Genomic DNA, 72,089 nt, shown 5'->3' with positions numbered 1-72,089 from the left:
TTCAATAGATCAAATAAAAAATTCAGTGGAAAGCCTTAACAGCAAACTATGGGTCTTTGGAGTTCCTAAAGGTGTGGAAAGAGAAAATGGACTAGAAGGCCTATTTAGTGAAATAAGTATAGAAAATAGACCCAATTTGGAGAAAGAAAAGGACGTTCAAGTACAGGAAGTATATAGAACACCTAACAGACATGACCAGAAATTATCTTCACTATGGCACATTGTAGTCAAACTTTCCACAGTAAAACCTAAAGAAAAGATTCTCAAATGTGCACAAGAGAGACATCTGATTATCAAAAGATGTCCAAAAAAGAGTCATTGTAGCCATCCTAATATCAGACAAAATAGACTTTAACACAAAAATTGTTTAAAGAGACAAAGAAGGACATTATGTAATGATTAAGAGATCAATTCAACAGGAAGACGTGACTATAACAAATGTATAGGAACCCAATTACAAGGTACGTGGCTATATAAAGAAATGTTAGACGTAGACTCCAATACAATAGTAATGGGGAATTTCAATACCCTACTTTCAGCAATGGATAGATCAAAGAGACAGAAAATCAGCAAGGAAACAACAGAGTTAATCAACACTAAAGTAGCAGGATCACCACACAAAAATCAATAGCCTTTGTATAAACAGACAATGCCATGGTTGAGAAAGAACTTCTAAGATCAATCCCATTCTCAATAGCTACAAAAAAATCAAATAACCTGGAATGAATTTAACGAAGGGTACCAAAGATCTATGATGAGATTTACAAAACATGAAATAAAGAAATAGAAGAAGACATAAACAAATGGAAAAATCTTCCATGTTTGATGAATTAACATCATCAAAATGTCCATACTACCAAAAGCGATTTATAGATTCTATTCAAACCCAATAAAAATACAAACAACAGGAGAGCGGCAAGATGGCGGAATAGGAAGGAAGCACACTGATAGTCCGGGAAGACACAGGTTAATAAAAGTGGAGATACTGCAGGGTCAAGGAAGAGTAGGGGAAGAAACAGCAGAGGAAACTCTTCCGGAACTAGTGATTCACAGTGGACCTGCGTGAAGAGCGTGGGAGCCCAAGTTCGGGACACTAGCAGCAGACTCAACACACCAGCGCTGGAACGCGAGGTAAGCCGAACCTCAATAGCCCGAGACACCAGCGGGCAAGCGGAAAGAGGAGACTAAAGGGAACAAGGCTTGAAACTCCATGGGGAAAAGTTCACCAGGCTAACTAGAAGAGAGAGAGGGAAAAAAAAAAGTGACCGATACGGACACGAGTTTCTCTCTCTCCACTCACCCCTCAAAGGCGAGCAAGACAAAGAGCAGGCGCCATTTTGGACATACGTCATAAGCAGGGCGACCTCAGGTCTGCACCAGCCCTGAGCCTAGCAGAAAAACCTGACTCTGGGTGGGGGGGTGAAATAACAGGAGATTAGGTTCTAACTTGGCAACCCAGTGGGAGACTGCAGGAGAATAGGAGCCCACACCGAGGGCAGCAGAGATTCCCTGTGTGGTCCTTGGGAAAGAGCTTCTGATCTCTGGCTCCTGTGGGTATATCATTTGCCTGCTAACTACCTCCAATTACATTCAGCTGTGCGTTCAGCTATGTGGAAATACTTCCCTTTTGAATCAGAAAGAAAGAAAGAAAGAAAGAAAGAAAGAAAGAAAGAAAGAAAGAAAGAAAGAGAGAGATTTACCACGCCTAACCTGGGAGTGTCACCTTTGGCACACCCTCAACCCTGAGGAACCAAACACAGCTCTCAGGCCACACTCATCTCAAGCCTCTAAGGCTCCATCAAAAGCAGATAGTCCACTTAATCTAGAGCCATAGTGTAACAAGAAAAAACAACACAGTGAAGAAACCAAATATCTCCAACATGCCATGCAACAAACACAAAAACCGAGGTAACAAGAACAAGGAAGACACTATGAAACCCCCAAATGAAAAAGACACCCAATTCAAGATTATGAAGATGATGAGATAGAAGAAATGCAAGAAGCCGATCTCAAAAAATTGATAAGAACATTAAGAAGTTCTCAAAAACAAATTCTTGAACTACAGAAATCCTTAATGGACAAGATAGAAAATCTCTCTCTTGAAAATGAAATATTAAGGAGGAATCAAAATGAAATGAAACAACTAGTAGAACAGGAAACTGTGATAGTGACGAGAAATCATAATGAAATGAAGAATTCAATAGATCAAATGACAAACACAAGAGAGCCTTAAAAACAGAATGGGTGAAGCAGAAGAGAGAATATCAGACTTAGAAGACAGAGAACAGGAAAGGAAACAGGCAAACCAAAGAATGAAGGTGAAATTAAGACTTTTCATAGCAAACAGAAATTGAAAGAATTTGTCACCACTCGTCCAGCCCTGCAAAAGATGCTTAAAGATGTGTTACACACAGAAACACAGAAACATGGTCATCAATATGAAAGAAGGTAAAGGAAGGAAACCTCACAACAAAAGATCACAGGAAGCTCAATTTCTCTTTGACATAGAATTAAAATCTGATTCTTTGTTAAAGCAATGTGTTAAAGTAATCTATTATGTTCTCTTGATGTCTGTTAAGTTCTAATTGTTCAAAAACAGCTGAATTTTTATTAAGAGCTGTGGATTATTTAAATATGTGCTTATTTTCAAAGATTTGAATAATCACTTTGTAACAATGATCAAATTTGGTCTATGTTATGTCATGATTTTAAGGAATCTTATTCAACCAGATATTTTGGATTTTGAGCCTTCTTGGCATTCTTGACAGGCATTCAAAAAATCCAAGTTTCAAACAATCTGGACTCTAAAATTTCCAGTAAATCTTGGACTTTGGTTTTTCCAGTTTGGGCCCAACTGAAAAAATCGAAGGACCTATGTCTCTCATCTTATAGAGACACCAACTAATCAGTCTATTTGGATTATATTAGAAGGACTGTCAAGATGTGACGTGGTACTAAATTTTAAGTTTCTATAATGGAAAATGCTATTAATACAAATGTTTGAGAATTAAAAAGTCTAATGATCTTGTGTTACTAGACATGATAGTTATCTTAATGAGAAAGCCCCAGAGGCCTAAAGGGTTAAATAGGTGCTTTCAAAAATACTGTGAAGTAAGCAAGTGCCTCTTGTTGGTTGATGAGTTTATAATTTTAAACATGGCAACTTAAAGTCTTTTATCATCCACAGTTATATATGATTTGCTGCTCATAAAACTAAAGTGTTATTGGTTCTGTGTTTAGCTGTCCTCCTATAGGTTCCTATGGACTTTTTCCAGCCACTTCTATTGTATTCAGTACTTTGGGATGGCTCTGTAAACAGATGAAGCCAATAATGTATTAACAGTACCAACTGAGAGAAAGTATGGTTAACTGAGGTTACTAAAATCAAAAAGCAATTCAAATCAATTGGCAATCTACAAAAAGAGTTAAAGATTTTAAAAGCTATTATAAGATTGCTATATTGGTCTATTATGTTATGTTATATGTGTGTACATATTGTATGTCCACATAGGAAAATTTTATTAAGAGTTTTATTTTAAATGGCTTATAGATAAGATTGTCCATAAATTTAAGCTGCTAAAATTAATCAAAGATACATTTTAATCCGTGTGACCTGAATCTCTGCATCATGTTTTATACTTGTTGGTAGAAAGAAACTAAAAACATTTTATATGGTTGTGCTTAAGTTTACTGGCTAAACAAACTACACCATGTTAGATATTTAAGAGGTGTTTCCAAATACATGATTCTTAAAATTTATAGAAGGCATTGGACCTTCTGGTAAATGTTTTCTTAAGTTGTTATCTAATGGTTAAAACTATTTGCTAAGTATTCATGTAATATTGCTATTGTCAGCAAGCGATCTAGGACTTGCTCCCTCATTTCTCTATTCTAAGCCCAACTTGTTCTTTCATTTCTCTATTCTCTTCAAGGTAGGAAACTAATTCTATTATGAAGGAATCTGTAGGAGGCACAATTTAATCTTTAGACCTTATAAAAGAGATGGCTAACATTTTTCTGCAATAGCATAGCCAAAATAAGAACTTAAATAATAATCTCATAGCTAGATTCACTTCGCCATCAGCAAAGTATACAGTAAGTAGAAAAAACCTCCCTTTCAGACCAAAGGGAAAGAAAGATTTAAAATGAGAATATAATTTTCCTCATGGGCATTGTCTACCTTAGAAAAACTACTACAGAACATGGCCACCGAAGATTAGAGATGGGACACGGGCACTCCTTTGACTTGCATCCTCTGGTCTGCTTTAACACAAACCAGGAGGAAAAGAAAGCTAGGCATCAGAAGCAATGGGTGGCAGGCCTATGAATGGCTGATCTGTACAGTGATCTGCCCTCAAGGAGACCCAACAGGCCAGTCCACTGCAGTGGCTTTCAATGTGGTAAGCCTGGGCTTCAGCAGAAGTCAGCTTTTGAAGAGCCCTGGCAGCTCTGCCAAGAGTTGGATCACTGGAAATGGACCTGCCCTGGAGTCGAAGGATGCCCAGGTCAGAGCCACAGATCTTATTGGCTCTAAGCTGAAAAGCCCTTCACTCAGCCCAACTTCCAAAGTGACCACTGCAGCTGAGGGGATGGTCAAGTAGGGTCAGCAACATTGTAGGCAGAACTGTAAATTTCTTGTTAGAGATGCCACCTGCCTTTACCTAGCCAGCTCTCCTCCCAGGCCAGCCAAGTAATGAAAGTCAACAGAGTGCCTTCCCCTAGGAGGTTCACACCTCCCTTAGGATATACCCCATGTGAAGAGATAGATAGGTCTGGGCCTCTGAATTTACAAGGCCTAAAGCCCACCAGATTATTATCAAGCCCCTACTATCAGGTTCTATTTGCCTCTCAATCAGAAAACTTAATTGTAGCTTAGACAGCACCTTTCTTAGCTCCTCTAATAATGACTCTGTCCTTTGTTCTAGACCCTGTCTAGCGCACTTGGGCCTCATTCCTTCGTAATCATAACCTCTACTCTACCTCCAATGGCTCTACTCCCAACCTGTGTGTACTGATGGTCCTCTTCCCCACTTAATGCTGTATAATTGTTCAGACCTGGTTAATGCCACTCTTAGGATCATTGGATACTATCCTCACCCTGTCTTTTATGACCTTGTCTAAATATGATCAGAGTTGGCAAACTTGGAAGGCTTACATAGCCTTGGCAACTCATGACGACAGCCTAGGATGGTTACTGGCGCCATAAACTAGAGTGTCAATTTGTTGGGTCAACAACAGGAGCCACTGTGCACTTGCTCCTCATGTGGGATCTCTGTCCTTAATGTGCTGTACATTTTGATTTAATGCTATAACTAGTACTCAAACAGTATGTTTCACTTTGTGTTTCTATGTGGGTGCAACTGTTCAAATCTTTACTTAATATATACTAAATTGATCTTCTGTATATAAAGAGAATTGAAAATGAATCTTGATGTGAATGGAAGGGGCGAGGGAGCGGGAGAGGGGAGGGTTGTGGGTGGGAGGGAAGTTATGGGAGGAGGAAGCCATTGTAATCCATAAGCTGTACATTGGAAACTTATATTCATTAAATAAAAGTTTAAATAAAATACAAACAACATTCTTCTCAGATCTAGAAAAAATGATGTTAAAATTCATACGGAACCACAAAAGACCAGAATAGTTAAAGCAATTTTATACAACAAAAACAAAGGCCAGAGGTATATCAATACCAGATTTCAAGAATACTACATGGCAGTTATAATCAAAACAGCCTGGTACTGGCACAAAAACACATGTGTAGACCAATGGAGCAGAATAGAACTCCAGAAATCAATCCATGCATCTACAACCAACTTTTCTCTGACAAGGGAGCTAAAATCAATTCCTGGAGTAAGTACAGTCTCTTTAATAAATGGTGCTGGGGAAACTGAATCTCTAGTATGAAACTAGACCCCTACCTTACACTTTACACAAAAATCCACTCAAAATGTATCACAGACCTAAATCTATGACCCAATACCATCAAATTACTAGATAGCACTGGGGAAACACTGCAAGACATTGGCATAGGCAAAGACTCCTTGGAAATTACCCCAGAGGCACAGGAAGTCAAAGCTAAAATTGACAAATGGGATTACATCAAGTTGAGAAGCTTCTGCACTACAAGAGAAACCTCAGCATAGTGAAGAAGCAACCAACAAAATGGGAGAAAATATTTGCAAACTATGCAACTGATAAAGGGTTAACATCCAGAATCTATAAAAAGCTCAGGAAATTCAACAAACAATCTAATTAAGAAATGGGCAAAGGACTTGAACAGGCGTTTTTCAAGAAAGGAAATTAAAACGGCCAGTAGACACAAGAAAAAATCTCAGAATCACTAGCCATCAGGGAAATGCGAATCAAAACTTCAGTGAGGTTTCACCTTACCCCAGTTAGAATGGTCTCATACAGAAATCAACAAACAAATGCTGGTGAGGATGTGGAGAAAAGGGTCCCCTAATCCATTGTTGGTGGGAATGTAAACTGGTGCAGCCACTATGGAAGACAGTATGGAGATACCTCAGAAATCTGAATATATACCTACAATAAGATCCAGCCATCCCATTCCTGGAAATTTACCCAAACAAAATGAAATCAGCAGTTGAAAGAGTTATCTACACTCCCATGTTTATAGCCACAATAGCTAAGATATAGAGTCAACCTTGATGTCCATCAACTGCTGACTGGATAAAGAAATTATGATATATAAACATTATGGAGGAGCTGGCACTGTGGCATAGTGGGTAAAGCTCCCGCTGCAATGCCGGCATCTAAGCTGCTCCACTTCTGATCCAGCTCTCTGCTATAGCTTGGGAAAGCAGTAGAGATAGCCCAAATCCTTGGGCACCTGTGCCTAGGTGAGAGACCCAGAAGAAGCTCCTGGCTCCTGGCTTCAGATCAGTCCAGCTCAGGCTGTTGCAGCCATTTGAGGAGTGAACCAGCAGATGGAAGACTTCTCTCTCTCTCTCTCTCTCTCTCTCTCTCTCTGCCTCTGCCTCTTGTAATTCTGCCTTTCAAATACATAAATAAATCTTTAAAAATATAAACTATGAAGTACTGCTCAGCTGTAAGAAAAATGAAATCCTGTCTTTTGCAACAAAAATGGATGCAACTGGCAACCATTATACTTAGTTAAATAAGCCAGTCCCAGAAAGAGAGATATCATCTGTTTTACCTGATCTGGGGTAATAGAGCACCTAAAACATGATGTACTGGGGTAAAAGGGACATTTTGAGATTTGTTGATTATTTATAGCCCTTGTCTCTATTGTTGAGGAACATTGGGTTTTTTCCTTCATGCTATTTATTGAACTCTTTTATTTAGTGTAGAGTTAACTATACAATCATTAAGTAAACTGAAAATAGATATTTGTAAACATTAAGAGGGGGAATTAGAGAAAGAGGAGGAAGAAGTGTTGGAGCATGGGTGAGAGGGGAGGTAGGATGGAAAGTGTCACTGTGTTCCTAAATCTGTATTTTTGAAATACATGAAACTTGTATATCTTGAGTTAATTTTTTTAAATGAAAAAAACTCTTAGTTACTAAATCTCTATGCAAGTCAATGATTATTTTAAAAGGATAGATTTCTAAATAATTCCTACAAAAGTAGAATTACTCAACCCAGAATGTTGGGAAAAAAATAAATACAACAAAATAAATTCTAAATCAGTAAACTATAGAATTCTAAATAAACTCTGAATCAAAGTCTAAATAAACTCCAGAATCAATGTCTCCTATTTCACCATCTCAGGAGGGTCAAAACATCTGACCCCAAGACTCCTATTTAATTGTTGTCAGTATAATAATAAAAATAATAGTAGTGGTAATTAAGATTTACCAAGCATTTACTCCTTGCAAAAGATATTCATACATTATCACATTTAATATTTGTAACAATACTATTAATGAGATGCTGTTATCAGTTATATTTTCAAATAAGGAAAAAGGATTCAGGGAGAATTGGTAACTTATCCAAAACCACACTACTACATGAGAGGACTAAGATTCCAAACTGAGTCTGACCTGAGATTCCAAGATCCTGTTTCTTGGATCTTTCTCGGGATCTTTGCTGAGAATTCTACTTCCAGTTCTTGCTACCAAGTTTGTGCCTCTGTCATGTGTTCCTCTAGTAAAGAATAAAGAATAAATGCCAGAGTTGGCAGGAGGTAAGCAAACAGCGAGATAAGCTGCTCCCTAAGTTTCTCTGTAGAAGCAGCAACTCACCCAAAGTGATGCTTTGGTCTTACTGGAGTTGTCCCAGTATCTTGCCTTTATCATCACCACCACGATCCTTCCTTCTGTTTCAGAACTAAGTCAAAAACAAAGGTCACACACAAAGAGCTGCTGTAACAGACACTGCCATTGCCTCTCCAGCATTTATTCCTCCCTTTTTCCTTTCCAAATTCTCTCTGCTTAAAGATTCTTCTACTTTTTCTTCCAGTGGAGTTGGATTTAATCTCTCTACAATGCAATTTCTCTATCATATTCTCAGCTCTTGTCCTGAGACTGCTGATACAAACTCTCACTGGATGATGATGAAGAAGCATAGGGTCCTAGTGGCCACTAACAGCTACCCTTGGATCCAGAGGGAACCCAACCATCAGATGAAGCTGGTGTCACCATGGATATGGATACAGGGTAGAGAAAAGACATGGAAAAAGTCAGACTCCTGGAGGACACCACTGATCAATAACTGGATCAAGTTCTACCCCAAACCTGCTCTCTCTCTCTTAACTTTTCAAAACATAAACTAAAAATTTCCTCTATTGTTCAGGCCAATTTGAGTCAGGTTTCTTGTTAATAAATCCAATCATGTCCTTTTCTTTCTGGAGCTTTCTAGCATAAAACATGGATCATGGTCTCCCAATAACAGCAAAACCAACATTAACATAGCACTTATTATATTAGGCACTCTTCCAAGCACTTTATGCATTTTAGCTCATTTAGCATTCACAAAAGCCCTATGAACTAATTTTGGGGTTTTGTTCAACCCCAGTTTTAAAAAGAGAAAAGGCATAAAAACTATTTTTAAACAACTGCCACAGTTAACAGGCGGCAGAGCCAAGATTCAAACCCAGTCAGGCCCTTTTGCTCTGAAATCGCTGCTCGCAACCAGTAAGCTAGTATGACACCACTGCTGTCCTAGGTTTCCCAGTTAAGGGAATCCAACAACATTGGACTGGGAACCTGGGAGTGTGATATTGGTGGGTAATATATAAATGTTAATTTTCCACTTATTTTTTTAGGGAACCCAAAGATACAATTATAATTTTGAATTTTTCCAAAATTCAATTCAGAATTTGACTGCATCATTTACAGTTAATGCTCCAGGTTATTTCTCAGCTTCAGACAGCTGTTGTCTATGGCTGGGTCAATATTTGCACATCTACTCATAATCCTATGTCAAAATTATAGAAAAATAAAAGCCAGAGTCTTTGTGTTCTAATTCCACTTTGATTTTAGACACAAAGCCTAAAGTCTATCATATTTTATGTGTATAGAATTCTAGTTGTATAAATTCATGAATTTATTCACATAAATATGGAAATCTCTCAAACATTGTCCTTTTGAAGCCAAATAGCTCATACATCATCTTTATTTTCCTAAGGTAGCTGTCAAAGATTCAACCAGTGATACTTTGGTTGCAAACTATACTTTTACCTCCATGACAAACACTCTTTATTTAAGATTTATTTTTTATTTATTTGAAAGACAGAGTTACAGACAGAGGTAGAGACCAGAGAGAAAAAGAGAGAGGTCTTCCACCTGCTGGTTCATTCCCCAAATGGCCATAACTGCCAGGAGCCAGGAGCTTCTTCTAGGTCTCCCACATGGGTACAGGGGCCCAAGAACTTTGGCCATCCTCTGATGCTTTCCCAGGCAGGAAGCTGGATCAGAAGTGGAGCAGCCGGGACTTGAACTGGCACCCAGGCTAGGACTTTAATTTGCTGTGCCACAGCACCGTCCCAACAAATACTCTTTAAATTGTTATTTCAAAGGTTGTAATTTGGCACAACAGTTGAGACACTACTTTGGATGTCCACATCCCAACCTGGATTGAAGTCCCAGCTGTTTCCAATTCCAGCTTCCTGCTAATGTACACCCTGGGAAGCAGCAGGTGATGACTCAAGAATCTGGGTCCCTGCCAGTCATGTGGGAGATTTGCTTAGAGTTCCAGGTCCCTAGTTTTGGCCTGGCCCAAACCCCAGCTGTTGTGGGCATTTCAAGAGTAAACTAGCAAATAGAAAATCTCTCTCTCTCTCCCTCTCCTTCTTTCTCTTTCTGCCTTTAAATAAATCAGATTAATTAATTAGAAATATAATTGTTATAAAATAATAAAAATAAAACAGAATGCTGCAAAAATACTCTTTTCCATAATTCCATGTTGGACTCATAATACTATTCTTTGTGTAACTACACAGGCACCATTTTCTGTATTACTTTATTTTCCCTCTCTTTGGCTTTTGGTTAATTGGTTTTTAAACTTCTGTTTATTATTTCAACCATAAAAAGAGCCCAGTAGGCAAAAGAAACCCAAAAGAAACAAATATGAGCAGTACATCCAAATTCATAAGAACACCTGATGGGAGACCATAGTCCATCCTAATTGTAAGCCAGTGATGAGATGTTTGAATATGTATGTCAAAGCAAACCAGAATGTTTTCCTTGGGGTGGAGGAGTAGGGTAGTTGATGGGGGAGGTTTTCAATATTCTTGCCCTAAACAAATGTTTGTCAGAGTGGTGTGCGGAATTAATGCAAGTCCTGCCTCAGATCCAGATCTTTGGTGGGAGTGCTTGAGTGGGCCTTCTTACTGTTTAGGATTATCTGTGTTTATCTGAACAAAATAAATGGCTGCTGCAATTGCTACTCTAAGGTTGAGATATTACCCCTTCTTATTTCCAAAGCCTTTGGCCAAAAGCAGAACCAAACAAGACATTTCTAAAAACCAGAAGAAAGGCACTGGCCTTAAAAATCTGTAATTTAGCTATAAATACACACCACAATCCTACTGTTTAATAACATATGCCTGTGATGATTAATGTTATGTGCCAACTTGGTTGAGCTAATGCACGCCCAGAAAGGTGGTAAAACATTATTTCTGTTTCTGAAAGAGGTTAGCATTTGAATTGGTGAACTGCATGAAGATCTCCCTCAACAACTTAGGTGGGCATGATCCAATGAACTAAAGGCCTGAGTAGAATAAAAAGGCAAGGGAAGGGTGAATTAATTATCTCTATTTGAGCTGGGACATTAATCTTCTCCTGTCCTCAAACATCAGTGCTCCTGGTTCTTGGGCCTTTGGACACAGTCCAGGACTTATGCTTTTGCTTTCTATCTGGTTCTCAGGCATTCAGGCTTGGATCTCCAGCTTACAGTCAGATCATGAGACATCTGAGCATCCATAATTGCATGAACCAATCCTGTAAAATAAATTTCTAAAAGTACCTCTACATACAGTAGTACTCCAAAAAGTTCTGTGAAAGTGCCATTAAAAGACAAATTTGGGATGGGCATTGTGGTGCAATGGGTTAATCTGACACTTGTGTCAAGGGAATCCCATATGGGAGTGCTGGTTTGAGCCCCAACTACTCCACTTCTAGTCCATCTTCCTTCTAATGCACCTGGAAAGACAGAAAATGATGACCCAAGTACTTGGGTCCCAGATACCCATATGGGAGACCCAGATATAGTTCTTGGCTCCTGACTTTGGCCTGGCTCTGTCCTGGCTGTTGCAGCAATTTAAAGAGTTAACCAGTGGATGGAAAATTCTCTTCTCTCTCTCTCTCTCTCTCTCTCTCTCTCTCTCCCTCAGCAGTGGCATCCCATATGGGCATCCATTTGAGTCCTGGCTGCTCTACTTCTGATCCAACTCCCTGTTAGTATGTCTGGGAAAGTAGCAGAAAATGTCCCAAGTGCTTAGGCCCCTGAACCCATGTGAGAGACCCAGAGGAATCTCCTGGCCCCTGGCTTCAGCCTGACCTAGCCCAGGCCATTCATTATTAGCAGGGTGAACCAGTGGATGGAATACCTCTCTCTGTATGTCTTTACCTCTCTGTCTGTGTAACTCTGTCTTTCAAATAAATAAAATAAGTCATTAAAAAATACAAATTGATTTTGGTGCAAAAAAATTTAAATACTGCATAATTTTTAATAATACACATTTTCCATGAACTTTTTGAAGAACCCTCATATGTCCTATTGGTTTGTGCCTCTGAAGAACCCTAACTGATATAATGCCATATTTTAAATGAAGCTAAATCTATCTGGCAAATATAGATTTATTCTGTACCAGAGAGGAGAGACAATAAAATCCAAAACATATCTTCTCAGAACCTTCCTTTACTTTTTGATGTTTACATGCAGGCCAAACATAAATAGAGATAAAATGAAATCAATTGTTGAATGTCCTCTAAAGGCCAAGTTTCTAACAGGATACTTTTACATTCATTATCTCATTTTAAAAAAGCTAGAAAATAAAAGCTTTTGAGATGATAGCCAACCCATTTTAAAGAGTAGGAAACTGAAGAAACAAGTTCTATTTTAGTGGGTGATAAATAAGATATGTAACATTTCTTATCAAACAGTATACTTTCTACTTACCACACTGCTATTCTAAAACTATCAAAAAATAAATATCCATAGTGAACGATGTCTGATAATAAAACACACACAGGAGCAATGACTTCAGCACAATGGATAAACCAAGATAAAACAACTCTCAGGACAGAATTTGTTTTCTCCAACGCTCAGACTGCCATAAAAGGCAGGCATATTTGTAGAATTGGAATTACCCATATCTGAAGTTCCATTAGTGCATATATTCATGCAGTGGCCAAAAGGAATTGGAACATAACTAGTGTTATTGAAAGACAGTTGATAAAGATCCCATGCTTCAAATATAAATATTGAAAATGTATGTTGAAAGAGTGCGAAGTCTGCATTTTGTATTTTTACCTTGGAGGTACAACACAGGCCAGAGTAGGTCACAAAACTGAAACAACAGACCCAAGATGCCAAAAGAAGAAAAGGATCCAAAGAGTAGCAGGATGATTCTTTTAGGTACTATATTAATACCTTAGCTACAGGAATTGGTAGGAAACACACTGAATCAACTTAAGATTTTTCAACTTCACAACAGTAACAACAGAAACCACACATTAAATCTGGAATTTTGATCTTTTCAAAAACTAGTGATATGTGATAGAATCTTCTCTCAAGATGCTGGGTAGCAGCCACAAGCACAGCTCTCAGTAAGTTCCACAGGTCCCTAAGGCAAATGATCAACACTCTATAGTGTGCTCTGTCACTGAATGAGGATGATCAGCAGGTCAGGTTATTAAAAGAAATTTTGAGCTACGAAATTCTCAATTTACAATGAGTTTATAGGAATGCAGCCCCATCATCTAAGTCAAGAAGTATCTACTAGCTGTAGACTATGGTGCCACGTTTATCATTTGTTTGTAGCTTAATGTTATATAAACTGTTTCATTCCTAACATATATTCAACTATTCTCAAAACATCATTGATCTTTCTAGAGTTCCACATTAAAATAACCACTCCAAATAAAAGTGGAAATTGGCTGCTGTATCTATTGCTATTGCTAATAGTGATCAGACTCAATTGATAACTATCCTAAAAATTCTAATAATTAGAGGAGAGGCCATGTAAACAGATTAAACTCTCTTGACCAAGTATCATTATGTTTGATTTTCTGAATATGTTTCATTACATATTAAATCACTAATGTTTTTAAGATTTATTTATTTATTTGAAAGGTAGAATTACAGAGAAAGAGAGGGAGAGACAGGGATCTTCCATCCACTGGTTCAATCCCCAATGTGGTCACGAGAGCCAGGGTTAGGCCAGAGTTTCATCCAGGTCTCCCGTACAGGTGCAGGGGCCCAAGTGCTAGTGCCATCTTCCACGGCTTTCCCAGGCACATTAGCAGGAAGCTGGATTAAGAAGTGAAACAGCCAGGACAAGAACCAGCACCCAAATGAAATACCAGCTTTGCAGCCAATGGCTTAACCCACTATGGCTTAACCCACTATGCCTGCCATGCCAGCCCCAAATCAGTAATATTTTTAAAACTATAGTATTGAGCTGGCACTGTGGCTCAACAGGCTAATCCTCCACCTAGCAGCGCTGGCACACTGGGTTCTAGTCCCGGTTGGGGCGCCTGATTCTGTCCCAGTTGTCCCTCTTCCGGGCCAGCTCTCTGCTATGGCCCAGGAGTGCAGAGGAGGATGGCCCAAGTGCTTGGGCCCTGCACCCCATGGGTGACCAGGAGAAGAAGCACCTGGCTCCTGCCTTTGGATCAGCACAGTGCACCGGCCACAGCGCGCTGGCCATGGCGGCCATTGGAGGGTGAACCAACGGCAAAGGAAGACCTTTGTCTCTCTCTCTCACTGTCCACTCTGCCTGTCAAAAATAAAAAATAAACTATAGTGTTGAATGAAAGATTTATCAGGAAACTTTCATCTACTACTGAGGAATGCTCTTCAAAGCATATGGGATTATCTTCCATAAATCAGAGATGAAAATGTATGCCTTTCCATTATTCTTCCAAAGCTTTGTAAATGTTGGAAGAAAATGTACAGGGATGTGTTGATGTCGAAGACCATTTTGTACCATGAATGACTGATGGCCAAAGAAGATTTCACATTTTTTTACAACATATTTCATGTTATAAAAACTTCAATAATTTGTACATATGTGTTCCTAATTTCCCTTTATGAAAAATGTGTCCTTTCCAAGACCAACTCCAGATATATTAACCTCATGCTTCTCATTGATTTTTTTCTGACACATTCTCATGAGTCCTTTGCACACCTTTAGGGTATAAGCCTTGGAGAAAAAGGCTTTGTTTTGTTTTATGCAAAACCTTTAACTCCTATAATGTGCAGTTCACACATTTTGTGTCAGATAAATGACAAATAATCATTGTTAGAGGCAATAGCACATTCATATTTGAAAGTTTACAACAATTCCTGTTTTCCTTGAGCTGTTAAAATCATTAAATTTATGACATTGGTGAATTGGTAGAAATGTTTGCCTCCATTCTGTTTACTTAATTTTTGAATTGACTGGAACATGCTTTTAATGTGGAAATCGTATTATGGTGTTCAAATATCTTGTACTCTGAACAAGATTATTAGCTGTAGAAACCAAATGGGATTTTATCCATTGTCATCGCCCTCTATTTCCTTGACATGCTCATCCTATCTCTTGACAAACCAAATTTGATGTCAAAATCTGCTCCAAAATACCAACAACATGGTTTATAATTGCAAAGCTAACACCTATGAATAATAAAATTGCAAACAAGAAGGAAACCATCAAAAATTCAAGATGATTATTTTTTAATGATTACATTACTTCCTGCATGTGATAGTATACAAAGCATGGAGCATCGTCTTTTTCAAGACTGAATTCTAATGAACTGAGCACCATGAGGGCAGAGGCAATATTTATCCCATCAATCTTATAATAATGCTGTCTTGGAAAATAGCAAGTTGGGTATGAGAAAAGGATTCTTCCCTCATTGCTCATCTTTTCCTAAACTCTGTTCAGCTATTTATATGAAGAATGCATGGAGAATTGAACACTCTATGTCACCAAAGCTTTTTGCATTCAAGGGGTGAGAAGACAGAACTCCAAATCTAGTTTTGTACTTACTTACATACCTTTAAAATCTCCTTCAATTTAAGCTTATCCTAAAGTCATGAGATGTTAGAGAACACCTAGTAGTCTAACACCTTTATTTTTAACAGAGGAAACCAAAGCCTACTAATGGTTAGGGCAGAGCCATCCCCCTTCATATTATGGCATTTATTTTAAGCTCAAGTTCCTGTCAAAACTACATATCAAGTCTCCAAACTTGGGACTCATTGTGCTGGTCCCAATTCCTTGCATTAAGCCTATTTGAATTCCTCAACTCAACTCTCTTTCAGTCCATCAGCCTTTCTTGTCTCAGAGCCTTCAGTTCCCACAGTAGAAATTTTTTACTTTGAGTAACTCCGTTAAATTGCAAGTACTCCAGGAGGTGTAAATAACTTATTATCTAACAATGTCTATCATTGACTGAATTTTTTATAAACCAGATACTATATATGGCATGCTGCAAACACTCTTCTATTTAATCCTTACAACACTGTCAGATTGATAACATGACACAGAGTGGAAAACTGAAGGTGAGGTAGTATAATTAACTTATTTAAGGTCATACACAGCTGCTAAGTGATATACCAGAACTTGAACCTACTCTTAACCACTGTGCTTACTGCCTATCATTTCCTCTAAAAGCATTTGTTCATCCATTCAACACACATGTTTTGAACATGAAATACATGCTGAGCACAGTTCTGAAAGAACAGGGAATACAGAGTGAAGGAACATGGTGAGACATCAGGGTGGCAATGACACTTGAGACTCTGAACTATTATTCATCAGAGTAATGATGAAGGCACCTGAGCCTGGTCACACCATGAGGCTTACCAAAGGCTTATGAGGATCCCAGTTCTAATCCAGAAAATAATAAATTGGACTGTGGAGGACATTCTTCCAAGCCTTCATATACTCAGGTGGCTCTACAAATTCCAAGTACTTCTCCGTGAATTTTCTAGCAGCTCTAGTTGGTATTCCCCAGCAGTCTTTTGTCATCTGGGTCTGTTAATCTAAGGAAAGTTTGGTTTTGCCCTCTGCATACACACAAACAGGATGCTCAGCAATTCACTTCTCCTTCCTTTCTGTTTGTAATTGTTATGCACTAACTTTGTGGGTATTTTGTAAATCACAAATGTTTGCAGAATTTGTTTCTCTAGCTGTTTCTCCGCCCCATTCCCCAGCTGTCTATGGAACTGCTTTTTCCCATATTTGAAAATCAGACTCAGACTTGCCTTTTTAAAATGACTTCTGCTGTCAGCTCATTTAGTGGCATTGCTCAACCGTGGGTTTTGGGGTTGCTTTTTTAAAAAGTCTTCCTTCAACAAAGCTTTTGAAAATAAGGTTCAGAGTTTATCACACTGTATTTTGGTCACTGAACACTGGTATCTCGAGGGCATTTCATCTACCATATGTTTTTGCTTCTGCCTTTTCGTCTCCTCAGATTTGCGAAGCATTTTGTAATGGGCCATACAAGATGGTGGGGGTGGAGGAGGGGTAATTTGCCTTTGGTTCTATTTCTCATTTGAGTTTCCACATTTGTTTTAAGTAGGTTCATTGAGTTTAGGAAAAACAGCAATCAAAGCAACTAAGTATCCATGAGATATAAGCAAAGCAAAACAGTTAAGCTCTACAAAGATGAATGGGGGGGGGGGGGGAGCAGTGGAAATCAGATGATTTACTCATAGCAAGAAATTAAAAAGTCAAATAGAAAAAGTACAGTGAAGTGTGCGAAAGAAACGCTGACAGCTAAATTACCCTTCAAGTAAAAAGAGATAATCCTCCTGCCTAGATGAGGAGGGCATTCACACTACAGCTTGAATTTAAATTCCAGCAGCTTTGTATGGGCCCTCTGACCATTATTCTGTTTCTCATATTCGGTTATCAGCTCTTCCTTCACTACAATGAATGTTTGGATACATTCAGCCAGACGCTTTTTGGAGGATAAGCCCATTTCCACAAAGCAGCAAAAATACACACAATGTAGTTGCTGCGTATTTCAAGAACCTCAATATGGCCGCTTCAAGATAGGGACTGACCACCTCTGGAGACCTGAAAGGATATTCAACTCATCCAGAGACTAGATTTATAAATCAATTTACAAAATTCAAACCTCATTCTGTCACTTACTTTAGATTAGAAAGGGAGAAATGTTTAATGACTCCAGAAACTACCATATGCATAAAAGCAGAAGCTAGCAAATAGTCATTTTCCGTCCTGGCAGAAGATTTGGGTAATTAAGGTAAACTAATAACCCTTTCCAGAACGCAGAATAGATTGTTCACAAACATACTGAGAGCAGTCATATTGAGCAGCTTGAAGCCCAGAAACATCCTTGAATTCTTGAAGAAAGTACTACCAAGAACAGAATCTCCTCTAAAGGGAAGGTGGGGGGAGGGGAGAAACTGGAGAAAGCAAAACCTCTGATTCTGTATCAATGTTCTCATCTGCCGGACATGTTCCATGCTGTACCTTCCAATTCTTCTCAAAACATGGCATACATTTGAGCGATCTTTTGTAAAAGCAGGAATTTTTAATGACTGCATTTGCCAAAGTTTGGGGCAACAATTGGCTAACTTTGACTGTAAAGGGCCAAATATTCATAGTTGACAGTTTTGCCAGCCAGACTCTCTAGCAATGATGGACAGTGTATTATAGCAAGAAGTAGCTGTAGCAATAGGAAACAAATGAGTATGGCCATGTTCTGATAAAACTTTGTTTACAAAACAAGCAATGAGCCAATTTGGCACAGTGGCCTTTGTTTCCTGACCCCTGCTCTTGAGAATAAGGTAATCAGGTCTGACAGAACAAACCAGCAGCTCCCACTCCCCAGAGTACACACTTCCAGGTACCTGACATGAGCTGTTTCACCCAGGGAAGATGAGCTGGGTCCATGGGGAATAAAACCCATTTTGGAAGTCTAGACTTCCTGAGCCCTCCGACAGCTCTGACACATCATAGCACTGTTTAGTCTCTCACTCATTGACAATGAGTCACTGCTTGATTTGCAAGATTCCCTACTTCAATGAAAATATTGAAAGCCCACTAATATTAGTCACAGCAAGAAGCTGCCCCTAAAACTGTGAGAGGAAATTACTTTGCAGCTTTAATTTCAGACTATGAGCTAAAATGACTACATATCAAATGGTTTCTAGTGCTGCCTTTGGTACTAACACAAACAAGAATGATGGCTTTTAACTCATGCTGTTCTCTGTAACAGAACATTGTGTGGAGTCTTGAATTGAGAGACTTAGCCTGATGTGCCACACAATATAGAGGAAAGGGCAAGGGCTTTGGACTCAGACACCCCTGGGTTCTGACCCTGCTCTGCCATTTACCACCCTTGGGACCTGGACAAGTCATTCAACCTCTTGGAGTTTATTTCCTTGTTCACAGAACAATGTAATAAGACCTGCCCTGCCCTGGTTTGCTGGTTCATTTCTCTCTCTCTCTCTCTCTCTCTCTCTCTCTAACTCACTCCCTTCTTTCCTCCCTCCCTCCCTCCCTCTCTTTCCTGCCCCCTCTTTCTCCCACAAATGGTTGTTGCCAGAAATTAAAGCAGACAGCTATGAGATGAGATAATGGCTAAGGGATCACTTTGTCCATTGTAGGGTGTTTCTCACACAGAGAGAATTACAATTTTTGACACAGGAACCAGCCACAGGACTTGAGAACATTGATTAATCATTAGACCCTCTATTTATACTGCTTCAATTCGTTCCTCTAGTGTGGTCTTCAGCATAGACTTACCTGTAGAAAATCCATCTGATCTCATGAAGTAAGTTCACTAAGGAGCATCTTGATGACCAGATATTCCAGATATTGATGCTGACATACATCCTGAAACTCAGTCCTCCTGCACCATTTCCCATCTTAGCTTTTAGGCCAACAACCACTGATTAAATATAGAGATAAAAAATGGAAGGCGGTTGGTACAAGCTCAGTGAAGGAGTCACCTCCTCACCCATTCTGAACTCCCTTGTCTTCTTGTGCAGTCTACCCTGGATATCTGCAGAAAGATGCACATTCCGCAACTCTCTTGCTGGTGGACTTACCATAGGTCAGCTATCCTTCCTGTAAGATTTTTCTCCTCAGGTCAATTTTTCCCATCTCTCTTGATTATAAGAGGGTACATCAAAAAGTTCTTGGAAAATGGTATTAAAAGATAAATTTCTTTGGGAGAGAAAATTTGAAATCTACACATAATTTCTTTTCATTATATCTTCTAGGAACTTTTAGAAGACCCTTCATTATCAGTTATCAAAATTATTTTTTAAGATCTATTTATTTATTTGAAAATCAGAGTTACAGAAAGAAAGAGGAAGAGACAGATACAGAGACAGAGAGAGAGATTCCATCCGCTGGTTCACTCCCTGGATGGCCACAATGACCAGGGCTGAGCCAGGCTGAAGCCAGAAGCCAGGCAGTTCATCCAGGTCTCCCATGTGTGTGGCAGGAGCTCAAGCACTTAGGCCATCTTACACTGTTTTCCCAGACCATTAGCAGGGAACTGGATCAGAATTGCAGCAGCCAGGATACAAACTGGTACCCACATGGGATGCTGGCATCATGGGCAGTGTGGCTTTACCCTCCCCCCAATGTCAGCCCCTGGTGCTCAAATATATAACAATAATAATAGCTTATTTCAGGGTCAGTGCTGTGGCATAGTAGGTAGATGCTTCAGCCTGATCGAGCCCCAGCTATTGTGGCCATCTAGGAAGTAAACTAGCAGATGGAAGGTATTGTCCTTCTCCCTCTCCCTCACTCTCTCCCTCTCCCTCTCTGTAACTCTTGCCTTTCAAATAAATAAATAATAACATTTCTGGCCATAATGTTGTGCTTTCACAGTAGTCAGTCTAAATTAGGCCCAAGGGACAAAATAACATCACATGGAGAAGAAAATTTCATTTAAATAGGGTGAGAGGTGGAGATGCCAATTCTGTTTCTGATTAATAAAGATAAATATTGTCAAGCTAAATATTGGATACATTTCTTATCCAATAATCTCATTCCTATTATTTACGCCATTCCCAATCAAAATTCCAACTGTGGGGATGATTTGTTTGCTATACCTAGACAAGATTATTCCAAAGTTTATGCTGATGAATAAATAGATGAAAACAACTAAAGGATGTTTTAAAAAATGAAGACTGATGAATATATACATACCTTCCCTGACATCCTGATTTTTTAAAAAGACTTATTTATTTATTTGAGAGGCCTAGAGAGAGAAAGAAGAGATCTTCCATTTGCTGCTTTACTTCCCAAATGGCCACAATAGTCAGGGAAAAGCCAAGCCAAAGCCAAAGCCAAGAGCCAGGAACTCCATCCAGGTTTCCAACATAGGTGGCAGGGGTTTAAGTACTTGGTCAATTTCTGCTGCTTTCCAAGGAGCCTGAGCAAGGAGCTGGATCAGAATTAAAGCAGCCAGGACTCAAACTGGCAATCCACTATGGGATGCTGGTATTGCAATGGCAGTTTAAACCTGCTATACCACAGTGCCAGCCCCAACATCCCAACCTCATGAATAGGATGAGTGCTCTAAGTACACCCACAGAGCTGTCTCACCCTTCCACCATATGAGGACACAGTAAGAAGGGTTAACTCTGAAAAAGGAAAAACCATATCAGAAACTGAATCTGCTGGCACCTTGCACTTGGAGTTCCAGCCTCAGAACCACAAGAAATACATTTCTGTTGTTTATAAGTCATTCCATGCATGGTACTTTGTTACAGCAGTCAGGTAGACAAGACCTCCTTGCCCCACATCCTCCCCAACACTATGTGTTCTTTCACTGCAGTCATTGTGGTGGGTATTATGAGGGCACAACTAAAAGCACACAGCATATTTTATCTGTCTGTCTCCCTCACAAGTTTGCAGGCATCCTTTCTGCAAACTAAGAAACCAAGGCTCACAGAAGGAAAAGACATGCCCAAGGTCACAGCTCTGCAAGTATTCTTTATACCACAGAAGTCCTTTGATGGGATGATGTGGGAAGTTGAAGACAGGCTGCCTTCTCTAATAGAGCTAAAATCCTGCTTCCAGATAATTAATGCAACTCAAATAACCAGAGAGTTACTCAAACACACAGGATTTTTAAATAATGTCTACAAGAGGTCTTCAAGAAGTTCACAGAAAAGGCATATTATGAAAAACAATGCATGGATTTCAATTTTTTTGCACCAAATTAACTTACTTTTTAGTTCAATTTTTCTACATTTTGAAGTACCCTCGTGCACACGCATGCGCACACACACACAATCAGCATTTCTAAATGGAAGGTTTAATTTGGAAGCACACTGCTGTTAGTTAAATGATCCTGCAACCACCAGCCACACATCTCTCCCTTATCTCCCTTTGGTTAAATGTTTTGAAATGAGTTTCAAATGGGGTTGGCTCAAATGACAGCTCTTCATTTCACCTTGTTTCTGCACATGCCGTTGCAGGAATGTTTTATGGTTCTGTTAATTACCTACATCAAGAGGTTATTTTATTGTTTCTAGAGAAGTAGAGCTATAAATGTAAATATTCTGAGGCAGCAAATTTCTTCAGCAAACTAAAATTAGAAGCTGGTGCTATATAAATTAGTGCATATATTTTAAAATTTGCATTTTTTCAGCTATTTCTAACACCATAAAAATTTTTTCAGGCATGGGTCTATATGTGGAAGAATGAAAAAAAGATGCTATGCTTTAAAAGCAGCCTGAGGGACTGGTGTTATGGTGCAACAAGTTAAAGCCCTGGCCTGCAACGCCAGCAGCCCATATGTGCACCAGTTCAAGTCCCAGCTGCTCCACTTCTGATCCAGCTCCCTGCTAATTCTTCTGGGAAAGCAGTAGAAGATGGCTTCAGTCCTTGGGTTCTAAACCTACATGTGAGGCCCAGAAGAAGCTCCTGGCTCCTGGCTTTAGATTAGCTCAACTCCAGTCATTGCAGCCATTTGGGGAGTGAACCAGCGGATGGAAGACCTCTTTCTCTCTCTCTCCCTCTCTCTCTAATCTATTTCTATCTCCCTCTCTGTAACTCTTTCAAATAAAATAAAACATAAATCTTAAAAAAAGGAATCTTGATTCCAAGAGATGTGATATTAGAACAGTAGTTATGGTCGGCGCCGTGGCTTAACAGGCTAATCCTCCGCCTTGCGGCGCCGGCACACCGGGTTCTAGTCCCTGTTAGGGCGCCGGATTCTATCCCAGTTGCCCTTCTTCCAGGCCAGCTCTCTGCTATGGCCCGGGAAGGCAGTGGAGGATGGTCCAAGTGCTTGGGCCCTGCACCCGCATGGGAGACCAGGAGAAGCACCTGGCTCCTGGCTTCAGATCAGTGCGATGAGCCAGCCGCAGTGGCCATTGGAGGGTGAACCAACAGAAAAAGGAAGACCTTTCTCTCTCTCTCTCTCTTTCTCTCTCTCTCACTATCCACTCTGCCTGTTCAAAAAAAAAAAACAGTAGTTATTTACTCATGTTGTTATGAGGTTAAATTGAATATTGCACAAAATGATCTGACTAATAAATGCAAAAGTATTGCCTGTTGATGATTGAGAGCTGAGGAATTCTGTGCAAATGTCACATGACATACAGAGTTTAGATCATAATGGTTAAGGGTTAAAATCCTGGAGCCATACTATATGAATGCATATTCTGACATCACCAGTTACAATCTCTGTCACTTAAAACCCTCTGAGGACACAAGTATCAGTTCCATGTCTGTAAAATGGGTATCAACAGTACCCATTCATATTTTATGAAGATTGACTTTCTGGAGTACCTGCTTAGCACAGAGCTTGACACAGAGCTATGGAAATGATAAGCATCATGTATGGCTTGTCCCAAGGATGATCATTTATGTACTCACATGACTTGACATTGTGGAAATAAGGCTGATTTCCTTTATCCCAATCTGGCATCCTTCTTGTCTAATTTTTCTTCTGCTATGCTCCTCAAAATGAAAAAGTAATGCCTTAATGATGAATAAAAATAAAATGTTTGTCTCCAAGGTGTCAATATCCTTAGGGGAAAAAATACACTTTAGCCCTTCTGGCAAATCCCAAATCAGAGTCTGGCTGTGCTCAGTGTGAGGGGCTTGGCACTTGCTAAGAACCACAATGTGTACGCACCTCACCAGTTCTGAGCACAGCACACAGCCTCCACACCACAGACAAGTCCCCCACAACAGAGCACTTCCAGCTCCCAGGTCATGGCCATCAAGATGTTGCTTTGCATGACACATGTGCCTACCCCACTACTGCCTGGCTCTGCAAAGGACACCTCAATTCCAGCAAAGAGGGGGAAAGTCTCAATTGGGCCAATGCAATCTGGGTTCAACCCAAGGTCCACCACTGTAAATAGTAGAAGGCAGGGCAGAGGATGTACCCCTTCTGAGCTTTGGCCTTGTCATCTGTAATGTGGAGGAAGAAAGCTTATCTCTGAGGGAATGGTGAAGAATAAATGAGATAAAGTTGGCAAAGCTCCTGTGCCAGTAGCTGACATACAGGAGCTTTGATTATGATTTTTCAAACCTCGACACTAATGTATCTGGACCATTCCACATATCACTTATCCAAGAGCAGTGAAAGAAATGGGAGGCTCCCGAAAAGCACTTGGCCAGCATCTTTCATCTTGCTCTTTGGAGAACAGAAGCAATTGGTTTTGAGTCCCAGAAGGCCTCCATTTTCATATCCTCCATCAATTTAGGCTGGAGGCCACAGACAGAGAAGGAAGAGCCTATTTCTTAGCACAGTTCAATTATCTTTCACCTTTGCTTACAAACTGGCTAGATTTCCTTCTTATAAGTTTGCTAATGACACAGAACCAACATTTACAACATTCTACATAGAAAGTAAATCTATCAAAAGGGCCAGAGCTGTGGCACAGCGGGTTAACACCCTGGCCTGAAGCGCTGGCATCCCTTATGGATGCCCTTTTGAGACCCTGCTGCTCCACTTCCTGTCCAGCTCTCTGCTGTGGCCTGGGAAAGCAGTAGAAGATTGCCCAAGTCCTTAGGCCCCTGCACCCTAATGGGAAGACCTGGAAGAGGCTCCTGGTTCCTGGCTTTGGATCAGTGCAGCTCTGGCCATTGTGGCCAATTGGGGAGTGAACCATCAAAGGAAGACCTCTCTCTCTCTCTCTCTCTCTCTCTCTCTCTCTCTGCCTCTCCTCTCTCTGTGTAACTCTGAATTTCAAGTAAAATAAATAAATCTTTTTAAAAGAAAGTAAACACTGCTTCCTTCATTCCACTTCATATAATTCTTTAAAGTAGTTTGCATTGCATTTCACATCTGTTCAGAGGCAGGATGCTATTTATGACCAAGAACAGCCTTGACTATCAGACTGCCTGGGTTCAAACTTAAGCTCTACCCCCATTGAACAGCGTTGGGACCCTAGTCAGTTTGTCTCTCTGTGCTTCAGTTTCCTCATTTGTAAAATTAAAACAATAGCTCCACCAAGTTATGTGGAGGGTTAAATTAGTTGATACCCATGAATTACTTAGAAGAGTTTACACATGGTAAATAATAGTTCTTATTATTATCTCTTTTGAACTTCTCAACAGACCCACAGGTAAGGTAGCTATTCTACAGCCACAATATATACAGATGAGAACACTGAGGCTACACGAAATAAGCAAATAATTAGCATAGTTGGAATTCCAACACAGATCTTCTAGCTTCACATTCATTGTTCGTTCCTCTCCTACCAATGGCCTCTCCATTAGCAAAAAGATGTTCTCTTTGCAAAGTCAACACATGAAGAATGTGGGTTAAGTGTTTCATGAAGAAGGAAGGTATTATGACATATAATTGAGTAAAACAAAGATAAAAGAAGCTAAAGGTTTTATTTTAAAGGATAAATGAGTAACAAACCAGCTAGCTTAGAATGAGAGGGGTTAAGAATATTTTGCTGCATAATTAAATCTCTAAAGGTTTGGCTAGAGCACCAAAGTTTACCTCAGGTTAAAACAAAAGATCACATTAGCAATTGAACAAGCTTATATGTGATGCTTTCTCCACAGAGCAACATTAATAAGTCAATTTTAAGGAGTCTAATCAAACTGTTTCTGCAAGATAAAAGAAGCAGGACTTTGGGGGGGCAAGATTTACACACATCCACAAAATGCATTCATTCTGTCATCAGCAATTGTCTAGGAATTATAATTTCAATTTTTAAAATTTTGGTGAAATATACAGAACACCGAACTCATCATCTTAAGCATTTTAAGTGTACAGTCAGCAACACTGAGTACATTCACATTGTTGTTAAACCATCACCGCCATCTGCTCCCCAATGCCTTTTCATCTTGTAAAACTGAAACTCTGTACCCATTAAACAATAGCTCCCCATTCCCTCTCAGAATTAGAATTGTTAAATCAAATAAGTATTTTATTCAGGATGATTTTCTTTCAATGACTTAGTTTTTTTTTGTCTTCTAAACAAAAGAAGTGTGCTGCCCTATGTTTTACAACAAATTTTACTCCAATTTAAAAGGTTTTTTGAGAGTTCTAATATGATGCAGTTCATTCTAATTAAAAGGTCATCGCTATTCACTATCAGTTAGGAAGATTACCCCCTGTCTAATGTTATGCCATTATTTTTATGTTCCCAATCATAATTTTGAATTCAGAAAACTGAATAACAGAAGAGAGTTGTTTGTAAATCTAGACTAGATGCCAAAGACAGAAGTTTTCAGAATTCATCACAGGAGCAACTTATCAATGGCCCCATTTAAACTGAAACAAGAAAAAGGAGGGGAAGTTTCCTGCATACACAAAACTCATTGACAATCTGGTCAGTCTGGGAGAATATGCTGGTCACCCCACCCACTCCCCATAATTACACATTCAGTCGTTTTTGCCACAGAGGCAGAATATTCTAGCTGCTATCGGAGCCCTGGAAAAGACTCTGTCATATCCAGTTTAACAGATAACAAGTCACAAAGAGACTTATTCTTTGCAAATGGCAGTGAATTTTTCATCTCTGGCTTTTGATGTGCAAAGATAGATATTTAGAATGAAAGCCTTTTTATTACTGTTAATCAAAGAAAAGAGACTTTTTAAAGCAAAATTTATCAGGAGTTTCTTCAGGACAAATGGTGTGACCCAGGCTTTGTTCCTGGAGAAGATGTGTCTTTGAGGACAATGGAAACTGTGGCAGGATTTTCTGATTATCCCCTCCCCATAGGCACAAGGCAGCCCCTTACAAATGGGCTTCAATGCCACTGTGGTAGTGATGAAAATAGTCAATCACCTCACATTTATTTGGCATCATGTGGTTCTCCCCGGTAACATTTCTCTGCTCTGAGCTTTGTAGGTGCTGCTGTGCTGCCTGCTAATGACATTAACAGCTGTGTAGTGTCTCATCTATGAGCAGTGGCCATTTTTAGAAAAAGCATTGGGTCTGGAAAGCTCCAAATTCACAAAATGACACACATTCAAAGAGTCCCACCTGCAAAACTGCCATTCGAACCGGTTTGACAGTAAAAAGAACTGAATTAGAAATAGCCATGTGTGGGTGTGTATATCTGTATGTGTGTGTGTCTGTATATTTGTTAATCCTGGGAGCCTTGTTTGTTGATTATGCATCTTTAACTCCTTTACCTTGTCTTAAGGAAATACATCGGGATTCAGGATAGCTGACCAGCTCCCTCTCAGGTAAAACCTACCCCTGCCAGCTTAGGCCACAGTAATCTCTTCCACCTGCTGCCCTCAAAGATTCAGAGAAAATAAAAACATCAGAAGCATCTCAGGTCAGGCAACACTTACTGGTGAAACATTCACTTTAATAACACTGTAATGTCGTGCCCCTCGGTGTGCCATTTTATTGTGAGACTTAATCAAAGGCAGAAAGAAAGAAAGAAGTCTGGATCAGGTGAGCTGCTTCTTTGTTGGAGTGTGTTCCTGGGGGAGGGGGAGTGGTCCATAGAAGTGGGGGTGTATGCTCAAAGGCTGAGCTCCCCAGGCTCTCTCGGTGGTGATTTTTCTCCAAGTCCTAAGCTTTGCTCTATATCTGTATGTGTGTTTGGCATAGGATAAACACCAGCAGTAAGAGAGAAAAGGAGAGAAAAAGAAAGAGAGGAGAATATCTCAGAGAAATTTCTATGCAGAGCTTTCTGCGCATTCCTTTGGGTTGCAAACATGCTTCTGGTATGTGTACATGCACATGCGTGTAGGGTGGAGTGGGGGTGATATGTGAATGATCTGAAAGTGTGTGATGTATGTATGGGGTATCTATGTGTATGGTGACTAGGTGTGTGAGGTATATGTGATGTATGTGTGAATGGTTTGTGTGCTCATGTGGGGGAATGTGATGGAAGTATGTATGATATCTATGTTCATACAGATTGTGTGTGATATGTGGGTATGTATGGTATGTATTAATTCATGTAGTGTCAGTATGTGTTCATAGTTGTGGGTGCGGCACATGTTGTGGGTGTGGCAGTTTGCATGCATGCTGTGGCTGTGTGTATGTATGAATATGCATCATACACCCACATACATTGAGCCCTCCATTTCTACAAGTTAACATTTGCAGATGCAATCAAACACTGATCAAAAATACTCAAAAAATGTATCTGTACTGAATATGTATAGGTTTTTCCTTGTCATTATTTCTTTTTTTTTATTTTAGAATTGCCAACAGCTATTTATAATACTTCACAATCGTTTGCTATTCCATTTTCCCTCTCTTAGTGAGGTTTTTTTTTTATTTCATAAATGTGAATTTACAAAGTGCAAATTTTGTATTGTTGTGGCTTCCCCCCCCAACCCCCCTCCCTCCCGTGGCCCTCCCCTCTCCCTCTCCCTCTCCCTCTCCCTCTCCCTCTCCCATCCCACCCTTTATCGAGTTTCATTTTCAATTATCTTCATATACTGAAGATCAACTTAGTATATACTAAGCAAGGGCTTCAACAGGATGCACTCACACAACCGCACAAGGTATAGGGTATTGTTCGACTAGTAGTGTTTTTACGTTTCATAGTAAAACACATTAAGGACAGAGATCCTACGTGGGGAGTATGTACCCAGTGACTCCCGTTGTTGATTTAACAATTGGCACTCTTATTTATGATGTCAGCAATCACCCGAGACTCTTGCTATGAGCTGTCTAGGCTATGGAAGCCCGTTGAGTTCACCAACTCTGAACTTGTTTAGTCAAGGCCGTGTCACAGTGGAGGTTCCTTCCTCCCTTCAGAGAAAGGCACCTCTCTCCTTGATGGCCTGTTCCTTCTGCTGGGTTCTTGTTCACCAGGATCTTTCATTTAGATTGTTTTTTGCCACCATGTCATGGCTTTCCATGCCTGTGAGACTCTCATGGACCTTTTAGCCAGATCCGAATGTCCCAAGGGTTGATTCTGAGGCAGGAGTGCTGTTTTAGGCGTTTGCCATTCTATGAGTCTGCTGTGTGTCCTGCTTCCCCCGCAGGATCATACTCTCCCTTTTAATTCTATCCTTCATTATTTGCTTACACTGGTCTTATTTGTGAAATCTCTTCGACACATACCCTATCTTTTTGATCGGTTGTGTATTTATACTTATCACTTTACCAAGTGCGCTGGCATTGGTACCTGCCTCCTTGGTAAGATTGAGTTGAAATCCCCTGGCACATTTCTAGTTCCTCCATTGGAGGTAAGTCCGAGTGAGTTTGTGCCAACCTATATATCTCCTCCCTCTCTTATTCCCACTCCTATGTTTAACAGAGATCACTTTTCTGTTAATTTTAAACATCTAAGAATGATTGTGCATGATTACAGAGTTCAACCAATGGTCTTATGTAGAACAAACAGAGCAACAACAACAACAACACCAACAACAAAAATACTAAAAGGAATAAAATAGTAAGTTATTCCTCAACAGTCTAGACAAGGGCTGGTCCTGTCGTTGTCTCTCATAGTGTCCATTTCACTTAGCAACAACAACAACAAAAATACTAAAAGGAATAAACTAGTAAGTTGTTCCGCAACAGTCAAGACAAGGGCTGATCATGTCATTGTCTCTCATAGTGTCCATTTCACTTCAATGGGTATCATTTTAGATGCTCATTTAGTTGCCATCGATCAGGGAGAACACATAATATTTGTCCCTTTTGGACTGGCTTATTTCACTCAGCATGTCATTATTTCTTAAACAATACAGGAAAATAATTATTTACATCACATTTACATTGTTATATGTATTATAAGAAATCTAGAGATTATTTAAAGTATATGTGGGGATGTGTATAGATTATATGCAAATACTACCTCAATTTATATTTGGAACTTGAACATTCTTGTATTTTGATACCCTGGCTGGGAGCAAGGCAGGATTCGGGAACAAATATCCTGCAAATATGAATGACAACTGTACCTATATAACCTGCAGATTTCATTATAGATCTGGGATTTCAAGTGTGTTTATCATATGAAGTGCCAAATGTATGTGGCTATATGTGCCTATTTGGCCATTGTATTATGGCCTACCACAAACAAATAGGGAAAAAAGCAAAAATACTTTACCTAAGGTCCAAGCTCATAGTAGTCACTCAGTTTGATAAATGTTTTCAAAAGGGGGTGGGGGTGGAGGATAAGAGTCCAAAGAATTTCAAATTCAGATTTTTTACCTTCACATATAAATGTTAGGATAAAGGGATGATGCTGATTAGTCACACACCTATTCCCTTATGAATTCTGAACTCATTAAGGAGATAGACACAGCTCTACAGACTGAAACGATCAGTTTTATTTCTTAAAGTCTACCTTGAAGTCATGACAAGAACCAACTTGCCAACCAATACTCCAGCCCTGTTGAGTTTCCAATGAGGAAGGGCAGAGAGTGGAAGTGTGCTAAGGAAAGGCTCCCAAAAAATCGCTGGACTTTCACACACCACAAGTTACTACTAAGCCATGGCACAGGATAGGTAAGAGGAGGGAGGCTTTCTTCCCAAGTATATCATTTTTCCAAAAGGTGGAAATTTCCACCTTTTGAATCAAAGCAAGAGGAAGGAGAAAGAAAAATTATATCATTTATGACCCCAAAGATTTGGTTCTCTGCATTTACTAGACTTAAGTATCTAGGCTGCAGTCAACCAAGAGTATGTGCAAAGTTCATGAAGTCAGGTAGGTAACCAGCAGATAACCAGGATACCTTGATAAGGCCACTTCTCTAACACCAGTCACCAGTCTTTGGTGTTTCCTCCTGAAGTTTCTGTTTAGCTCAAAATGCCCTCAAAATGGTTAAATAACAACTGTAGGATAGTCTAGGACACAAATTTCATGCCCAATTCTACTTCTTAAACAGTGTCCGAAACTATTTGGAAAAGTCTATTTTATTTCTTTCCATTGCTTCACATATCACACCCTTCTCATAGAGTAGAAATTCTGGCCTCTCCCACTGCTTCTATTTGCATCCCCCAATAAAGAGAGTCCAAACATAAAACTGGAAGAGTACACCATGTGTTTTAGAGAGGTGGGTTACATTGCAAACCTCCTTCATATGTAGCCTGTTGTCTATACCTTAAGGGACTTCACAGTTGGCCAGGGTAGTTGCTGTCCGTGGTGGGTTATTCCATGGTCTAAACTTGGTGGAAATGATAGAAAATTTATTTAGCAATGTCCCCCAGTCTACTGCTACGAGCAAAAACTCTAATATTTGCCTCCAAATAAGTTCTACACTTATTTTTCAATTGAGCCTTAATCCAGAGAAAATCAGAAGAATGATATTAATGATCCCTTCCAACCTCACTAAAAGATATCAGTTCCATAGACACTAGGAAAGAGAGATGAGTCTGTATCCCTGTTATAGCTGGGGGTGTCACTGTTCTCAGTACCTCTCCAGCTCACAAAGAACTACTGGTTCTTTGTGACATCTCTCAGTTGTGCTGATTCTTCATGTCCATCATTATTTCTAGGCTCTCAATGCCTTTCATCACATTTTTGCCACCATCTCAAACTGTGCTCCTAATCTCTATTCTCACACTCTTCCCCCAATTTAGTCTATACATAATTGCCATATACCTAAAATTTTTCTCTTCAAATGGAGATACCCTGTCCATACATGTGCAAAGATACACAACTATCATCCTAGAAGATGTGTCTTCCTCATCACAATCTACCACCATCTGGTTCCTTTCCAGATGTATCTCTATTTTTCTCTAAGTCCTAGTCTCATCATCCCCTTCAAGAAATAGATATATCTATGTGAATTCCCATCTCTCTACTTTTTACTAATGTCACATCTTAAAGAATAAAATTTATGAAAACTCGGCATTACACAGTCTTCTCACTGCCCCAATCATTCTTCCATCCCACTATATAGCACATGTCACAGAGATAGATCATCTCCTTGTGAGTGCCATTTACAACACTGCTGACTTCCTCCTCCACAAGATTTGACTTGCCTTGGAGTCAGTTTGGTTAAAGGGATCAGTGACACAGATGTGATCATTCCATCCACCTCAAGTTCACTTAGGCTTGTCCTCAGCAACTCCAGACAATCTAGTGATGCCAAAGAGCAGGCCACAGAGGAGGAAGGCCACCTTTCTTGCCACCAGCCTGCAGTGGCCTCATGTTTCTGACAAAACAAATATCTTGTCTCACCAATTTAATTTTCGCAATACTATTTTCATTCAACACCATCCCAAACATACACCAACTATAGAAATGTGAGGACTGTGAGAGTCTCCACAGTATAAAGAAGTAGAAACCTAAGCTACCTCTGTGGGGAAAAGTGATCATGCTAATCTTGAAGACAGAAGCTGGATGCCCAACACAAAATCAATATGAGAGCTTACACTTTGTTGCTATTGAAGGCAATTTTAAGAATATAATTTGATGTTCCATAAATTGATGCTTATGGGTCTTTTTAATACAATCTTTGCATTAGCTATGAATCCCTTTTTTAACACAAAAAGAAATCCCTTTTTTAACACAATCCTTGCATTAGCTATGATACTGCCATTCCTGCTCTTAGTGCCCACCCAGTCCCCTTTTACTTCAATTCCCAGTTGCCCACCTACTTTTCAGTATTGCCTCTGAGTATTTTCCCTAGGCATTTCCATGGAGCCCTGAGTGATAGCTCTGTCCTTAGATTCACTTGATGATCTTTTTCCTGGCAATGACACTTCTACAACCTGATTTCATTGCCCATCTGGTTATAGGAGGTCCATGTGTTTGTAGCCAACCTCTGTTATGAGATTGTAAATTCATGGAAGACAGAGACCTTATCTCTTGTCTTTGTACTTCTATCATCCAGTTAGAGTTAGTGCTGGGTAAATATGATTATAATGAATGATTCAAAAATATGGTTCTTTGGAAAGACCCCAATGCTAAGGTTCCAAGGAAAATGTTCATATATTCTGTCCATCAAGAAAATGCCTGTTCATCCTTGATAATCCAGATCAAGTGCCAGTTCCTCATAAGTGTCATTAAAAGAAACACATGCTTTGGAGGCAGCCAGACAAGGATTCAAAGTCGCCAAAACCATGTGACTTTGAGCAGCAAGTTGTAACTGAGCCTTGGTTTCCAGTTTTGTTAAATAAAAATAGCAAGCTCACCTTTAAAAGTCAGAATAAAACAAAATAACTTATAGACAGTATCTACAACAAAGTATTGATGGAAGAAATAGCAACTACTAATATCTCCTTCAGTGTTCTTTCCTCCATCGCCCCACTGCCCTTACTATTTCTTGCTGTCATGGTCCTCACATAATTTATCCTAAATAGTTGGATCTGCATCTTTTTCCACATTGCTGGGAACTCAACGATGTCAGAGATTAGCTCACCTTTCTGAGCACATTTCATACCAGGTTCGGTGTTGGACTGTCTACATACAATATCTCATAACAAATAACAGTTATCTCCATTGTGAGATAACCAAGGCTTGGGGACTGTGAGAAACTTGGCCTTGTTCACACAAGTGCAAGCAACATATCTATTCTATGCGCCCATGTCACTCCAAAGTCATCTCCTAAGTCACTCTGCTATATTGGAAGCAAGGATGTCTTAGACATTTTGTGTTAGCCCTCCAGTACCTATTAGTGTGTAAGTGGCATGAATAAAAATTAATAAAGTGACTATTTAGTAAATAAATTCCACCTCACCCTGGTTAGAATGGCTTTCATACAGAAATCAACAAACAACAGATGCTGGCAAGGATGTTGGGGAAAAGGCACACTAATCCACTGTTGGTGGAAGTGCAAACTGGTACAGCCACTATGGAAGATAGTTTGGAGAAACCTCAGAAATCTGAACATAGCCCTACCATATGACCCAGCCATCACACTCCTCAGAATTTACCAAAGGGAAATTAAATTGGCAAATAAAAGAGCTGTCTGCACCTCAGTGTTTATTGCAGTTCAATTCACAATAGCTAAGACATGGAATCAATCTAAATGCTATCAACAGAATACTGGATAAAGAAATTATGGGATATGTACTCTATAGAATACTACACAGTGATAAAAAAAAATGAAATCCAGTCATTTGCAACAAAATGAGGAAACTGGAAAACATCATGCTGAGGGAAATGAGCCAGTCCCAAAGGGACAAATATCATTTATTCTCCCTAATCTGTGACAAATAACTGAGCACCTTAAAGGAAACCTGTTGAAGTGAAACTGACTATGAGAAGCAATGACTTGATCAGCCCTTGTCCTGACTGTTAAGGAACAGCTTGCTACTTTATTCTTTGTAGTATTTTCTTTTTCTACTTAATACCATTGGTTGAACTCTTTACTTAACAAAGAATTATTCTTAGGTGTTTAAATCCAATTGAAAATTGATCCCTGTTAAAAATAAGACTGAGATCCTACATGATATTTTTTAATTAATTAATTTTCTATGCAATTTCCAATTTAACACCAGGTTTTTTTTTCATTTTCAATTATCTTTATACACAGAAGATCGATTCAATTTGTACTAAGTAAAGATTTCATCAGCTTGCACCCACACAGAAACGCGAAGTGTAAAAATACTGTTTTAGTACTAGTTATAGCATCACTTCACATTAGACAACACATTAAGGACAGATCCCACATGAGACGTAAGTACACAGTGACTCCTGTTGTTGACTTAACAAACTGACACTCTTGTTTATGGCATCCGTAATCTCCCTAAGCTCTAGTCATGAGTTGCTAAGGCTATGGAAGCCTTTAGGGTTCGCCGACTTTGATCTTATTCCGACAGGGTCATAGTCAAAGTGGAAGTTCTCTCCTCCCTTCAGAGAAAGGTACCTCCTTCTTTGATGTGCTGTACACTGTTATTTAATGCTATAACTAGTACTCCAACAGTATTTTTTCACTTTGTGTTGCTATGTGGGGGCAAACCGTTGAATTCTTTACTTAATATATACTAAACTGGTCTGTATATAAAGAGAATTGAAAATGAATCTTGATGTGAATGGAAGGGGAGAGGGAGCAGGAAAGGGGAGGGTTGAGGTTGGGAGGGAGGTTGGGGGGGGGGAGCCATTGTAATCCATAAGCTGTACTTTGGAAATTTATATTCATTAAATGAAAGTTTAAAAAAAATAAGACTGAGAATAAGAGATGGAGGAGATGTACAGTTCAGCACATGTTCCCTCAAACTTACCCCTAAGGGTAAAGCTAAAAACTTGCCATGGGACTCCAAATCCCATTAAACTGGCAGGTACCAATGCCATCTTACCAGTTAAAGTGATCAGTTTAAGTTCATAACTGATCATAAAGATAGGATTAAGTGTCAAAGGGATCACATAAATAAGACCAAGTGTCTGCTAATAATAATTGATAGAATTAAAAAGGAGAGAACAATCCAACATGGGAATGAGATGGGAAAGGGAGTAAGGAGGTGGGACAGTTTGGGGGTGGGAGGATGGGTATGGGGGGAAGAACCACTATATTCCAAAAAGCTGTACCTATGATATTTATATTTATTAAATAAAAGCTTTCCATAAAAAATAAATTCTGATTTCATATAAATGAACATCTATAGTTCAGCTTGAGAGGATCCTACATCTGGAACAGTGCCTAGTATAGGATGCAATAACCTAAGCAACTGTTTCAGAAAAGGGCTCTGAATTTACCAGTCTCCTATTTCTTAGAAGACATACATTTAGTACATGAAAGAAAATCATAGTTTATATCTCAAACAGATTCCCCCACAGGTCCTGAGGGAGGATGTTCATTGCAACATTATTTGTGGAGACAGGAAATTGGACTATCATCACCGGGGGAGTAGAGAGGCAAAATGTGATGGATGTTCACCCTGGGGTACAGCAATCAGAAGAGTAGATTGTAAGCAGACATAGCAACATGGGTGCTTCTTAAAGGCAAAGGGATGAATGAAAAAAGTAAGGAATAAAAGGAGATTGATAGTATTGCTAGACAACATTATTTACAAAAACTAGAAATGCATGCACACAGAGCACAATACACATTTTCGTGGTGTAATTGGTAATTAAGAGGCAGTCATTTAGCAGTTAAGATGTCAGTTAGGACACCCATGTTCCACATCACAGTGCCTGGATACTATTCCTGGCTCTGGCTCCTGATTCCAGCTTCCTGCCAGTGGGGACTCTGGAAGGCAGGAGTGAAGACCCAAGTAATTGTGTTCCTGCCATGCACATGGGAGACCTGGATTGATTTGCTGGCTCCCGGCATCCAGCAGGCTCAGTGGCAGAAGTTGCAGCCATTTGGGAAGTGAACTAGCAGATGAGAGCTCTGTGTCTTGTGAATGTGTGTGTGTGTCTATCTCAAATAAATACATTTTTAAAGATTTTATTTATGTATTTATTTGACAGGTAGAGTTACAAACAGTGAGAGAGAGACAGAGAGAGAGAGAGAGAGAGAGAGAGAGAGAGAGAGAGAGAGAGAGAGGTCTTCCTTCCGTTAGTTCACTCTCCAAATGGCCGCAATGGCTGGAGCTGCACTGATCCGAAGCCAGGAGCCAGGTGCTTCCTCCTGGTCTCCCATACAGGTACGGGGCCCAAGCACTTGGGCCATCTTCCACTGCTATCCCAGGCCACAGCAGAGAGCTGGACTGGAAGAGGAGCAACCAGGACTAGAACCGGCGCCCATATGGGATGCCAGAGCCACAGGCGGAGGACCAACCTAGTGCGCCATGGCGCCAGCCCCCCAAATAAATACATTTCTTAAAAAGGGCATGGACTCATGGACTTCACCTAGGTTCAAATCCCAACATCATTGCTAGTACCTATGTGACTTAAGCAAGTTACTTTCTATGGCTCAGTGCTTTCATCTATTCAATAAGGATAAAAAAGATAATGAACTCATAAGGTTGGCATGAGAATTAAGTGAATTATTACATCTAAAAGGCTTAGAACAGGGCCTGATACATAGTGAGTTCTCTATATGTTATTGAGTCATTGTATTATATCTTATAAATATGTATATAAAGCAAAGATATTATTAAACACAGTAGAATGACTGTTTATAAGGAATAGGAATGGGAAGGACATAAAAAGAAGAAGAAACATACAAATAAGAGGACCTTTGCACAGAGCAATGGTGCTATCTTACCATGCGCCCAGAAATATAACTAACTCTAGCCTCTTCAGTTAATTCTTTTGAAAAAAAATCACTAGGATCTGCTTATCAAATTATCAACCACTTGCCTGAGTTGGAGAGTGATTTTCAAGTCCCATTTTTGATAAATCATTTGTTCAAAGTTTTCTAAACTCACTGTAGAATTAAGATTAATTTATGTTAATAATAGATAGAATTAAAAAGGAGTGAATGCTCCAATATGGGAAGTAGTCCATACTACTAATCACTTCAGTAGCACACTCACCTCAGAATCAGCCCTTAGGGCATTTTGGTCTGGCTGAAGAGCCCACTAGAGCATTTCAGGCATGGAAAGCCAAGATACTGTGGCAAAAAATGCCCTACATGAAGTTCCTCTATGGGTGATATCCCAGTAGAAAGAAGTGGTCATCAAAGAAGGATGTACTTTTCTCTGAAAGGAGAAGAGAACTTCCACTTTGCTTATGGCCTTGTCTAAATACTGAAGGAGTTTGTGGATTCAAAAGGCTTCCATAACCTAGGCAGCTCATGTCAAGAACCTCAGGTGGTCACTGATGGCATACATAAGAGTGTTAAATTAACAACAGGAGTCACTGTGCACTAACTTCCCATGCAGGACCTCTGTCCTCAAAGAGTTGTATTATGAGAGTCAACAGTAAAACTTGTTCTCAAAGATTTATTCTGTTTTAATGTATTAAGTAGAGGATATTCTTATATCTCATAAGTTTCAGTTATGCCTAAGTGTCCAATTCCATTGCTTATTTTCTTAGGTTCTTCCTTAATTAATGATAAAATTTGTGCTCTAGTACTTACTTTCTTTTTTCTAAAGATTTATTTATTTGAAAGTCAGAGTTACACAGAGAGAAGGAGAGGCAGAAAGAGAGAGGTCTTCCATCCACTGGTTTACTCCCCAATTGGCCGCAATGGCCAGAGCTGCACCAATCGAAAGCAAGGAGCCAGGAGGTTCTTCCAGGTCTCCCACGTGGGTACAGGGGCACAAGGACTTGGGCCATCTTCTACTGCTTTCCCAGGCCATAGTAAAGAGCTGGATCAGAAGTGGAGTAGCCGGGTCTCGAACTGGTGCCCATATGGGATGCTGGTGCTCCAGGCCAGGGCGTTAACCCACTGCGCCACAGCACCAGACACAAGGACTTACTTTCTTTTAATGTATTCAGTGGAGGATATTATTATGTCTCATAAGTTACAGTTATGTCTAAGTGCTCACAAAAGATGTGTCATTCTTAGGTGAATCTTTAAAGTTAATTAAGTTTTTTGTTTTGTTTTGTTTTGTTTTGTTTTAGAAAAAAAGTGAAATTAACTTCGAGATGCAATGACTTTGAACAGCTCTTGTGTTGACCGTTAAGGAATATTTGGTTTTATTTTTTTGAGCAAACTGTTGAACTCTTTACTTAGTATAGAGCTGGACTTCTGTGTATAAAGTTAATTGAAAATGGATCTTAGTGGAGAATGGGACTGGGAATGGGAGAGGGAGGAGGAAAAAGGGTGGGAGTGTGGGTGGGAGGGCAGGTATGGTGGGAAGAATCACTATATTCCTAAAGTTATACTTATGAAATGCATGAAGTTTGTATTCCTTAAATAAAAGATTTCTTTGGGGAAAAACAAAAGATTAATTTATATTTAAGAAAAGACCACAGCTAAACCCACTCTGCCCCAACCTAGCCACTGGTGAAAAATTAACAAGCATTTGTTAAGTGTCTACTACATGCAAGATGCTGAATTGGCTACAATAAGGAAAGTCATTAATGTAAATTTTGATAATACAAAATACTAAGTTGAAGAGCAAATTTGAGTGGATGTTGAAAGCCATTTAGGAGCCAGTGCTGTGGCATAATGGGTAAAGCCACTGCCTAAAGTGCCAGCATCCCATATGAGCACCATTTCATGTCCCAGCTGCTCCACTTCTGATCCAGCTCTCTGCTATGGCCTGGGAAAGCAGTAGAAGATGGCTCAAGTCCTTAAGTCCTTGGGCCCCTACACCCACGTGGGAGACCTGGAAGAACCTCATGGCTCCTGGCTTTGGATCAGCATAGCTCCGGCCGATGCGGCCAATTGGGGAGTGAACCAGTGGATGGAAGACCTCTCTCTCTCTCTCTGCCTCTCCTTCTCTCTGTGTAACTCTGACTTTCAAATAAATAAATAAATATTTTTAAAAAGCCATTTAAAACTACTTCAAATTAGAGTGCTAGGAAGTAGGAAGCAGAGCTAGTCCCACCAGTTGCTTGAAAAACTTCTGATGGATCTTCTTGGGAAGAGATTGCCAAGAGATACACAGGAAAGAAGACCATATAACAAAATAATTCCAGCTAACTTTAGCCTCCAGATTAGCATGTACCTTGTGATATCTGGTTTTTCAATAAAGATGGGTCCATTCCTTAGAAGGTGAGTCCACAACTGCATCATGGATGGCAGATGAACATAAAGGAAATTATTATTCCAGAGATTGAGTGAAAAACAATAACTGCTTTTCAATTTTATTTTATCATTGATTATTCAAAATTACTAACTATTGGGGCTGGCGTCGTGGTTCACTTGGTTAATCCTCTGACTGCGGCACTGGCATCCCATATGGGAGCCGGGTTCTAGTCCCAGTTGCTCCTTTTCCACTCCAGCTCTCTGCTGTGGGCCGGGAGTACAGTGGAGGATGGCTCAAGTGCTTGGGTCCCTGCACCTGCATGGGAGACCAGGAGGAAGCACCTGGCTCCTGGCTTCGGATCAGCGTAGCTCCGGCAATAGCGCCCATTTGGGGAGTGAACCAACAGAAGGAAGACCTTTCTCTCTGTCTCTCTCTCTCTCACTGTCTAACTCTATCTGACAAAAAAAATTACTAGCTATCAGCAATTAAGATGCAAATGCAAAGTGTTAAGATTACCCTGTGTCTATAGTACTTACCTTTAAAATACATGTATACAAACAAGAAGCATATTGGTATATATTTTTGCACTAACAAAAATCATCCCAAAATTCAGTCCAGAGAGAAGTTCCATTGCTCTGTCATTACTCTTAATGGGATTCTTTGCAATTACAGACAAATTACAGACAAATCCATAAAACAGTTTACCAAACAGAAACCTGTGCTGATACTAACATTATCTATGTCTTTTTCATTGGCAAATAATGTAAAATCAACGCTTCAACTTTGACAGACTTCCTACTGGAACTCAACAGGCTGGACTGTTTTGATGGAATGACATATTTTAAATAAGGAGAGGAACACATATTCCTTTTGGCATGAATTTGATCTCTTGAAATGTTCAGGTCCCGATAGAGCCATGTCTATTAATGATTGTATCAATGATAAAATAATTATTAAGATTGACTGTTGCTGCAACTGATTGAAACCCAAACAGCAGTAGCTTTGGAAAGATAGAAGCATATTCTCTCCAAAAGCATCAGTAGTCCAGAACTAACATTACAGCTCCATGATCATCGAGGATCCAAGCTCCTTCACTCTCAAACAAGGCCTGCACCTGAGGGTTCAGATGATTGATCCATGCAGTTTCAGTCATCATATTAACTTTCCAGGCAATAGAGAAGGAAAAGAGAAGAAAGAGAGCCCAAAACTACTCTTTAAGAAAACATTTGGTAGGTTGCACACTCCACCTCCTCTTTCAGTCCACTGTTCATGGCTACACCTAGCTTCAAAGAAGGCTAGGAAATGTAGTTGTTATTCCAAGCAATCATAGTTCATCTAAAATAAGGGATTCTATCCCAAAGAAAAGGAGGATAGATTTTGGAGGATGATCCTCAGACCCAGCCACATTATTCCTTAGTGGATGATTGTTGCTGTGGATTCATTCTGAGAGGAGGAGCATGGTGGGGGCAAGAGGCATGGAGTCACCACACAGACCCCGGGAGCTGGATGAAAGCAGGCCTGAGGCAAGCAGCCTGCAGACTCATTTATTTCAGTTGGTACAGCAGCTTATATAGCCAAGGCAGCCAATCCAGTCAAGGGGCAGTCTGTGCCCTAACCAATCACAGCCTGTTGCCAGGCAGTTTCCAAAGCCATCCAATCACAGCCTGTTGCCAGTCAGGCTCCATTGCCATGTGGTTTCCAAAGCCATCCAAGCACAGACTATTACCAGGCAGGCTCCATTGTCATGTGGTTTCCAAAGCCATCCAATCACGACCTGTTATCAGTCAGGCTCCATTGTCATGTGGTTTCTGAAGCCATCCAATCATAGCCTGTTGCCAGGCAGTTTCTGTTGCCAGTGGCCATCTTGGCATGGCCTTCTCATTCCATCATATATGATGTTGATTTTTTTTAACTTTTATTTAATGAATATAAATTTCCAATGTACAGCTTATGGATTACAATGGCTTCCCCCCACCACAACCTCCCTCCCACCCGCAACCCTCCCCTCTCCCACTCCCCCTCCTTTTTCATTCACATCAAGATTCATTTTCAATTCTCTTTATATACAGAAGATCAATTTAGTATATATTAAGTAAAGATTAATGTTGATTTTTTTAAAGTATCCTGCACTATTCCCAAACATTATTGTTTCACTAAAAGAATGAAAATAGGAAATAACATTTGAATACTTCAGGTAATCAAAAAAAAAGTTAGGCTTGCGTAGGTATGTTCACACTTGTTATCTCATTCAATACTCAAAATTCAACAAATTGAGATTCATGGCACTGATATGTGAAATGGAAGCATTTAAGCTTACAGCTGCTCCTACTGTTTTCCCCTATGAAATATATTTAACTAAATTCTTCTACTCCTTGAAATCCATCAACCTGCCTTATTCATGTCTCCCTGCAACCAAGCCCTTTTTTTGGAAGCATCAGTAAATAAATCATGATCTGGACACATCTGTGGGAAGGGGATTGCCCACATTCTTGATGTGGAACAGAAGCTCCCAAATGTTTCAATCCTTATTTAAAGTCATGAATGCATGTTCTAAAAACCTCCATCATTAACTAGATGTTTTATTTTACCATCTGCTACTCAGAAGTACCATGCAACATTAACACTTGCTCTCATGCCACGTAACACTGGAATGGATTCATTTGGCTTCCACCCCAGAATAACACCAAACTTTCAGGAAGGGATCCAGACATTCTTCCTTGCTTTCAACTTTGGAGGATGCATCATCCATATTACTGCAATTCTGAGGCCACTGAATTCAAAATAAAAAAAGAAAATATTTATTTACTGTTTATTATGTGCCAACAATCTGAAAATTAACTGAGGTGGAGTGGATTGCTCTAGTTATTATTGCCACCATTTTGCAAGTGAAAACAAAGGACAGAAAGCCTAACATTCCTATTCCTCATAATTAATACAGAAGAGATCAAGGATTTGAACTTTCCTATCTTTGATCAAATACCTCATACTGTTAACCTGCCTGCTATGAATAAGTACTGGCTGAGGTGATGGCAACACAGCAGGTACACAAGGTAATCCCTATCCTCAAGGTGTCACAGTTCAGTGGCATAAACAGAAATGTGTCTCCTGGGCTAGGACTGGATAATACCCAATTATTATTGGTGTCATCAAGATGAGCAGCTAATTTCACACATCAGATGTAAAATCTTGTGTTATGTCCCATTTTTTATATGTATGGCCTGCCCCTCTACTACAGTCTCATGCATCTTTGTTTTCTTATCCCCTGACACAATTCCTGACACATATTAAGTGTCCATGTGATAGAACTAGCTCTGCACAATCCAAAGTGAAGGAGTATGAACTCTGACAAATAGGGCAATTTAGGACAAAATCCACACTTTCTAGATGAAATGTCACCTGAACAGACTTACATTAGGTGCATTTTTCACTCATGCTATTTGAAGACAATAAACTAATTAGACATGAAATGTCCCCAAGGAAGCAGCATGTGGACTGTTTTTAATCCTGGGGGCTTCAGGGTTAGCTTCTGGCAGGGTGGTAGGAACACTCTATGCTCATGTAACAGAGGAGCAGCCACAAGACAGAAACTTTTTGAGCAGTAGGGGAGATCTGAAATACCAAAGACTAAAGTTGTTTTCTTTCCCAGAAATATCTGTCAAATGTCTAAAAATTCTCTCTTCAGCAGCAGCAGAGCTGAAGGCATTAGTCAATGACCAAAGTGGACCTTTCAAAGAACCAGAGGACAGGTCACTAGAGTAGCAAATTGGAACATAAATAGCTAAAGCTATAGAAATACAATGGACCACTTGATGAAGTCACAGTGCTTTAAGTCTGTTCTATGAGCAATTTCAGATAAAGAGACTGAGAATTCTCTGCAACTGGAATGTCAGCTCAAATTTTTTAAAAAGATTCACTAAACACAAACCCAGGTAAATCAGCATGGAAAATAGATCAGTGGTGAATATGAAAGAGAATCAGCACAACACAGAGAAAATACAGGGTGACCATTGTGGAAATAAATTAAGACCAACTGAATGAGAATAAGCAAAGACAATTTGGAGCTTATTACAGCAATGGAGTCGGCCACTATCACTTGCATTTGGCAGAGACTCAAAGAAAGGCAGAGGAATGGGAATGTTTTCATGAAAAGGACAGGCTTCCATATGCCCTAATGGGAAATTTGCTGGCCTAGGGAAGCTGAAGTCAAGTTAACCAGAAGCAAAGCATCCTATGTGATTGGTTATATTTATGTATTTGGATTTCCCTGGTGGGTCTTAAGTTAGAAATGGAACAAAAATTAAGGGAGTATCATGGCCATCTGATGCTGATTATTATAGGAGTTAATGTTTGGTTTCCTGGACTGGTTGCTAGAGATAGTGGTCTGACTTACTGTAAGTCACCTAAAACAACAGGCTAACCTCCTGGGTTGGTTACTGTAAATAATGGATCCATTCCTTGGACTGGTGGCTGCAGACTGTCTAATAGGCTTCTAGTTTTATATAGGGTCTGGTCTTTGTCTCTTTATTTAGGCAATTTTTCATCAGGAAAACCCAGTGCAGGACTGAAGTCAGTGTACTGAGAGCAGTCCAGCGCCACCTGCCACTATCTGGTTGTGTGACTAGGCCAAGTTTCTTGACTTCTTTAGCCCACAGTTTCCACATCTGTAAAATGGAGCTATTGTATAATAGTTTGTCATAAAGTCAGTGCAGTGCCTCAAGCATGCAGAGCTATTAATGTTATCAACACCAGGTACCTGATAAAGAGGATAAGATTTCCGAGGACATAACTCCAGGGAAAATCCTAAGGAGAAAGTTAATAGGCCATGAAGAATGTGTTATGTGTTCTCTGTGTAATAAAAATGATTAATCAGGATAAGGATATGAGTACCCCCACTGTAAGAAAAGAACACCACTAGAGAGTCATCCCTCATATTTTAAAATGTTTGGTTGATACCAGTCTACCTGGGAGTAAATTTATTCCAGAGAGGTTATATGGCAATACTATGGGGAAAAGTACAGGAAAGATTCAAACAATCTGCAAACTTGTGAAAAGCAGAAGTCATAGTCAGGGTTCAAGGATAAAGCTTAGCAGCTAAGTGGAATTTAGCAGTAAAAAAAAGGAGAGAGGAGGATGCCTGGATGGTTCTCTTAAGAATACACCAGAGAGAGATGAATACAAGGAACCAAGAGAATGGGACAACAAAATTTATAACCACAAACCTGTTCAAAATATTCCCATGATTAGAAATGCTGGCATCTTCCATTTTTGCTTAGGACACCATTGTGTTTCCTTATATTTTCTTCCTGCATTTTCCATTGTTTATCTGAAGCTGTTACTCAATTTCCTATAGAAGATGCCTGAAACAGCCAAATTAGTCTGTTTTAAGCATGACCAAACCCACAATCTTGGTCCCCAAGGTACCAAGGACCTTAACTGAGTAGCCAACACCAGGGTAGGTTTTAGTTCAAAGAGCCTGAGTTTGTAAGAAAAGAAGTGAATCTGCTAAAAATGTTTGGGACTTAATGGAGCCATTTGTACCTTCTGGAATGTACAAGCTGTTAATAAAATTCATTTCTTCTCTTTTTGTAGAGTACATTGCTAGTGTGGTATTTTGGTTTGTGCTTTATGATAGGTGCTACAGTTTCAGGATTTGAATATGGGTTTCATTAATCCTTAATTTGTGCCTCTAGCAGAAGTGACTGAGTATTCTAGACTTGGTACACAGTGCCCTCTCTTGGAGGAAGTGAAGAGTCCTTTACTAATTTGCAAAGGCTTAAAGATAATGATAGATGCTAAAAGACAAAACAAGGCTTCACAAGCCCTGTGTGATGGGACCTGCTGGTTCTGCAACTCCCCTGAGAACACAGAAAGTGACCACCCATGACTAAGTCCAGCCCTAGTAAAGAGTGAGAGATCAGGACTTCTATGTTGATAAATTTAAAAAATATAGCCAAGGGGAAGATATAATCATCAGAAATCAAAACACCTGAAATAATCTGGATGGATGATTTTAATCTCTCCGGATGGGTGTACAGACTCAGATAGAATCTTGGTTCTTAGGGTAATAAAATGTCACATAGCTAACATTTAGAATCACTCATGAAAATTAGATACTGTCCATCTCCTAAATTTCCTTGGCTCCCATCAAATAAAATGAGTGGTGAAACATTTAGAATGCAGCTGGTATATGCTTTTTAAAGAAGTGCCAGTCCAGAAATACAAGACTTCTTTTTTAAAAAAAGATTTATTTATTTTTATTTGAAAGGCAGAGTTACAGAGGAAGAGAGAGAGAGACAGAGACAGAGACAAAGAGAGAAAGAGGTGGGGGTGGGGATTCCATCCGCTGGTTCACTCCCCTGATGGGGACAATGGCAGGAGCTGCACCAATCTGAAGCCAGGAACCAGTAGCTTCTTCCAAGTCTCCCACGCAGGTGCAGGGGCCCAAGGGCTTGGGCCATCTTCTACTTCTTTCCCAGGCCATAGCAGAGAGCTAGATTGGAAGTGGAACAGCCAGGACTCGAGCCAGTGCCCATATGTGACGCCTCCACTGCAGGCAGGACTTTACCTGCTACGCCACAGTGCTGCCTCTACAAGACTTCTTTAAAAGAATAGGGAAGGATATGTCATCATTGGTTCTGTTTACTGATATTTCCAGTTCTCCTCCTTCCAAGCACAAATCAAGACTGCATTTCTTAAACCTCCATGAAGTTAGATGTGGCCACATGGCTGGCTGTGGCCAACAAAATATGCATGGCAGTTAAGCCTTAAGGAGCCAATGTAAAATTCAGCATAAGTCTTTCCCCTTCCTACCATAAGGTGAGCAAACTCCAGTCTCTGTGGACCAAATCCAGCACCTGACTATTTTTTATAAATAAACTTTTATTGGAATACAGCCATCCCCATCCCTTTACATATTCTCTGTGGCTGTTTTCATTATACAACAGCAGAATTAAATCACTGCACAGAGGCTGTGTATCCAAGAAAATCTAAAATGTTTACCATGTGACTCTTGAAGAGAAGTTTGCCAACCTCGTGCTAGATAGTGGGGTCTCTGAGAGACAAGCACATGGGCACAAGAAAATGAAATAAACCTTTGTTGTCTTTAGTCACTGAGATTTTGAACTGGGTTTGCTACTCCTGCATGACTGATATCATCCATGGCATAAAGAAAGATCTCAGACAAAAGTAGCAGAGGATAAAGCACATCCAAAACCCAAAACACCATTAAAGAAGCTCTCCAAACATTGAGGATGGAAATTATGCAAATTCAATGTCATCAATATTGTTCTTTTAACCAGGTGGAGAATAAATATGATCCCCAGAGGAAAATGAGGCTATTTATCAGAGTAGCCAGACAAAGACATGATATTTTCCCTAAATTCAAAATGAATTCATTTCACTATCTAAAGAAGGCCAGTCAGCTTTAATCAGACACTGGTTTGTTTTACGAGAAGAATGAAGAGGCTCATTACAGCAAATCCCAGGCAACATTGATAAATTCTCAAACTTGGGCACTCATAAAGCTCAGGAACACACTTCCCAGGGCCTTCGACACTCCTTCTGCACCACTGAGCCAAAGGCAGTGCCTGATTTGTGACCTTCAGCTGTCCGCCAGCCCTCATAGATCATTTCCACCTAATAGAGCCTTAAAATTGTCATCATTTTCTTTACTTCAACATTTGAAAGAAATGTTAAAGATTGATCCGCCACTGGGTAGGCTATTTTACAACTTCCCCCAGCTGGTTAAAAAGGAAGCCATTGTAAATAAATGCAGCTTTCCAGGAGTTTTAAATGGTAGCAATCATGGCCATTAGAGCAACAAGGACAGGAAAGATAGGAGGAGAAGAGAAACAAGGAGTGGATATAATGGGCTTGGGCAACATATTCCACCACAGGGGAATCAGGGTAAAGATTTCCCCAGTTCTTTTGGATTAAAAGTTATAACCATCTAATAGCTAGTCAGAATCTTGGAGGAAAAGAACTGCTCCCCACCTTGTTTCCCATCAGCCTTGACATCACTTTCAGCTAAATTTAATGGTACCAAGGTAGGATGCTTAGGACTGGAGAAATGGGGGCTATGTGTTGATCCACTAGCAGTTTAGAGGTGGATCCACAGGACCCTGGTAGAGAAAATCCTTCACAAGGTCATTACCAATAAATAGGAGACTTCAATCAGAAAGGCATCTGGACCTAAAACTCTGTTCAACTGAAACTGAGGGTGCAATAGACACAGTGGTGGGAATGATGTGCTCAGTCTCGGGATCAGCCTCTGGGCATTCTGTAAAGCAGTTCACCTCCCCTGATGCCATTGAGCTGTGCTGCTCAAGGTTGCTTCATACAAATTTAGCTCTAAATAGAATTATTCCAACTGATACAGAATTCCACATTCCCTTGGGCTGTGACAGTGTTCTCTACAGGCCCAACAACTAAGGAGAAAAAAAGGAGGAGCTTGTTCTTTTGTGATTAGTGTCAGCATTCTCCTTGAGCCTGTCTCCTTCCTTCCAATTTATTCCAGGGTAATAAGTATAAATGAGCTCCCCAAAATTGCAGGGCAAGTATAAGTTCTAAGAATGATCAAATTTGGGACCTCCATTCAGGCAGTGGAATGGGATCCAGCATTTTGGTTTTATCAACTGTCTGGACTTGCTTGTTAGATTCACAGCGACTTTTTTTTAGATTTTTATTTATTTGACAGGTAGAGTTACAGACAATGAGAGAGAGAGATGGAGAGAAAGGTATTCCTTCAGCTGGTTCACTCCCCAAAAGCCGGAGTTGCGCTGATCCAAGCCAGGAGCCAGGAGCTTCTTCCGGGTCTCCCAAACAGATGCAGGGGCCAAGCACTTGGGCTATCCTCCACTGCTTTCCCAGGCCATAGCAATGAACTGGACTGGAAGAGGAGCAGACGGGACTAGAACCGGCAACCATATGGGATGCCAGCACCACAGGCAGAGGATTAACCTAGTGCACCACAGCGCCGGCCCCCTACAAAGACTTCTAACTAGGGTGACTTCTGAACACACTGAAAAAACAAAAGTCCAAAAAGTCTTCCTAAAGTAAAGATAATGTTCAAAGACATTGCAAATGAGGGTTAGTAGAGAGCCCCTCCAGCATCTTAGATTAAGGGAGGAACAGTAAAACCACCCAAGTACAAACAGCACATGAAAACACTGGCCATGGGTCTCAGGGAATGATCTGGAGATCTCAGTGGACAAGCTCATTGAGTCATCTCATGAATAGAAGTGTTAAGCAAGAACATAAAAAGACAGAAACCGTGAAATGATCTTCATAGATGCATGCATATGCATTCTTATTCAACACACCTTACTGAATACCTACTGTGTGCCATGTATTACACTGGTCTAAGGTAGATCAACAAACTATAGCCCACAAGCCAAACCGCCTATTTTGACAACATCTTTCAGCTAAGAATGATTTGAATGTTTTTAATATAAAGTATAAGAAAGAATATTAACCTTTTGGAAAGAAGAGTTGCTCAAAGAACAGAGGATACTATCTCTTGGCTTACAGAGCCTACAATATTGATTATCTGACTCTTCTAAGAAAAAAAAAATGGTTTGCTGACCCCTAGTCTAGGAGTGCAAAGTTGAGTAAGAAATAGTTCCTGCCCTCAAAGAACTCACAAGCTAGTGAGAGCTTCATAACCAGCATCATAGTACTTTGTCCTTTTCTGGCTTCATATGTTAGAAGCAAACTAGAAAAACTGGAAGTTCACAGAAAGTTCTTTTTAAATGGAAAGAAGAATTTATGAGAAAAGTTTAAAGGAATTTGCATTATTTATTCCTGAGAAAAGGAGTCTTTGAGGGACTTAAGTATAGTCTTCAAATATTTGAGGGGATATTATTAAGCAAAAAGCTTTCTGTTGTAGACATAAAGATTAATGGAATATAGGCTAAAATTTTTTATATTGGAAATGAAAGAATTTCTCCTGGATAGCTTTTAAACTTCTACAATGAATTGAGAAATCCATTTTATTTAAGCCTCTAAATCTAGCGTATTTTCTCATCTGTCTGGGAGCTTTAAGTGTCATTGAATGTTGTCCAAGCTGAAGGAGAAGGAAGACTGGTGTCATGTGTCTGGGTGAGCTCTCAGATTCTTCCTGTCAGAAGTCAAGAATCTTCAGAAGAGAATCTTTTTCTTTCTCAGGGTCTAAATTTCCCCCTCTTTCAGAGTGAGAGCTTGACAAGCTCTGGGTTTGTAATTTCATGAACCAAACCTTGAAATAGTTCAACAGCCAAGAAGAGTAAAGGAGCTGAAATTATCTCGTCTTACAAGGGAAGAAGCAATATATAACAATAAACAGACAGTAATAACTATATTATTCTTGATTTGAATCAAGAAGTTCACACTCAATATTTAAGGTAAAGTGGGGCTGATGTAGTGGCAGAGCGGGTTAAGATGCAGCCTATGACACCAGCATCCCATATGAGCACTGGTTCAAGTTCTGACTGCTCCACTTTTGATCCAGCTCCCTGTTAATGCACCTGGGAAAGTATCCGAAGATGGCCAGAGTGTGGGAGATCTGGATGAGTTACAGTCTCCTGGCTTTAGCCCAGCCCAACCTCAGCTCTTCTGACCATTTGGGGAGTGAACTAGCAGATAGAAGATATCTGTCTGTCTCTCTTTCTCTGTGTAACTCTGCCTTTTTCTTTTTTAAGATTTATTGATTAATAGCCCTTGTCTCAACTGTTGAGGAACAGTTTGGTCTTTTTTTTTGTTTTTGTACAATTTGTGGAACTCTTCACTTAGTACAGAGTTAATTGTATATGTATAAACTTAATTGAAAATAGATCTTAGTAAAATATAAGAATTGGAATAGGAGAAGGAGGAAGAAGAGGGGCAGGAGTGTGGCTGGGAGGGCGAGTATGGTGGGAAGAAACATTATATTCCTAAAGTTGTATTTATGAAAAAAAAGTTATACATTTTTAAAAATTATTTATTTATTTGAAAGAGTTGCAGAGAGAGAAACAGAGATAGAGAGGTGTCTTCCTTCCACTGGTTCACTACCCAAATGGAGCTTCCTCCAGGTCTCCCACATGGGTATAAGATTCCAAGCACTTGAGCCATCTTCTGCTGCTTTTCCAGGCACATTACTAGGGAGCTGAATTGGAAGTAGAACAGCTGGGATTCAAACTGGTGCCCATACAGAGTGCCGGTGTCTCAGGCAGCAGCTTAATCAGTTATGCCACAATACCAGCCCATAACTCTGCCTTTTAAATAAATAAATAAATCTTTTTTAAAAAAAAAAGGGGAAAGGTAATTTCTAGTTGAAAAAATAGAATATGTTTGTTGGAGGAAGAAGATCAAAGAAAACTTGAAAAAGTTATCAAAGATTAAAAAGAAAAATAAGAAATGTCAAGGAAGCATATACAAAAGAAGACAAAACAGAAGATCTGATATTCTAAAATCACCATCAATGTGATAGGGCTATATGCTCCTCTTTAGTCTTGCTCGTGCATTTTTCATTTAAAAGGGGGAGGGGAGAAAGAAAGAGAGAGAGATTCCATCTGCTGAATCATTCCCTAAATGCCCTCAACGTGCAGAGCTGAGCCAGACTGACTCCCATGTCAGTGGCAGGAACCCAAGTACTTTACCCATTACCAGCAGCCTGCTAGGGTGCACATTAGCAGAAAGCTGGAATCAGAAGTGGAGTCAAGACTTAAACCCAAGCACTCTGATAGGGGATAAGTGTGTTTAAACTGCTGCACCAAAAGCCTGCCTTATGCTCCTCTTTAAAAGATGCATTTTCTTAGATGAGACTCAAATTCAAAATTCAACTGTATATTGTTTACAAGAGAGCCACTAAAAACCAAATGACCCACATGTGTACAACATAAAGAGTTTAACATGGAACTTAGTTAACCATATGCAATCCAAGTCTTTAAGAATGAAAGGTACTGAGGGCTACAACTTACTATGAAATGCATCAGAATAAGATGGATTGGTGGATAAAGAGAGGGAGGGAGGGAGGGATGGATGAATGGATGGATGGATGGCTAAGTGAAAAAAAAAAACAAGTATAGGAAAATGTCCATTGTAGAAGCTAGAAAATGAGTATATGAACATTCACTGAGCAATACCCTATGGTGAGAATTTTTTATAATAAAAATGGAAGAAAAGATAACAGGTTAGCAAAAAAATAAACCAAGTGAATACATTAGGATTTCAATTGTTGTTAACTCTATAGACATATAAAGAAGAAAAACAGCTTTTAAAAAGATGAAATTTGAAGTAGACATAACCTGAGTTACTTTGGCTTCTATGCTTTGCTCTTTTTATGACTTTGATAATGATTCCCAGGATCACACCAAGATGTCACCTTATTTGGATGCACCCTGTGCTTTGGATGTGTGCATCCCTTGCTCTCTAGAGAAGGTCATAAAGAAACATGGCTTAAAGACAGCTTTTAGGAATTGACACTATTGGAGACTTCCCTCTATATGCTGATTTATACCTGGAACTCTGATCAGTAGGATATTGGTCTTAGAATCAGAGAAGGACTATTTCATCCCAATTGCATCACATTACAGCAATGATCATGTTAAACACTGGCCTTTGGACAAAGACAGATAGGATATAACACCAAACATGTTATGTGTTGCACACTATGATGTAACTCAAATCTCTACACTCAGATATCTATGAGCAACTTACACTAACAAAATTGAATGGAATTCCTGATGTTTCACTTCAAACCTGCTTCTCCTTCAGATTCCCCATCTCAAAAGGAAAATTGTTCAGGCCAAAACCTTTGGAACCATCTCTTTTTCCCTCTCTTTCTCCTATATCCCACATGGAATCTAAATCCCATTGGTTCATCCTTCAAAATACACCCACAATGTGATTGATTGCACCATTGTCAATGCTACACCTCTGATGCTAACTAAATGCTAACACTTCTTTTCTGGATTATTACAACAGCCTTTGAACTGATTTCCTGACTTCAACCCTTAGCCTCATCTCAGCACAGCACCCAAACTGATCTTTTTTAACAATCACATCACTCCTCTGCTCAAAGCCCTCAGTGGCTCCCCAACTCAGTCAAAGTAAATCCCAGAGTCAGTCACATTTTCCATCTGTTGCTAACTCTGGGATCCCATCTCCTCCTGCTTCTCCCCACTGCCCACTCGACTTCATCCACATTGGCCTTCTTGCTACCCTTTGAACTCGCCACGCACACAGCAACTGCAGTTCTTATTGTTCTCTTTTCCTGGAACTCTCCTCCCCCTGATAGCCAGGTGCTTCATTTCCTCCCAGCATTCACCTCTCTGCAATGTAGACCTCTCTCAGCCGTTAGACCTCTTCCTACTAGACCTCTCCTGCCATTAATGTGAAATTGCAACACTCCCACACCTCATTCCCTAGTATCCTTACTATGCTTTATTTTTTTTTACTGAAGCACTTACCTTTCTCTGGTGTTTAATGCACATTCTTGTTTCTTTATTTTATATATCCTCTGCCCCTTGTATAAGCTCCAAGGGAGCAGCATCTCTGCTTCTGTCAATGTATGCTCAGAACTGGAACAGAATCTGGCACTTATTTTCTTGTTAATACATATTTGTTGAACTGATATGAAAGTTCTTTGGAAATGATAAAGCACCAAATACATAGGATGAGGTATTATTATTAAAGTAGGTAAAAAAAAATCATTTTTTTAAAAATCCCCAATTCATTTTCTTCAACATACGTTCTTTGCACCATTGTTAGATTTCTTCCTCTATCACCTACAGATTAGTCTGCCAAATTCACTCATCAGAATGGTCCACAACCTATTCTACAGGAACCTGTGCAAATGGACACAACAACCAATCAAAAGACTCCAACTATAACCAGCAGGTACCACCAGAGCAACAGCAGCCTGAAGAAATCTGGGATCAGTGACAGCATGTCTAGCCCATCATTATCTTACAAAACCTGTAGAGAAATAAGCATTGAACTAGGAATCAAAAATCCTGGTTGTGCCTCTCCTCCCAATTCAGGGCTTCTCAACCTCAGCCCTATTAAAATTTTTAGTCACATAGTGCTTCCATATAGGGTATATTAGAAGTCTTCCTTCTTCTACCTACTAGATCCCACTAGTACACCCCTAATTCAACTGTGACAACCAAACTGTTGTCAGATACTGTCAAATGTCCTGAAGTTAGTGAGAAGGAGGAAGACTAAGGGTTGGAGCAAGGGCAGAGGGAAGGCGAGTGGAGTGTCACTATATTCCTAAATCTGTATATATGAAATACACGAAACTTATATAACTTAAATAAAATTTTAAAAAGCGATACTCCAACTCCTAGCTAAGGAAACAAACAACTTAGTAAATCTCTCGATTAATTTCTTCATTTGTAAAACAGGAACAGTAACATCTATCACACAGTAGATTTAAAGACTAAAAACATAATGCATATAACATTCATGTCATAAATTTTTATTAGATTAGTATTATTATATCTATTAGCATTCACTCCTGACAAATTAATGATTTATCTTGCTCTAATAAATGACTGCTTATATAGGTTATACTGACACCGGGCTTACAGTATTTCAACAGTCATAAAGTTCAGCTTTTTTGTGCCTTATCAGGCCACACCTGCAACACACAAATTATCTCCAAATCCATTGCCTGGTTGGTTTTCCCCCTTAAAGAGCATGCCCTTTAAAGAGTGCATTTAGAGGCAATCTGCTCACCCATGGTTAATTTTGCAGGTTGTTTATCTACAGCAGGATTTACTTGAATCTATCTTGGTAGAGGTAATGAAGCCTGGGTGTGCTTTCATAGGGATGTAAGGTGAGGTTAGCCACAGCAGAGAAAAGTCTTAGGCTAGTTTTCAAAATGTCATTTCAGAATCCCTTAAATTAGAAAAGCTCTAGACAATTTTAAAAGAGGAGCTCCAACCAAAAACAAAACAAAACAAAACAAAAAATCCATCACAACAAATAAAGACAGAAAACCCACATCTGCTCTTTTTTTTACAACAATCTTTTAAAGATTTTTATTTATTTATTTGAAAGTCAGAGTTACACAGAGAGAGAAAGAGAGGCAGAGAGGGAGGGGGAGGGAGAGAGAGAGAGAGAGAGAGAGAGAGAGAGAGAGAGAGAGAGGTCTTCTATCCCCAATTGGTCACAATGGCCAAAGCTGCACCGATCTGAAGCCAGAAGCCAGGAGCTTCTTCAGGGTCTCCCACGTGGGTGCAGGGGCTCAAGGACTTGGGCCATCTTCTGCTGCTTTCCCAAGCCATAGCAGAGAGCTGGATCAGAAGTGGAGCATCTGGGACATGAACCAGCACTCATACAGGATGCCAGCACTGCAGGCGGAGGCTTTACCTCCTACGCCACAATGACAGCCCCCACATTTGCTTTTATGAGCAGAGGATAGTGCAGTATTTGGTGTGGCTTCTATCTTGGAAACCTTAATAGCCTACCTCCAAGAACTTAAAAACTGCATTGTGTAGTCAATTGTATTTATTGTAACATTAATACAGTCTTTAGTGAAAAGACTCAGATGTGTGGTTGGAATCCAGGACATTGGGTATAGTTACTCCACTTTACAAATCAAGAGACTGCAAGAGGCTTTGCAACCTAAACAACTTCACACAAAAAAACACTGATGGAGCCAAGAACTGAACTCAAGCCAGCTACCTTCAGGTCCCAGTTCTTTTCACTCAACTACACTGAACTACCTCATTATTCTTCAAGTTCATTACCTGTCACCAAATGCTCCCAGAAAAAAACAATGGCAGGAAATAGAAGTAGGTTTTTAAGGGATTAGCACATTTGCAAAGGGAAAAATCAAAATATCTGAGAAAAGAAGTTGGGTTGATGTTGATACCACAAGATAATCAGGCCCTTCCTGAAGCTGCTATTGATGAGCAAATACCAGGGAAGAGCCACTGCATCTGAACCATTAGGGGCATTCATATATATTCATGTTGTAAAATTTAGGCTTATTGAATGCTAGCCTGACATATGGGACACAGGCCATGAAAATATCCTCCATCCAGAGATGAGATTCAAAATATACACACACCTAACGTGGTGGGAGGATTAGGGAGATCAAAGAATACAAAATTTCTGGGACCAGCATTGTGGTATAGTGAGTAACACCACTGCTTGCAATGCCAGCATGTTGTATGGGTGCTGGTTCATATCTCAGCTGTTCCATTTCCAATCTATCTCTCTGCTAATGGCCTGGGAAAAGCAGCAGAAGATAGCCCAAGTATTTGGGCCACTGCCATCCACATGGGAGATCCAGAAGCTCCTGGTTCCTGGCTCCAGGTTGGCCCAGCCTTGGCCTTTATGGCCATCTGTGAAGTGAACCAGTAGATAGAAGATACTCACTCTCTCTCTCTCTCTCTCTCTCTCCCCCCTCTATATCTCTGACTTTCAAATAAAATAAATAAATCTTTATAAAAAATTCAAAATTTCACTTAGATGGGAGAAATAAGTTCAAAAGATCTATACATCAAGTGGCTATAATTATTAACAATATATTGCATACTTAAAAATTGTTGAGAGTAAATTTTAAAAGTTCTCATTACAAAAAAAGGATAAAGTGATAATATGTATGCTAATTAGCAGATTTGGCCATTCCACAACAGATACATATATTAAAGCATCATGTTGTACACTAGAAATAGACACAATTTTCATTGTCTATTTAAAATTTAAAAAATTAATTTTTACAGATGATATAAATGCAGAGTTTGGCACAGGGGCCACTCAATCAGAGCAGACAGTGGTCCTGGAGACCTCTCACTAGACTAACCTTTTTTTATTTGATGATCATAAGCCATTCTGGTGATCTCCTGGGTGTGTGGGCACTCACAGGTGCATGATGACTACTTACTCCCTATAATAGGGAAATTTTGGAATTTTAATGGCTTCTCCGTTCTAGTACATCAGACATTCAGTTCTGTCTCACACTTTTGAGATATGAGATCTTAACACAAATGACTTAATCATCACTTATGAAATGGAGATGATGGTGTTTACCACCCAAAATTTTTGGAAGAGTTCTATGAGAAACTTCTAAAGTATTATATACTGTTCCTGATCCATGCCAGATGCATAAGCTTGAATCATGCAACATATCAATGAACTTCAGCAAAAATGAACCTGATTCTACAATAAATGTGACTATTTCCTGAGATCAGATGAACATGGGAAGCAATCTTGCTCCTCACTGAATCACACATATCAACCCTGCTAACCAAGGGCAACTTGAATCTTCTTTTGATCTGAATCCAGTCACTGGTACTATTGTCCCCAAATAAGACAAATTGATTAAACCTCTGTCTACAGGATGCAGTCTGGAGTCACTCATAATTCATTCTGTATCCACCAGTGGCTTTCATCTCAGGCTTCCCATTGAAAAATCCCAACCTTCTCAACATCTGAGCATAGAGTCCTCTGTCCCAGCCCTCAATAACAGGCATCATCTCCCTGACCACTTTCCCTGGGTTTCTCAGTCAGTACTCATTGCCAGCTTGTTTGGAACATAGTTCTTCATAACTATGAGTCTCAGTTTAACAAATTTTCCAGATCTGGGATCCTAAGTAGACCCTGGATTGGATTAATAGGTTCAAGAATCCTAATATTCTTCTTTGGAAACAACACATTGTGATGGGTCTTCCAAACTCACATCCTTACATACCAGCTTTGGATGTGCTACTACATTTGGCTCTCATTTTTGACTGACCCAGACTCCAGGCAATACAGCACAGCAGTTATGAACATAAGTGCTACAACCACACACAAAAAAGAATTCAAATCCTAGCTCTGCCACTTACTAGTTACATGATCCTGAGCCACTGTTTATGTTTTCTGAGCTAAACTGTAAAATGGAGATAAAAATGCATACTTCCTAAAGTTGTTGTATGGATTGAAACAGGTAAATCAGGCTTGGTTCCATAGTTGGCACACAAAAGTATTCAATAACTCAGTCTTACTTTTGATGGAAATTATCCTCCACTATACCACATCCCCCTTTCACCACAACTTGATGTTTGGCTATTCTCCATCTATTTAAACTAGACCCTTAATGAAACTACCTAGATATTATTCAAAAGTCTAGATAGCTGCTCATACCAAGACTCTAAGATCTCTCAAATAAAATGTATCCCAAATCAACTTTAGACAGATACTATTATTTATCATTTATTTACAACTTTACTCTCTTAACAAATACATACTGAGCATCTACAATGTGACAAGCATTGGATCATGTGAACAAGACAGACACAGTATCTGTCCCCAAGAAGACTTTAGCCCAGTGCTTTGCCAACCAGAATTAAGGGTTTCTCTTTTATAGAAAACTCCTTACCAGTCTAGAACAGTGTCGAACACACTGCTAGCAGGTGAAATCCTGTTTTGGTAGTAATTTTCCATACTTTCCAATATTTTAATGAATTTTTAAAACTCACTAAAAGATGGAAAATCACAGGGCAGGCTTTTGACACAGTAAAGTCATCACTTGGGAGACCCACATCCCATGTTGGAGTGCCTGGATTCCAGTCTCCGTTTAGCTACTTCCAATCCAGCTTCCTGCTAATGTGTACCCTGGAGACAGCTGGTAATGGCTCAAATTTTTGGGTTCCTTCCATTTGTATAGGAGAACCAGACTGAGATTCAGGCTCCCGGCTTCAGCTTGGCCCAGACCCAGCTGTTGCAGGTATTTGGGAGGTGAACAAGCAAATGAAAGAAATACCTCTTTCTCTTCCTCTTTCTCTTTCTCTCTCCCTCTTTCTCTCTCCCCGCCTTCCCATCCCCTCCTCTCCCTATCTCCCTCCCTCTCCCTCTCCCTCTCCACCTCCCCCATCTCTCTCCCTTCCTTCCCCTCTTCTCCTCAAGTAAAATGAAAATAAATAAAAATATTTTAAAATAAAATAAACATTTGCATACTGAGAGGTAGTTAAAAGTAATCTGTCAGACACCTTACAAAGGAGGGAAGACCTGACCACCTCAGTGAAATATTATTGTGTTTCTCCCAGGTAAATATCTGTGCCAACCGCAACCCCTGGCTCTTTTTTTTTTTTTTTTTTTTTTTTTTTTTTTGACAGGCAGAGTGGACAGTGAGAGAGAGACAGAGAGAAAGGTCTTCCTTTTGCCATTGGTTCACCCTCCAATGGCCGCCGCGGTAGCGCGCTGCGGCCGGCGCACCGCGCTGATCCGATGGCAGGAGTCAGGTGCTTATCCTGGTCTCCCATGGGGTGCAGGGCCCAAGCACTTGGGCCATCCTCCACTGCACTCCCTGGCCACAGCAGAGAGCTGGCCTGGAAGAGGGGCAACCGGGACAGGATCGGTGCCCCGACCGGGACTAGAACCCGGTTTGCCGGTGCCGCAAGGCGGAGGATTAGCCTAGTGAGCCGCGGCGCCGGCCGCACCCCTGGCTCTTAATCTCTCCAAGTGCTCTCTCCTCTCTGCCTTTTAGGTGCTTTGCCATTGCTCTCTGCCTGAAACATCCAAAATTCCAAAATAAGTACTGTGTCTCACATTCAACCAATTTCCTCTGGACATTTAGAACAGATACCAGCTGCTTTATTTGAATTCTTTAAACAAGAAAAGACTCCAATTTCTACAGTCTTTTAGAAAAGCAGAGAAATTTCTCTCATGGGTAGTTGCTACATATGACGCCACTCTGTTTTAAAGGGTCTTAGATAAGTCTTCAATTTTGTGAAGTTTAGAGATTAATAATACCTTAGGGGGGAAATGCTGAAAGGTAGACAGGTCTTGTCATAGTCAAAGAAAAGATTCTTTCCTGCTTTGCTGTGATTAGCTGCATAAATTGTAGTACCATTTCCAGCGCTAAATGAATTAGTATGCATCCCACCCAGAGTTCTTTATTTGTTGAAGTAAAATGCTTACAATCTTTGCTTGAGGGAGAAAAAAAGGGTATGTCATTGAGTGAATATGAATTAATCAGTACTTTATGGACAGAACCCATAATTTTAAAGCAGGGAAAAAAGGCGAGGCATTTATCAGGGTTCCACTAAGCAATCTCCCTCTGTCACTGCTAATAAATCTTTTATGAAATGCAGTTTTGCAATCTTCGCAGGAATATTCGCCATCCACCCCCACCTTTCCTTTGAAGAAAAAAGTTTGCGTTCATCTCTGATATTTTCTTTTCCCTTCCCTATTTGAATTTCCTGTGCTCTGAAAGTCTCTGAAGCTCTTTATTTTTAAAGCTTTCCCCCAAAATTTATAATTTCAAGACCTCTTTCATCTGAAGAAGTCATTCACATAGGCCTTCTCCCCAAGAGATTTCAGGAAAGAAGCTGAGCTTCAGGTGAGGAACACAATGTTTTTAATAAGTTTCATAGCCTGAGCCTGCTAAACAATCAATACTCACAGATGGGGTGATAAAGTCTATAGGCGAAAGGGCTCAGAAAAGGGCTAAGAGGATAATTAAAGGATACAGTGTTCCAATTCTAATGCTTCATCATTTTCCTACAACTGCTCACAGAAGCAAGATTTTGCCGAATTATAAACAACCTGCCAATAACCTCACGATGCCCTGATTTAATTAGTGTTTGATGCTCCCACTTGAAGGTTAGGTTCATTAGCTGTGAAATACACCACCGATGGCTGGATCAAGATTTAGAGAACCCTAAATGTGGACTGGCATGGAAACATCGCCAGTTTCTAGCTGTTTCAACCATGCAAATGGACATGTGATCCTGCACTCCTGAGGTCAGTGGCTTTTTATTTTTAGTCACAAATCCACAGGCCAGTCCTGTTGGTTAGGGATGGGGCCTGATAGCCGGTGGAAAGCTTAAAAAGGTACATGACTGAGGAACAAGTTGTTAAAGAGGCTATTATGAAGGGGTGACGGGAGGGGGTAGGATGCATGTAATGATTTTGCCATTAAGCTTTCATTCCCTTTTACAGCGTGGATTTATTTATAACAACAGGTGGTGGTATTTGTGGGGAATTGCTTGTTTTTTCATTTGAGAAGGGCAGCTCCATACATCTGCTGGAAGGTGAAACAAAACCTTTTGCAAACACCGTTTCCTGGCTTTGTGCATCACCATTAGGAAGGAAGACTTTGTAGCAAAAGGCCACCCTGCCATTATTTCTTCCTGATGACACTCATTTAGCAGCCATTAAAATGCAAATAGAACTATGATTTTTAGATCACAAAATTAACATTAACGGTTGGATGATTGATTAAAGGTCATGGCAACGGTATAACTTAATTTCTTAGATAATTGTGTTCGGTTTTCTGCAGACTGTTTGGGTTTCCGAATTAATTTTATCTGTTGTTGAACACTGACAGGTGCAGTAATTGGCACCATCTCCTTTGGGCTCATTTCTTCCCACGAACCGCCCCTCTTCTCTTCATCACCTGCAACCTAGAAGAGAAAGCCAAACTGGCCAGCTCACATCCACGGACTTATGAGTCTGGGTGAGGTCACTGGAGAGGTTATTAGAGGACTACAAAGCCCCAAATAGAATTCCATTCCCTGGCTAACGAGTTTTGCCTCTAAGAACTCCGTGCAGCAAGCGCACTGTGGTATAAAATGACCCTTGCCCCTCCCCTGGGAATGCGGTTGGCCTTCTCAGATCCCTGGCTGTAGGATCCCATCTCAGACCCCTTTTTCTTAATGGAAGCAATAAGCCGTGGATAGAGGTAATAATAACACCACCAGCTTTTCATGTCACCTCTCCATGTGAAAGTTCAAGCAGTGACCCAGGAAGCTGAGATGGAAAGTAGCCAGAGATTGGATCTATCTGCTCTGCTTCTCAAATGTGAAAAAATATAGATGGTGATTACCAAGCAGGCTAAATACCTTCTCCAATCCCAATAAATGAGAACCCTGTATAGTACAGTCATAAATTCACAGGAAAAGCACTAATGCATAGAAAGAATTGAGTTAAACTTTGATGATGATGATGATGATGTTACTATTAGCTCTTAAAATGAATTCTTCCTGGAAGATTCAAAGCACTTTGATTCATCATGATAAATTCTATTTTGCAAGCTTCCATCCATCACTAGATTCTGATTCAGATCATATCCTTTCATTTTTATGGGAGCTGGTGCTTGGCACAGCAGTTATAATGCAGCTTGAGATGCCCTTATCCTATATCACAGTGCCTGAGTTCAAGTCCCAGCTCTGCCCCAAGTTCTAGATTCCTGCTAATGCATATTCTGAGATGTAGCAGGTGATGGCTCAAGCAGTTGGATCCCTGCCACCCACATGGGAGACCTAGATGGAGCTCCCAGCTCTGGCTTCAGACTGGCCCAGACCCTGTAGCCATTTGGGGAGTGAAACAGAGGATGGAAGACTATCTGTCTCTCTCTGTCTGTCTGTCTCTCTCTCTCTCTCTCTCCATGCATGTGTGTGTGTGTGTGTGTGTTTGCCTTTCAAATAAACGAATAAAAATATAGATGATTGATGGACATTTCTCTTCCCTTCCCTCGTTGGACTCCAGACCCCATAGAGCCTCACAATGTATGTTTTGCACCTCTACGTCCATTTTACAGGCCCTCAGTAAATAATTATTAAATACATGGTAGACTTCAAAAACGGAAATATATGAACAAGTGAAGAAGAGCAAGTATGGAAGAAAGAAAGTATGCAGAGTGGATTCCATAGGGCTGCATAGGTGGATGCAAAACATTTCACTAGTTGTCCACTTGGGCTCAGACCATACAGAGCTGATGATGCTGAGGCTGGTGCTCCCTGCATTGCCAGGCATTAGCTCTTTAGTTCCTGGGTTGTGGGAGGGTGCCCAAATCCCAGGAAAAAGAACACCTGAGTATGGGGTGTGAGAGTGCTCCCGGGCAGCAGCTATCAACCAACATTTTAACAAGCTGAAGATGCTATCAGAGGGTCCCAGCTAACAGAGAAATCCCAGAGGGCAAACGTATACCTTGAGGGTCAAAAAAGATAAGCTAAATTAGGGGAAGCTTAAAACTCAGGCATAGGCTTTTTGTTTGCTTGCTTGTTTAGAGTAGCCCCACCACTGATGGATTATTTAAGTTTATTTTAAGGCTTATTTATTTATTTGAGAGGTGGGGTGTGGGGGGTGTGTCTTCCATCCACTCCCCAAATGGCTGCAACAGCTGGAGCTGAGCCAATCTGAAGCCAGGAGCCTGCAGCTTCTTTCAAGTCTTCCACGCAGGTACAGGGACCCAAAGACTTGACTATCTTCCACTGCTTTCCCAGACCATAGCAGAGAGCCAAATCGGAAGTGGAGCAGCTGGGACTCAAACTGGCCACCTATATGGGATGTGGGCACTGCAAGCAGTGGCTTTAGCTGCTGCGCCACAGTGCCCCAGGCATAGGATGTTTTTTTAGAAGGCTTTTATTTAATGAATACAAATTTCATATGTACAGCTTTTAGGAATATAGTGGTTCTTCCCCCCATTCTCGCCCTCCCACCCCCACTCCCATCCCACCTCCTACTCCCTCTCCCATCCCATTCTTCATTAAGGTTTGTTTTTAATTTACTTTATACACAGAAGACCAACTCCTGGGCATAGGCTTTTAATCTTGAGTTCAGTAGGCAACATAGGAAGCCAATGGAGAGCCCTGAGAAAGAGAAAAATCATGAAAGGCATATTTTTAGAACAACTGATTTCAAAGCTCAGGTCAGTTGCTGTGCTAGACACTGTAGAACTAAAGATGATCTATAGACATTAAGCTTACAGTGGGCATTTGGCACAGCCATTAAGACCCCTCTTAGGATGCCTGCATCCCATATGGAAGTGCCTGTGTTTGAGTCCTGGCTCCACTTCCAATTACATCTTCCTACTAACATTCACACTGGGAGGCAGAAGGTGAGAGGCAGTCCATGTGGGCAGAATGCACCCATGTAGGAGTCCTGAATCGAGTTCCTAGCTCCTAGCGTCGGCCTGCTGTGGACATTTGAGGAGAGAACCAGCAGATGGAAGATCTCTCTGTTCTCTTCCTCCCTCGCTCGTGCTCTCTCTCTCTCTCTCTCTTACTGTGTGTGTATGGGTATGTAGATATCTATTTTTAAAAACAGATAATTTTTAAAGACATTAGGATTTACCAAAATTAAGTTTGCCATTTTACCAGGAGATTCTGAATTTTCCGAAACATTCAAGTCTCCACATTCAATTGCTATGAGACTGGTGGTGATGGTTTCCTCTTTTGATCTATAAGCTCCCTAAAGGCAATTCCCCAGGTCCTTGGTTATGAAGCCAATGTCTAGTCCTCAGTAAATGTTTGTTTAATACACAAATGAATGAAAGATTTTGTTAAAGATACAAATATAAGAAGGAGCCCCCAAGCTGGGCTGCCATAAAATCCTCCTCTCCAACCTGTTTCTTAAAACTAGTTTGCTGGACTATGGTTTGTCTTCCACTGGCTTTGCCAGAATGAAAGGCAGCCTAAACTTTCTCTCCCTCCTCACCTGCAATTTAATTCAGTCCCTTCCCTATGTGTGTCTACCAGGCCCTCTCTAAATCCACCCCCATCTCTCTTCTTGACCAAAACAGCCTGGTAAGTTATATTTTATAAAGCTAACCAGGTTCATTACAGAGAACCTATTTCCAGGAAAAGGTATATTAATTTTTCCCTCATACAAAGAACAGAAATCAATATCATAAATTCAGGAAATCTCCCCTAAATGTCTCCCCCATCATCACTCTCTCCTGCACATTGTGTAAATACCATTATGACAGGTTAGTGATATTTCTACTCAGGCAATACGACATTGAGGATACTGCAGGATAAGCTATGCTGCTGAAGCAAGGGGCACTGGCCAGAAAGTTATTCCTCAAGGTCTTCTGTGATATTGGGATTCCGTCAACTAGAGCTAAGTGTACTTTCATCTTTTAAACAGCCCCAGTTCCAACCCTCAGCCTGCATAGAACAGGCTGAACTTGGATGGTGACCTATAGATTTCCTACATAGGTGAGAGGTAGATGAGAAAGAAGCAGTTTTCCAGGTCATGTTTGCCTCTCAATATACTCATTTACTCAAACATATAATGAACACCAACTGCACACATTGTATGCATATAGGCACATAGGCACCAATTTTGCAGGAACTTACAGTCTATATAGGAAAATAAGAGTTTAAACCAACACTTAGTTTTAATTTTAATATACACACACATCAGAGCCTAGTAAATTCCTGTACAGAAACGTGAAATATCCAACTAATGTCTTTCCTACCTCTTGAGAGCCCCCTCAACTTCAGACAGCCTCCAGGGAAAGAACACAGCTTCATTTTAGGAGTAAATAAGAATCTAATTTTAGAAATCCTCCAAGATGTTGACCTTTGTGCATGTATCTGTCAGTGTAAGACCCTGGGTCTTGGACGGGTTATTATAAATTAAAATCTAATACTCCTTCCTTCTCCTTGGATCTATAATTCCCCATTCAATCAGCAATGTCCAGCTTACATGTGCAATTCAGACGCATGCGGTAGAAGCACAAAACCTAGTGACTTCACACCTATGGGCACAGGGAAAATTAATTAAGGCATTGCCACCAAATATTAGCCCTCTTTGAGTCCTCCCTCTCAAGTTTATTTCTAATTATCTCCCGTTGAGTCATGTCTCCAATGAATAAAAACTTTTATTAGATTTTTAGGAGCCTATATATTGACAGCTTCAAAGGATTTTTATATTTTAGCATAGTTGATTCCTTTGTAATTTGCTTCCATCTTTTAACTAATCTCTATCCAGAATCATATTATAAAACTATAGAGGACGAAGAGTCCTTTCAGGTCACCTAGGCCAATTCAATATGATTATAGACAAGGAAACTGAGTCCTAAGGAAGTTTGTTATCTAAAGGAATATGAATAAAGATCCTTGATACTACCAAGGATAACTGTCAGGGACAATCAAGATCAAATTAGAAATGGTGCTGGAGTAAAAGCTGCCTATTTTGACATTTTGGAGCATCCCATAAGAAATCCATCATTATCCCATGCCACAGTCATGCTTCACAAGTCCCAGCCCACACACTCAGAGCTTCCAGGTGGAACAGTCTAATGAGAAGCCATCAGAAGAGAAAATAAAACCAAAACAAGAAACCTAGGTGTAACAGAGAACCCAGGAAGTAGGAGAAAAATCTCAAAAGACTATATCCTTACAGCAATATTTTGTATTTAAATAATGATGCTATAAAAGGAATCTTTCAAGGAACAAAAATGAGTTCTCAGATCTTAAAGATACAGAAGCAAATGAAACATATTTATAAGAAGTGTAGATAAATAATCAAGCCAAAACATCACACAGATGTGGCAGGCACCATGGCGCAGTAGGTTAATCCTCTGCCTGTGGTGCTGGCATCCCAAATAGACGCTGGTTCTAGTCCCAACTGATCCTCTTCCAATCCAGCTCTCTGCCATGGTCTGGGAGGGCAGTAGAAGATGGTCTGAGTGCTTGGGTCCCTGCACCCACATGGGAGACCAAGAAGAAGCGCATGACTCCTGGCTTTGGATCGGCACAGCTCTGTCCGTTGCAGCCATTTGGGGAGTAAACCAGTGGAAGGAAGACCTTTCTCTCTGTCTCTCCCTCTCACTGTCTGTAACTCTGTCTCTCAAATAAATAAATAAAAATCTTTTTAAAAAACCACACATAGGCCGGCACCGCAGCTCACTAGGATAATCCTCCACCTGCAGCGCTGGCACTCCGGGTTCTAGTCCCGTCAGGGCGCCGGTTGTGTCCTGGTTGTTCCTCTTCCAGTCCAACTCTCTGCTGTGGCACGGGAAGGCAGTGGAGGATGGCCCAAGTGCTTGGGCCCTGTACCCGCATGGGAGACCAAAAGGAAGCACCTGGCTCCTGGCTTCAGATCAGCGCAGTGCGCCAGCCACAGCGCACTGGCCATAGTGGCCATCTGGGGGGTAAACCAACAGAAGAAAGACCTTTCTCTCTGTCTAACTCTGCCTGTCAAAAAAAAAATCACACAGCATGTAAAACAAAATGATAAAGGAAAATTTACCCCCCAAAATTTTAAGAATGCCAAGAAGTTATAAATAAATAAATAAATTTTTGTTTAAAAAAATAGAATGCTAAGAAGTTAAACCAGGAAGTCTACCACACAAGATTAGGAATTCAGCCCAGAGAAAATGGAGGGAAAGGAGCTATCAGAGACATAAACAAGCACATGACCCAGGACCACTGGTGGAAGTCCCCACCTTAGAGAGCTCCCTTTGTGTACAACACCATGGTACAGTCATGTGGAATTTCAGAAATCCAGGGACAAAGAGATCTGGAGTGCATTTGAGAAGTAGAGTTTTTATCAAAAGATCAGGAATCACAATGAATTTGGGTTTCTAGACATCATAAATAAAATAATGAATCAATAATGCCAACATGGGGAGAAACAATTATTTGAATCCTAGCCTTCTGTATCAACCAAATGATGAATCCGATGTGAGAGGGTGGACTAAGAATATTTTCACACAAGCAAGGTTCAAAGCAGGCATCTCCTATGCATCATCTCACAGAAAGTTACTGAAGGAATGGACTTTTGCAAAAGGAGAGAGAAAAAGCAAGAAAGGAAACCACAGGATTCAGGAAAGTGGCCTAACAAATCAGGCCAGTAGAGGAAAATCCCAGAGGAAGAGATGTGTAGTTCCTGAACCAGGAAGGTTGACTTGTTAGAGATGCAGAATTACTAACCCTACCCCAGATCTACTGAATCAAAACGTGCAATTTAACAAAATCCACACATCTTGTCTGACAAAAATATTACTACCACTGGTTGAAAATTACAGGAGACCAAATTTCAACACCAAGAGAACACCAGATGCCAGGGATGCTACAGAGATAAACTTGGGATCTTCCTGTTCCTGTAATTGTTCTCACTGGACTTTCCTATGTCTGACATTACACCATTAGAGGCATCCCTACATATTAAATCCCTGTGTAATAAATTTTTCTTTAATCATTGATATCCTTGCATAATAAGTTTTCAGAATTCTGTTGGTAGATAAGGGTAAGTCACTGATTCTGGGAGACAAGGAAACAAGGTCTGGGGCCTGGTGCTGGACCCCCTCCTCAAGACCATGCTTCTTGTAGCAACACAGTAAAGAGCAGAGGAAATTCACAGGGAACTGCAGATCTGAAGTAGGGGCAGCAGGTGGGTAAGGAAGGGAAACTCAGGGCTGCAGCTGCCAGTGGCCCAGGAAGCAACATTTGCAGTTTCCTTCAGATACCACCTGCTGCTGGGTTTGAGGCTTCCCTCTGCTTTCTCTGCAGTTTGCTAATCCCTGACTGAGCCCCAGGCAAAAGCTGTGAACTGGAGCAGGCTTGGGAAATATGTAACCACATTCTCACTCTTTTTAATTTAATTCCACAGTATAATTAAGCACATATACTGCACACGCATGGCTATAATACCAGCTGTCGGTTCAATTTGAAAGTGTGCATTGAACAAATCCAACTAAGGAGCCACAATCTCTGAGCCTTAGGCCTGGGGGAGGAGCCAACCAGCCCCACAAAATGAACATTTTTTGTGACACACTGCCACCCAGTGGCCACTAGGGGACATGTCAAGACCAGAAAACATCACTTTAGTTATCCTTGGACCTGGACAATGCTCAGAAAATTTTTGAACAAAATTAAATGTATTAAATTTAATTAAGTTGGTATAAAATAAAATGAATGAACATAAAATTAGCAGGGGCATGTTGGGACAACATTTAGAATTTGATGAACTATTCCTGAACCCATAGAAGCATTGTACAGTTTAGGTCATCAAACATTTTTCCTGGACCCTGCATTGAAAAGGAGACAGTTTTGTCAAAAAATATTTCAGAAGTAATGCTTCAGGTGTAGTTGCTTTGTGTACTGTGGACACTTGAGATGTCCACATTCCGTATCAGAGTGCCTGGAACAGGTCCCAGATGTGTTCCCCATTCCAGCTTCCTGCTAATGCAAACACTGGAGGTAGCAGGAAATGACTCAAGTAACTGGGTTCCTACCACACCCACATGGGGACCTGGATTGAGTACCAAGGCTCCAACCCCAGCTGTTGTAGGCAGTTGAGGGATGAAGCAGCAGATGCAAGAGTTCTATTTTTCTCTGTGTGTCTGTCTCTATGCCTCTCAAATAAATTAAATAAATATTTTTAAGTCAAGCTTTTGTATATGCCTTGGATAAGGGATGATTAGATGTGGCCTACCAAGTCTCTCTTCCTGTTTTAGAAACTTCATAAATAAATATTCAGTAATTAATTAAAGAAATAAGCATATTCAAAAAAAATAGAAACTCAAACCTTAATATACAGGACAAAATGGAAGGAACGGTTTTCTATCACCACCAATCTTAGGAGACTCTGCTTTGGTGTCCAAGAGCAAGCACTTTAAATACCTGCTTCCACCTTGTATATGGTGGCAGCGGTAAAGGGTTGTGAACTTTACCTTTTACTTTACACATGTGCCTAGCACTATGCCCATCATATAATAGATAATGAGTGGGAGGAAGGCAGAATGAAGAAGGAAGTAAAGGGAAGAGGACAGGCAGAGAGAGAAGAGAGTAAGGGTGTGAAGGAGTCAGGTAAGCATCCTTACTACTGACACGAATTTCAACAGAAACCATTTCTTCTATTTTCACACCTGCCTGTGAACCCCTAAGCAGAAATGCTGCCATCATCCTGAGTCAGGCCCAAGGGATGATGAGAATTACAAGCTCTCCCAGTCATTGTTTGACTTCAAGACTTCTTACATTTTTTTTCTTTCTTTCTTTCTTTTTTTATTTATTTGAAAGTCAGAGTTACACAGAGAGAGACGGAGAGGCAGAGAGAGAGAGGTCTTTCATCCACTGGTTCACTCCCCAATTGGCCAAAACAGCCAGAGCTGCACCAATCCGAAGCCGGGAGCCAGGAGCTTCCTCTGGGTTTCCCACGCGGGTGCAGGGGCCCAAGGACCTGGGCCATCTTGTACTGCTTTCCCAGGCCATAGCAGAGAGCTGGATCAAAGTGGAGCAGCTGGGACTCAAACCAGCACCCATATGGGATGCCGGCACTTCAGGCCAGGGTATTAAACTGCTGTGCCACAGCACCAGTCCCAGGAGATTCCTACATTTTCTTTTGTTTTATTTTTTGTTTGGCTTGGTCTAATTCCTTCCTGTTTTTAGGTAGGTAGCTTCAAAACATACTACATGGTATGGAATAAACATAAAATGACATGGAATAATAATACCCAAAGAACTTCAGAGTTTATCTCATTTGGGATTAACATGAGTCAGGTGCGCCACTTCAGAGTTGTAGAAACTGAGACTCAGGAAGTCAGAGCTTACTCACAGTCACACACAGAGTCTGTAGTCATGCAGGGATGCAAATTAAGATTTCCTGGCTACATCATACCGCCATCCCAGTTAGCACAGGAAATTTCACTCATAGGCAAAAGGGTTCAACAGAGACATTGTTCTAAGGCGCAATCTGGGATTTTGTTTGAGGCATTTTACAAAATCTATCCACAGACACAACACCTGTCTTACAGGCTCAAAGCAGCCTCCACTGAGGGCTCCAGCTGGGGGGAGTGGGTGGTGACTTGGGTTCACACCAGGCCTCTGCCAGTCCCTGGGGTCTGCTGGGTCTAAATTACCCACCTTCCTTCCTGCTCCTGCTTTGGTATCCATATTCAGAGCCCTTGGAAGTTTCTCAGAAATTTGTCCCTTCATGGTCATCTAGAAAACCACTTACCAGAGATAAACTCCCAGAGAAAAATGTCATCAAACCAAGTATGAATCACAAGTGAGGGTAGTTTTAAAGAAACAAAATGGCATTCTTGGGAGAAAGGAAGAGCAGGGGAATCTTTTTGGGAAGATTATTTAAGTCAAGGTTTTCATTTGCAGCGCAAATGAGTCCAAAATTGAAGCAGTCGCCACCATGAGAGCTGTCTGTATCTGTGTGGGAATTTTTTTCCATTCATCTTACTTGTCTTAGAAGATTTATCCCACACATGCATGAATGTGCGCACACACACACAATCCACCATGAAAACTGCTCTTACTTCAAGTGAGTTCACGGGTAAACCCTCTATGATGCTCTCTCCGCTGACTTCCTTGGCAAACCAAACCATCTCACCCCATCCCCGACTCCCTCTTCCCATGCACACCCTTCCTAACCACCGTCTGGCTGCATTTTAGTTGTCTCATCAACCCTTAAGCTTCTTGAGGTCAGGACTGGTGTGAAAGAATAATCACCTCACTCCAGGGTTCAGAGAATCGTCAAAATGATTCTGGACAATTATTACGCCAGTCACAGGCTCACAGCTCTGCCGAGACACAGCATTAGGCCTGATTTATTGGGCTGGAAGCCAACTCTCTTATAAATACATCATCCTTCCAGAAAGATGCTTGTGTCTATTGCCTAGGGAAGGAAAATGCCCATCCATGTGTCCTTGGAGGACATTGCAAAGATGATGATAAAAGAGCCTTCTAAAAATGAGAGGGTTTGATCTGTCTCAAGCTGATCCTAAAGGACTCAGTTTTTCACTCACATAAAGATCTTATTCCATATTACCTTATGGCGTCAATGTTGGATGATGGATTTACATGCTTGTTAAAGGTAGGGACAGACAGACCCTTCCTTAAAAATCTCTCAGTGAGCCGGCACCGTGGCTCAATAGGCTAATCCTCTGCCTTACAGCGCCAGCACACAGGGTTCTAGTCCCGGTTGGGGCGCCAGATTCTGTCCCGGTTGCCCCTCTTCCAGGCCAGCTCTCTGTTGTGGCCTGGGAGTGCAGTGGAGGATGGCCCAAGTGCTTGGGCCCTGCACCCCATGGGAGACCAGGAGAAGCACCTGGCTCCTGCCTTTGGATTGGCGCGGTGCGCCGGCCTCAGCGCGCCAGCCGCGGCGGCCATTGGAGGGTGAACCAATGGCAAAGGCAGACCTTTCTCTCTGTCTCTTTCTCTCTCACTGTCCACTCTGCCTGTCAAAAAAAAAAAAAAATCTCTCAGTGGTTCTTAACCTTTTCAGAGACATAGGATCTGTTGGGGTTTCAGAGAACCCAATATATGCTTCCTTGTCTTCCCCTTCTAAATTCCAAATCAAAATGAGAAGACACAGGAGTCATGGTGATCAAATTATAACAGCAATTATCAATAACACTGTGTTATAAGAACATAAGCATTGGGGCCGGCGCCATGGCTCACTTGGTTAATCCTCTGCCTGCGGCACCGGCATCCCATATGGGCGCCAGTTCTAGTCCCGTTGCTCTTCTTCCACTCCAGCTCTCTGCTGTGGCCCGGGAAGGCAGTGGAGGATGGCCCAAGTGCTTGGGCCCCTGCACCCACGTGGGAGACCAGGAGGAAGCACCTGGCTCCTGGCTTCAGATTGGCATAGCTCCGGCTGTAGCAGCCATTTGGGGAGTGAACCAACGGAAGGAAGACCTTTCTCTCTGTCTCTCTCTCTCTCACTGTCTATCTCTGTCAAATAAAAAATAAATAAATAAATAAAAACATAAGCACTTAGAAATGGCAAGTCACTTATTGCCCAAACTTTACAGGATAGGTAACTGAAGTATATGACCTGAGTCATTTCCCAAGGCCATACACTTCCTGAGTGGAAGAACCACAATTTGTAGATAGCAGTGGTCCACTATCATAACCGTCTGCCACACT

This window comes from Lepus europaeus, chromosome 10 (assembly GCF_033115175.1).
Source record: "Lepus europaeus isolate LE1 chromosome 10, mLepTim1.pri, whole genome shotgun sequence".
Taxonomy (NCBI): Eukaryota; Metazoa; Chordata; class Mammalia; order Lagomorpha; family Leporidae; genus Lepus; species Lepus europaeus.
Note: the sequence above shows the minus strand (reverse complement) of the source record.